Here is a 65,324-nt window from a genome sequence, read left to right as displayed (position 1 = left end):
CTTACTGCCTTAGTTTCTTTTGCAGTGTCGGATTCCAATGAAGTGTATGTTCCGCGATGGAACATACGCCGAGGAACAACCCTTCGTACCCCTGTGGAGTGCGTGGACTGGGCTCGCCACGCTGCTCCTCATGGTGCGTTGGGGGAAGCCATGGCTAGCTACCAGGAGGGTAGGCTAACCAATGAGCTTCGGGTTCTCCAAGCCCGGATGCAGCCGCGCATCGAGCTGCTTTGTCGTGAAAACGACAGGTTGAAAGCAGCTCGTGCCAAGGACGTATCTGAGGCGCGTGCTCTTCGGGAGGAGAACCAACAGCTGGCGGCAGCTGCCGCCGACAAGGAGAAGGCCTTCAAGGCCCTCGAGGTTGACGTTCAGGCGCGACTCGAGGCCCGCTCCAAGGCTGCCCAAGCTGTGAATGAACAGCTTCGGCTGGCCAGGGAGACTGCGCGAAACGCAACCGAGAGGGCTGCCAAGGCTGAAGCCGTTGCTGAGCCTTTGCGTGTGGAGAATGAGGAGCTCAAGGCCAAATTAGAGGCTCTCCAACGCGCTCATGATGCCTTGGCAATGGAAGATGCCAAGAAACTCCAGGAAATCCTGGACCAGAGGGGGGTGCTTGACCACACCGAGCGGAAACTTAAGGGCGTCGAAGAGGCTGCCGCAAAGGAAGTTTTACTTGCCAACCTTAACAAGAGCGAAGCCGAACGCGCCCATAACGAAGCTCAAGCTGCCCTCCAATGGCTTCTTCGAGAAGCGTTGCCTCAGGTATGTTTAGTTTTATCTTCACGCTTTTCTTTTGTAAGAAAAGGTTCTAATACTTGTGTTTTCTTTGTAGGTTGTGCGTCGGGTCTTTTCAGAGACCTCTTACGATGATGCTATGACCGCAGCCCTCAACGCTTCTCATGAGGATGGGGAAAAGGCCGGCTTCCTGCTTGGTCTAGGGTTTGTTGAGAAAGGCGTCCCGCCTTCCAACTTCCCTTTGTTCGATGTGGATACCGAAGCCATTTATGACCAAGCATTGAACCAATACGCCGCCTTCCCGCATCCAGTGGTGGAGAAGGTGGACGAAGTAGCTGCTGCTGATGATGGGTTAGCTGTCCTCAAAGCGTTCCTCGAACCACCCCGTTCTTCTGACGGAGCGGGTCCAAGTGGAAGCGGCCCTGAAGCTTGATCCTGAAGATCCCTTCCCATTGCTAAGATAGACTTGTATAGTTTTTTTTTTTTTTTTTCTTTTAGGCGGGTAGTTACCCAGCCATTCTTGTAATATATTCTTGAAATATTAATCTTTTTGCGTATAAGATTGTTATTTCCTTCTTTGGGTTCCTTGCTTTATAAACTTATGACTTGCATACTTAGTTTAAATTAGCAATTTTCCAAGTGTTTAGAATAAGAACCTTTGAACTTGGTTGATAATGGGTTAAAGTTTCGCTTCCTCCTTCGTGATTGTGCGGGTAGAACCGTCACTTGCACTTGGTAGGATGGCTAAACTTTAACCTTCATCTGACCTGCGTGTAGGTTTTCCTTTTCGAAATTTCTAAGGCATTAAGATAAGTTAAACCTTTGAACGTGGTTGATAATGGATTAAAGTTTTTGCTTCCTCTTTCGTGATTGTGCGGGTAAAACCGTCACTTGCACTTAGTGGGATGGCAAAACTTTACCCTTATCTGACCTGCGTGTAGGTTTTCCTCATCCTTTTGAGGATAAGTTAACCTTTGAACGTGGTTGATAATAGGTGTGAAGTTTTGCTTCCTCTTTCGTGATTGTGCGGGTAGAACCGTCACTTGCACTTAGTAGGATGGCAAAACTTTACCCTTATCTGACCTGCGTGTAGGTTTTCCTCATCCTTGAGGATAAGTTAACCTTTGAACGTGGTTGATAATAGGTGTGAAGTTTTGCTTCCTCTTTCGTGATTGTGCGGGTAGAACCGTCACTTGCACTTAGTAGGATGGCAAAACTTTACCCTTATCTGACCTGCGTGTAGGTTTTCCTTATCCTTTTTAAGAATTTTGTTTTGAACCGTTCGACGCGCGGTTGTCGATAGGTTAGTGTTCGGTTTCCTTTCATGATTCATGCGGATAGACTGGCACTTTCATTTAATAGGATGATTGAACTCTTCCCCTTCAACTGTCCTGCGTGAAGGTTTGTCAAGTTATTGGGTTCGTGCTGGTAGGACCGCCTTCCCACGCAACGGCTTCACGTAATGTGAACGCCGTCACCAGTGTTGCATAGTTTAACCGTTCAACGCGCGGTTGTTTGATAGGTTATTATTCAGTTTCCTTTAATGATTCATGCGGATAGACCGGCACTTTCATTTTTGGGTGCTGAACTTTTTCCCAAACTGACCTGCGTGAAGGTTTGTCACGTTATTGGGTTCGTGCGGGTAGGACCGCCTTCCCATGCAATGACTTCAGTTAATTATGCGGTGAAAACCGGCATATTAGTGTTCAGAAAAGTATAAATGTAAAATCATCAGCTTCGATGTTCTTAAAAGAGAATCATTTCCATTAGAAGTGGCTCTTGGCCTTTTCTTTACAAATTGGAATTGATTTACATGCAAACTGTGTAAATGAGCTCCCTTCCATGTTGGGATGGGAGTGCCATCGAGCCGATACGCACCTGGTTCGGGATCTCGTTCTTTACGCAGCATGTAGTCTCGATATTGAAGCTGGAATTGATTCGTGTTTTCCCCAGCTGGGGTTCTACACGCACCTGCCTGCTCAGCCTTTATTGCGCCACGAGGTGCGCGAGCGTCCCATCTCTGACAAATGCTTCGACCATGTCTTTCACGTCTGTGCATTCTTCAGTGTTGTGGCCCTTTGTCTTGTGAAAGTCACAGTATTTGCTCCGATCAGCATCGTGACGATGTCGGATTATCGGAGGTTTTGGCCACGGGAGCTCTTCAGTGGCGAATATCTCAGTGACGCTTTTGGTGAGTGGCGTCCATCTGGAGTTTCGGTGCGGCTGTACATTATCCCTTCCGCCCAACCGATGTTGCAAGCCGGATGAGGTGTCAAAGTTGGCCCTTGACTGCCAAATGCCTAGCTTTCGTTTTTTATTTAGTCGGGCTGTGAGGACGTTGTCCTTTCTCGTCCTCTGGGTGTAGAGGTTTGTGCTCTGTGGGAGATCTTTACCCAGTTGCTTCTCCGTTTCCGCATAGCGTTTTGCTGCTGTCATGATGCCATCCCATGTGGATGGCATGCCATCTTTACCCGTTAGGGTGCGGATGAGCTCTGGGTCATGTGCGCCCTGGATGAAGGCAGCGCGAACAAGATCTTCGCTGATATTGCCCAAACTTAGCTTCTTTGAGTTGAAGCGAGTGATGAAGTTTGGCAGAGATTCATCTTCCTCTCGTATGCATTTGAGGATTGTCCATTGCTCCTCGGTATACTTCCGTTGCTGGCTGAAGTGTTGGCTAAACTTCTGCTGGAAGTCTGCCCAGTCGTAGATGTGGTTGACCGGTAGGCGATCAAACCAAGCTCTAGCAGCCCCCACCAGCGTCATTTGGAACATGTAACACCACGTGGGTTCCGTCCAATTGCTGACGGTTGCCCCCGCTATGAACCTGTTCAAATGATCGTCTGGATCAGATATACCGTCATATGTGCCTATGTTGGGCATTTGTTTGGCACTCTTTGGGGCGATTGCTTCAGCAATGTCCCTTGCAAATTTGGACGTTCCTGCATTTGCAACGTTTGGTCTGAACGTTTTAGAGAAGTCTCGTGGACTTCCACCTGTGCTTTTTGGTTTGAAGGCTTGTCCAAAATGCCTTTTCGGTTGGGATTCCGTTTCCTTACGCTTCCCTTTTGCCCTATGGCGAGGGTTCGCGTCGGAGTCGGATTCCTCCGAGTCATCCTCCCAGTACTCGAATTCGTCGGCCTGTTGCACGGAACGCAAGCGTTCGTCCAACTCAGCCTGGAATTCCTTTTGTCGTGCCTCCGCCCATGCCTTAACTTCATCGAGAGTCTGGCGGGGGAGTCTTCGTTTCTCAAACTGGGTATCGGTGGATCCCAGTAGGCGGTCATTTACTGCACTTGCCCCAGCTTTGGTAAGTGGGGTAGTGTTCGTAAAATTTACTTCACTTGCCCCGGCTTCGGTAGCCGGGGTAGTGTTCGTAAAAACTGTGTTGCCGGTATTCCCCCTAGTAGCTGGGGTTGTGGTTACCGGAATTTCTCTAACCATCTTTGCAGAAGTTTGAAAAAACTGGAGAAAATTGTAGTTCTAGCTTTATGCACGGATGGCGCCAATGAAGAAACACTAACCGGACCCCGGGCAGATTACTGGTAACCTGGGGGTTGGATAGCTGTTTCCCACGAGGGGTTAGACCCTTGGAAGATGGTTCTTCTGATAACCTGCAAAACAGACACCGTGAGCTCGTCACTGAGAAGGGGGGGGGGGGTTCCTCCTTGTGACCACCCTCCGGCGTGAGAATCAGACTAGATTGCTCTTTAAATATAAAAATATATCAAGAGATTGCTAGAGCAGATATCAGGTATATTATGATGATAATGTAGTAAGGTATGATAAGATCAGATGGTCATACCATTTGTGGTATTTATAGCCGAAGGTAGGTTTCCAAAGAGGTATGGCCGGCTGCAACAGTGTTCCTGTTCCACCAACAGTAGCCTACGCACGTGCCCTGCTGGTAGTTGGTGGGTAGGTAGCGGCTGATAGCGACCAGGCCTGCTGTACACTATTCCTGTTCCACCAACTGACGGCTACGCACGTGGTATGGCAGTAGTTGGTGAGTAGGCAGCGGCTAATAGTGATACAGTACAGGAGCATGCTGCTCGCCATACTGTATCAGTGAGCTGTCGTATCTCTGATCAGATCTTTCGCCCATACCTCGTCAGGTACAGTGAAAGATCCTTCAGTATACGGACTGGCTTATTTGGGCGGGAGTATTCCCCCTCCCGCCTCTGTGCGGGATTGCTCCCGGCTTGGCTCATTCCTTCAGGTGACACTGAATGATCGAGAGCTAAGTGCCTTGTGCGTGTAGCCATGCTGCGCGGGTGGCCTTCCCTAATGGCTTGTATCCGAGGCTGCGGGGACAGGCGGAGTCCACCATTGGGAGGCATTTCCTGCGGGACCAGCTTGCATACTGCGCGTAAGGACGTCACGTCTCTGAGCATGGTTGGTCCTGCGGATCCAGTTGGTCTCTGCGCAGACGTCCCTGTTTAAGGTGAGTCTTGCGGGTCCAACTGGGCTCTGCTGGGACCTACCTCTTCACTTTGTGATCAATAAATACACACAAACGTAATCATATAACAATGTTTTGATTAACTCATACTAAGAATTCAAATGACAATCTATTTTTAATGATCCAAATACACACAATTGTAATCAAATAATTTGATTCAACTCATAGTAAGAGTGTCTATCGTAGCAGGCTCAGAAAACGCCATGAAAACGTTCCATCTCTCACATTACCCTTATTGGGTGTTTTTTCACAAGAACCGAGCGTCCATCGTTCTATTTCCTCCGCATCATCCCTTCTCTCCTAAAAAATGCCATGAACGTGTAAACCCGCCTGCTTTTTCTGGCATACCATGTCAATGTTCGAGAATATATTGTTTTGTTGTAATGTCATATACATAGATAATACATAAAAGAAATTAATATATCGGTATTATGTGACGCTCAGACGACAATAACGACAATAATTAGCATAAACCAAAATAAAAAATTTTGCAAATCTTATTCCTACAAAAAGGACGCTATTGTACAAGTTTTATAACATTTTATTTTTACATATTGTTAAAAGAATAAAAATATTAATGTTATATTTAAAAAATGTTGTGACAGGCAGTTTCCACACAATGTGAAAAGTGGAACCGCACCCTCTTTTGTGGCTCCGTGAAAGTGGTGTGAAAATGACGTAGCGTTACGTGACAGTTTCCATACCCCATGGTTTTAAAGAAGTTTAGGGAAGAAATTGAAAAAACTGATATGACGTTGATGTGAAGGAGAGAGAGTTAAACAAATGTTAGATACGGAAAGATGCAAACACATAATAATAATATATTTCAAATTAAAACTAGCAATATATATTACAACAAAGTACATCAAATCACACAACAATAATAACAAACTAACAATGCATGAGAAAACACCCAACAATCATATGATCAATAAAATGTATCCTATCGATCCGAATGTGGAAAGTAACACAAATGTAAAAATAGTATAATCAAAGGCCCTTCTAGCAGCTAGATCAACGAAAGCGACGAACTTTTCCTTTGATCTAGTCGCAAATGTCCATTGTCTACTGCTTGGACGGTGGTGGAGCGAAGAAAGGAATGTTGGGAAGAGATGTCGGAATGTTTGGAATACTAGGCATAGAAGGCAAAGGAGGCAAGGATACTTTGGGCAAATTAGGGATTGTGGGGATTGTTGGTATCGTCGGTATGGTTGGGATACTGGGAAACTGCGGTTTTGGGAGTGTGGGTAAGGTAGGTATTTGTGGTTGGATTGCGGGAATAGTTGGTATTTGTGGTTGTGGCCCTGTTGGTGTAGCTTGTAGTAAATTGCGCGAGGCGTAACACATCTCATTGGTTGTGATGGAGAATAACGCAAGGGCGAAAACGTAAATGTAGCATGTGGAAGCCATTGTAGCTAGGATGAGTGCAAAGGATATTGATTCTTGAAGTTTATCAAATTGTGAGTAAGAATGCAGAATGGAGTACATATATATATAGATTGGAATGCATGCACTTACTGATAAATCTCATAAATAAATAATATATAAAATAAGAATATAATAAAAGGTCAAATGTGTTGTTAAGACTTGCTTTTGAGTAGTTAAACAACCTCCAAACAACAATAACTTTTTATTGATATATTCTAATTTAGGTAAGCTATTTTGCACAAAGTTTTATCTAAAGGAAATTATGAAAAAAAAATAAAATTCATTTATGATACAAAAATATCAACGTTATTGCCTCTTAATCAAACTATATTAACATGTAGCTCTATATAAAAACTTTTATATGAAGCCCATTAATGTAGCTTCCCAAACACATTGAGGCTAAGGGTAATGGGGCTTGGTTGAGCCCCAAGTGAGCCAATCAAAACCCGACATGTAGGCGATGACATGGCACTGGATAAAGCCTCTCAACCAAGCCCCATAGGGTGTAGTGGGGCTTGATTGCCCACCCCCAATTTATTGACCGCGCCCCCTGTCCACCCTTGCTCAAAAGCTTGACCAAGCCCCGTGGTCCGGACCACGGGAGCCGTCCGCGCCCCTGTTCACTTGGGTGGTGTAGTGGTGTGCGCGAGCCACCTAGGCTGCCACATAGGACCGCGCCCCCTGTCCACCCCCCATTACCCATAGTCTGATATTGTTCATGCCTAGGGGTGTAAACGAGCCGAGCCACTTGCGAGCAGCTCGTAAGAAAGCTCAATTGAGCCGAGCTTAAACGAGCCCGAGCTCGAGCCTAAAAGTAAGCTCGTTTAATAAACGAGCCCAAACCCTAGGCCCTAGCTTCACTTATCAAGTTCGAGCTTAAACGAGCCGGCTTGTGAGCCTAAACGAGCTTGTCATATATTTAATAATTATTATTATAGTATAAATATTAATTAATATATATAATGTTACGAGAAAATAACTAAATAATATATATTATGTCATCTATAAAATTATAATTGAAAAAATATATATAAATAATTATAAATATATAAAAGTTAACTAATAAATAGTAAACGAGCCGAGCTCGGCTCGTTTAGTTACAAAGCCGAGTTCAAGCCTAGTCGAGCTTGGGCTCGGGTTCGGCTCGTTTGCACCACTATTTATGCCTGTTTGTAGTCATGGACGACATAAATTTTACCAGTGTCATCATATGTTCGTATTTGGAGGATTATTTACTGGGCAGGTCATGAAAACTAACCAAAGTTTCAATAAAAATGTATACGTTAGGTCAACATATACGCAACCGCAATCACATAAACAAGTTTCCGATTCAACTCATACTAAAAGTCTAAAAACTTGTAAATCCTCTACCTCTCTTTCTTTTAAGCTTACGGTGTCATTGTCGAAAAATCTACAGTTACACATGTCAGATACATATGTGACACATAAAAAACGTTATCGGTACCAAGCGACGCCTATCCTCACTCCTCATAGTCTACATCTTCCCGAGCGACAATAATTAACATAAACTTAGATTAATAATCTGCAATACTCTTAACCAAAACAAAAAGGATGTTATAGCATATACACGAGTAATCGACACTAATGTACCACTTTTGTAACATTTTATCATATCAACACAAAATACTAGTGGAAAACCAATATCTGTAACAATTTTAATAACAATGAACAGTTTTCATATACATTTATCATCATAGACTATAGTTTGTTGCTCCATATTTATAGCCTGAAAATGGTAAATATAAGGATTAAAAGAACACATGCGAGCCCAATCAGTTCACATGTAAAGTACTAAGTATTAAGTATGTTACTTACGTGAACAGTTGAGGTCGATTGCGTGAGAACTGAGGACGCTTCATTGGTGATAGTATCAGATTTCTCAAGGGTATAGATGGGTTGCTTGCTCCACCACCACCGCCGACACCAATGCCGCCAAACATGGGACGACCGACTGGTCTTCTGTTTTCAGCTGGAATCGTTGAATGCTTAACTGGTGGGCTAGCAGAGATGTCAAATGGTCCTGAGTTTGAACTGTTTTGTCTTGTTTGTGGCCATATGTCTTCCCGAGGTCCTGGAGTGTCGGGAGTGGAAACCGACGAATCTGCATAGTATAATTAACCAGCATTTCTTGGGCAATATTGACATCATATTCATAAGTAAATGAAATCTTAAATTCTTAACATATCTTAAAACCAGTAATTAGATAGTATAGGTGGCAATCATGATTCATTTCAACCCAAGCCCATTTAGGTGATAACCTGTTTTGACCTGAACCAAATTCATACTTAGGGGTGTAAACTAGCCGAGCAGAACCCAAGCTCGAGTTTGGCTCGTTTCAAGCTATATTTCTAAAGCTCGAACCCGGCTCGTTTAACATTTATTAATTAATTTATATGTATTTTTAACTTTTTTTTGTATATATATTAATTATAACTTTTATATATATTAATATATTATACAACATTATATATAATATTTAACTATTTTTACCACAAATTCATGTATATAATAGTAATAATGATATAACTAATAGGCTCGCGATCCAGCTCGAGCTCGATAAGTGAAGCTCGGGCTCGTTTATAAAACAAGGTTATTTTTAGGCTCGTACTCGTTTAAGGTCAGCTCGATTTGAGCTTTTAGTGAAGTGATCTGGAGTAGCTCATGAGCGGCTTGGCTCGTTTATGCCCAAATTGATACTTTTTTTTAATATGGGGCCGTTTTGACCCATTACACGCCCTGCCCGTTGTTCCAGGCTTATTATATATAATAATTTTTAATAAAACAAAATAAGATTACCTTTTCTCATGGGATCTCTGTCATTCATCATGTTAGCTGGACTATCAAACAGATCATGATCATTCCTTGAAAAGAAGTTGTTTGCAGGTTGAATGGCTGATCGTTTGACGGTATCAAGCTCGCTTCTCAACTGGTCATACATCTCATCGAGTTTTCTCTTTTGCCTACGGAACATAATGTAAGTATGCAACTTCAATTATTGCAGTTTCAAATTCAGGTGGAAATTACAAACTGCTGACCTGGATTTTTCAGAAAACTTTTCTTGAAGCTCCTGTTTATCTTTTAACAGATTCTCATTTTCTTGTTCCAAAATCTGACATCTTTTGGCCATTTGCTGATATGCTGCATGCACCTGTTCCATCTTTCCTGTAAATTTCTCTTGCATTGCTTCACATTTTTGCCTGCACTGTGCTACTATTCTGTTCATCTTGTATTGCATTTCAAGTTCTTTTTGACCAATGTAGAACATGATGCTTTTATGTGAACTCTTCATTACTAGATATGTGTCAAAGAAACAATATATGGAGCAAATACTGAAATACAAAATGTATTTAAGTTAATAGGATACAGATTTGTGGAGATATGCCAGCCATAGCCATCTGCATTGATGTTATAAATCTTTACAGTAAACTATTATAAATATTTACAGAAAAGTATTATAGACGCGTGTACTTACATTTACCCATTCATCGTTCGGGTTGAGATCCACAGGTTTCATGTGACTGAAAGCATATGCAAAAAATGATGTTAAATATAAGAAATAAATGACAAATCAACTCAGATAATAAAGCATGTGTAAAGATCTACTAATACCTTTTAGAGAGAACTTGATCACAAACAGGGCAAGCTTCATTGTTACTTATTATCTTTCTGGCATCTTCATGGCCTTTTAATGGCGTTAAAGAATACTAATTGTGCAAAATGACATTAACAATGATCTAAGAAAATAATAAACTTAGGATACACAAGAGATGGCCACATGAGGTTGTAATAGCTCGTCCTTCCAGCTCCTGCCAGCATGCGTTGCATCTCATTGCAGAGTTTGTGATGATTTCTAGATAATTTGAGACCACTTAAACTTGTCGTAAAACCTGTTCACAAAGATAATCATCTGAAGATGAGAAGTTTGCAAATCTGTTACGCACAATAGGAAAAAACAAATATTGCAACTATGAAGACTACTAATGAAACCCATTGATCATTAGCAGATAACTACTTAAAATCCATATACACACTAAGCATAATAGTTCAAACTTATTAGGACATGAGTGACAGTAAAATGAATACACCAGTACTATTAATCAACAGTGGCGAATGGTAACAAAAACTTAATTCGGAAACGGAAAGAAATGTAAAAAGATGATATCATGATCTTGCAGTAATTAAAAACGCTAACTGTTCCTTTTAAACAAAAAAATAAAAAATAAATAAAAAACACGGTCAAGAGTCCAAACGTGTGAACATCAAGTTTTATACACACATAAACTTAAACAATGAAAAATAGGGTATATACTGAAGCAATAACGCATTATTGATTTAGCAATGCTAGAACCCTAAGCTGCACGTGATATGATTACTTATTACAGACGAACAAAATCTAATAACTAAGATGGAATAGGAAAAGGAGAAAGAAACGAAGATTCACCAAAAGATGAGACTCAACTCAGATGCACCTATTGATTTCAGTGTAGTCCTGAACCGAAGACGAGATTCAACTCAGATTAATTAGTATAGTATTCAATGCATGTCCGATCGTATTATTGCTTAAAAGCCATATGCACACTAAGCATAGAAGTTCAAACTTATTAGAACATAAGTGACAAAAAAGGACTACACTGGTAGCATCATTCAACAATGGCTGAAGCTAGAATATGAAAATAACCTCCTACTCTTGGTGAATGAGCATAAATGATCAACAGTTATTCAAATCGTCATATAAACCAACAGTTCCAGAAATAGCAGCAGATGTACAAGGTTTATACAAATATAAACCTGAACAATCAATAAATACCGTATATGCGGAAGTAATGACACATAATTGATTCAGCTATGCTAAAACCCTAAGCTTAAGCTACACGTGATAATCATTACAGAATAACAAAACCTAATTTCCCTACATTCTGTTATGGAAATACCTAACGATTTCAATGTACTCCTGAATGGAAGATGAAACTCAACTCAGATTGATTAGTAAATCATCCGATCATCATATAAACCATCAGTTTCAAAATTAGCAACAGATATACAAGTTTTATACACACCTAAGCTAAATAATAGAAAAATACCGTACATGCCGAAGCAATAACACATAACTGATTAAACTATAAGCTAAATAACAATATCTAATAACCTATTTTCATTAGCTTCAGTTTCGAAAATACCTACCGATTTCAATTTACTCCTGAATCGAAGATGAAACTCAACTCGGATTGATTAGTAAAACATCTAATCATCACACAAACCATCAGTTTCATAAATAGAAACAGACAGATGCACAAGTTTTATACACACATAAACCTAAACAATCAAACAATGCCATACATACCGAGGCATAACTGATTCAGTTTCGAAAAATACCTAATGATTTCAATTAATCCTGAATCGAAGATAAAATTCAACTCTGATTGATTAGTTAAACTGTCAAAAGCTGATGGCAGCTTCATAAACCTAAACTATCAATAAATACCATACATACCGAACTCGCAACAACCATAATAGGTTCACCTATGCTAAAACCCTAACCTATTGCCTAAATTGACCTAATTAACACATAACTGATTCAGTTTCGAATATACCTAACAATCGAAGACGAAATTGAACTCGAAACGATTAGTAATACGCTGATCGCAGCTTCGTAAACCTGCAAAACAATCAGATTATTGCGTAAACTGATCTAATTAACACGATAATCGAGAAGCTAGGGTTTAAAGTTTATTTAAACAACGTGATGTTGATCTGGAAACGGATTTTGGATCCGATTAAACTGTTCGGTAATTGAATTAAACGTAACAGTTAACGAATGAGGTTTAATTAGTTACCTACAAGATGAAGATTTGAAGCGTTTGCTCGTTCTCTGCGTATGTTGTGTTTACAAAATGAAGAAATGGCGGTGAAAGGTGTTTTTATAACGGTCGTGGGTTTTTATATTATTTGAATAAATCGTGTCAGTTTGGTGAAGACTTACACGAGTATACGGCTTGTATAGGCGGCAAAAAAAACTGTTTTGTGTCCTTTAGTACACCTGTCAATTATTCGTGGCATATATGACTTGTATAGTCTTATACGAGCTGTATAGGACCATGAGGGTGATGTATAATCAAATCTCATTTGTATTTATTATTAACAATTAACAAAATGAAAATATAAAAACATGTTTAATAATAAAAACACAATGTAAGGAATGCATGTATCAATTAAAATGTACAATTTCAGGTAGTTTTGTAAGGTCGTTCGTTGTTGGGGGAGGAAGATCGACGATGTTATGAGGACGTGGCTGCTTGACGTGGCATCACTTTTGCAGTTATTTGACGTTAAACACCACGTCGGATGAGCGTTATATGGGGTTATGGGCACAGGCGCTATGGAGATGAAGGATGAAGGGGAAATCGGGGGGGGGGGGGGGGGGGCTATAGTGAGGTGGCCGACTTCTGACATGGAGTATAACGTCGGTCGTGCTATATCCGCAACGAACATACTAAAGGCATTTTGAGAAATTCTATGAATATAGTATAATGATAGAATAAAAATTTATAATTTACCTTAAAGAAGTAGTATTGTTTTAGAATGATAACTTACACAGTGTCTAAATCTTATTTTAAATCATGGAGCTCGAACTCTTACCCATTAAAACTCAAAAAACTTATCTAACTCATTTACCTCTAAGCCAAGAGGCAAACAATCTGAAGTTACAAAATCATAAACTCAGTCTATCTCTAAAGTTACAAAACCATACATAGCGGAAGGAAATATCTAGACATGCTGACCTGTTGTAAATTGCCATAAGCAGCTTGTTTTAACCGTCAGGCTAAGATTTCATCATCTCAAGCCCTAATTTTGGTACTGTTGGCTTTCTACAATTTTAACAAGTTTAATTAATAATCTATTATTTATTTAAATACTTTAACTATAATTTAATCAACTTCAATAGTCAATTTAGATCACTCTATATGTAGTATTCTAAGCATTAAATGTTATATTCAATTTTCATCTAAAGCATTCATTTTATTATAATTTCAGATCATTAGAAGAAAATATTTCAGATTTTCAGGCTTCTCTTAAACGTTATTTATCATTTTCTAAATTCAAATCCTTTATTTATAATGTCACATACTCACATGCATGTTAAATTAAAAAGTTAGCTTTTATTCAATTATGAACACGACTACAAGTCTACAAATAATACTAGGTCTTCCTAGACATTACATAAGTATTAAGTAGGTTATTTTATATTTTAATAGTACTAGAATTATTTGTTTGTTATACACTTGATATAAAAAAATATTTTTCTAGTTCTACATGGAAGTGAAGTGAATTGTTAGTGGGGGACAATATATCGGCATGGTCAATGGTGATAGAGTACACCCAAAGTTTGTTGCACTTCAAAAAAAAAAGAACTGATGTATTAAGAGATGAGTACTATTTACATGTAAGTTTAAACTTTCTTTTCTTAACAATATGTATTTATTTATAAGGTTGCGGATATACAAACACTACCGATACATTATTTAGATATTTTTGACGTGTCATACAACCAATATGAAGTAATGTCGTAGGGCGATAAATGGTTTAACGGATTGTTTTGAGAGACACGGGTCATATTATAACTTATAAGGCTAAAATGGCCATAAGAGCCTTATGAATGCCAAATCACACGTCTCATACGATGTGTTTGACTGCAAATAAATGACTAATGTGTTGCCTATGACACATTATTTTCAAAACTAGTTTTATGTTAAGAACTACGAGAGCCGCATAAAACACTTGTATGTTATGCATCGATAAGTACGTGAGGTACTAAGCTGAGTGGTTATGTAACCTCCATCTGTGTCACACTTAAAGCAAGTTATACAAATGTATTATGCAGCTCTCGCGATTCTCAACGTATTTTTTTGTTCTAATTTGAGCACCACTCTAGTTGGTTATTACCATCTTATTACTCATAAAATTTAAAAATACATTTCACATTTTAAACATTGACAAGCTTCCAATCTTTCATTAATGTTTCATTAAACATAATACTTTTTATTAACGTGTTTTTTTGCTTAGTGGTAGCATGGTTATTTTCTTGAAAGAGGCCTTTGGTTCTGGTCTTGACATTTGCGTCCAGAGGAGTTACCCGGTTATTGGAATTTCGCTTACGTGTGATTTTTGAGTCGGTTCTAAAGTGTCAAATAACTGGGGACAGTTGAAATCCCGTCATAAATTGACTAGAATCGGATAAAACATTGTTAAACATATAATACTTGTCATCATTTTCGATATTCTTTTTAACCTTTATGGGTGCCCAATAGGGGTGTGCAAAAAGCCGAAAAAACCGAACCGAAACAAAAACCGACGGTTTGGTTTTATGTTTTTGTAAAAACCGCACTAACGGTTTAGTTTTGGTTATGTATGTAAAAAAACCGAGAAAACCTAACCGAACCGAATTCCTAAATATTTTGTTTTTTTTTATATTTTATATTAAGTAATGCATAATAATTTAATAAATATGTAACTCCAATATTTTTTTTATCAAATTATGATAGTCTATTATTTTACAATTAACAAAATTGTTTATAACCTAATTAATTATTTATTGCCAACTTTCTTTTCGGCTTAAAATTTTCAAGCTCGGGGCAAAAATAGAAATCAAAACGAAAACCGAAATCGAACGATTTCAAAAACTCCAAAAACTAAAGTTTTAGTTTTAGCCAAAAAAACACACCGAACCACACCACGCATACCCCTGATGCCCAATTCAGATAAAAGTTAGGACATAACAAATTGCATGATATAATAGCCCTGCTTGCGGTGCGCACATATGATGCATATATGTGTGAACCCTCGGGTGGGCAAAAGTGAAATTGCACTAATTTTGACGTTATTTTACTAATCTCGTGAAAATAACGTTAAAAGTGACGGACGGTTAATCAGGCATCATGTAGTGGCGTTGATAGCTGAAAGATAAGGGTACATGCACCGATCAGCCGGTGTCCCGATGATTGAGTGCTATGTGCCTTATGTCTAAGGCTTGATGCAAAACTACTATCAAGCCGGGGGTCTCACCGGAAGCAGCCTCTCTATCCCTATGGGGTAGAGGTAAGGCTGCCTACATCTTACCCTCCTCAGACCCTACCATAGCTTTGCTATTGGTGGGATATACTGAGTACGATGATGATGAAATTGCATGATATAAAATATTAAAATTAAAAATTAAAATAATAATATTATACAAGTCTACATGATCACGCACGACTCACGTGCCAGTATATACTCCTGTAGTGATATACTATATATATATATATATAAAACCCAAAATAACACCACTAGCATCAATTTCAGTGATCAAACAGTATTAACAAACAAACAACAAACCAACTGTTGTGTGTAAGTGTTCATCAATTAATCAATCAATGAGAGAAGAAGGTATCAGTTCATCTGGTGACCCGTTACTTTTCCCCAATTCACCACCTCCAACTGCTGCTGCAAGGTTAACCCTAACCCTAATTTCAATTTTTAATTTCACCCCTAATTGATACAATTCAACACATTCACGCCTCAATTTCGAAATTAATGTGCACGTTTTGTTACTTATAGTGTGCAATTGAGTTATTATGGTGTTTAATTTAGGATTTGTTTGAATTAGGTATGTAGGTTAATTTAATTTCACCCCCAATTGATTCAATTGCATACATTCACAGCTCAATTTCGTTACCTACAATGCGTAACTAAGTTATTGTGGTGTTTAATATTGGATTTGTTTGAATTAGGTATGTAGGCTGATTTAATTTTACCCCCCCCCCCCCCCCCCCCCAATTGTTCCAATTCAACACATTCACAGCTTAATTTCGAAATTAATGTATATGGTTTACCAATTAGAATGTACAATTGAGTTATGGTGGTGTTTAATTTAGGATTTGTTTGAATTAGGTATTTAGGTTAATTTAATTTTACCCCCAATTGTTTCATTTGCATATATTCGTAGCTTAATATTGAAATTAATGTACAAGTTTCGTTGCATTCAGTGTGGAATTGAGTTATTGTGGTGTTTAATTTAGGATCCGGGTGAGTGTGTTTGAATTAGGTATGTAGGTTAATTTAGTTTTACCCCCAATTGATCCAATTGTATAAATACACAGCTCAATTTCGAAATTAATGTACACGTTTCGTTACATACAGTGTGTAATTGAGTTATTGTGGTGGTTGATTTAGGATTTGGGTAAATTAGGTACGTAGGTTAATTAGGGAAATTGTTGATTACGGTTTATGGATCTGGAGGTGTTTAATTGATGTTGTGATTACATTTATACCTTATTTAACGGTTGAAGTAGATTTTGTTTTGGTTTTATTAAACCTTTGTATGACATGAAGTCGAATTAACGGTTTTTGGAGTAACTGACATGTTTGTTGTTTGAATTTGAGTATCTGGCGCATAATTTAGAATCTAGCTCGTGTTTTTCAGCCTATGAACAACATTGAGAATGGGCATGTGTTATAAATAATTTAGGGGTGTAAGCAAGCCAATTGAGTTGTTTTGACATACAAGAGCTCAAGCTTGGCTCGTGAATCGTTTTTTAAGCCTGGGGTTTGCTTGTTTATCATTTCTCAATTAACTCTTATACGTATTTAGTTATTATATATATTTTGAGAAAAACCTTATACGTGTCTAAACACGGCTCGAGCTCATTTAGTACTTTAAACGAGCCAAAACTCGGCTCGAGCTCGGTTGTGTAGTTTAAAATTAATACATAAAAAGTACAAAAGTGGTAAAACTTACAAATATACAGAAGGCTTCTTAAGGCTCGATGAGCCTAAACTAGCTTACCATACAGCTCGAGGCCCGATAACCAAGGAGTTTTATTTGAGGCTCGGGCTCGAAAAACTTGGCTTGTTTCGAGTTTTTTATCGATCAGATCTCAGTTAGCTTGTGAGAGGCTCCGCTGTTTGCACAATTGATCCCCTAGTTATAGTTAACTTGTTAACCTAGCTACAATATTTTCAGCTCTGCTGGAGCATCATCACCAGCTGTAGCCACCAATGCTGGCAGTGCAGATTGGTTGGGCCACGGTCAGGGGTCCAAAGCTGGTTCACTGTCCCGAATCAGTTCACAGCCCATGTGGATCTCACTGAGTACAAGTGCTGGTGGTTCAGCTCTCGGTTCATCCAAACCTTCATGTAGACCATGGGAAAGGGGTGATCTTCTAAGACGGTTATCCACTTTCAGCCCTGCAAACTGGTTTGGAAAACCAAAGGTCTGGAAATCATTTTGTTTAATGTATAAATTACTATGTTATGTTAATTTTCTTTATAACCGCTGTTCATGCAGGCTGCTAGTTCACTTTCCTGTGCTAGAAGAGGTTGGGTCAATGTAGATGTTGATAAGATTCAATGCGAGTCGTGTGGGGAGAATCTGAAATATAATGGACAAGATTCATGGGCTCGTACAGAAGGTGAATATTGATATAACTACTTATAGTCAACTACATTTTTCAGGCTGGCATATATTTAGGCTTTTGTACTCTGTTTAAACAGGTGAAAATGATGAAGAGTTTGCTAACTTGCTGGATGAAGGACATAATGCCACGTGTCCTTGGAGAGGAAACAGCTGCGCTGAAAGTCTGGTTCAGTTCCCTCCGACCCCACCATCTGCTCTGATTGGCGGTTACAAGGACCGTTGTGATGGGCTAATTCAGTTTCCTTATTTACCCGTTGTGGCTAACTCGGCTATTGATCAGATGAAGCTTTCTAGAAGTTTAGAAATTGACCGGTTTTTAGTCCAGTCAACTGTTTATCCAGGAGATGTTATGTCTGATTCAGAAATAAGTATATATCTACGTGTAAGATAGTTTTGTATCTCTAATTTGTTCTTTATTCTTTTCGTTTGGTGGATCTTTTCTATATTAAATTTGTTATATTTTTTCTATCTTTAGGCCCAGAAGTTGATAAGCTTATGTGGATGGGAGCCTAGGTGGCTTCCAAATGTTCAAGATTGTGAAGAGCATTCGGCTCAATCAGCTAGAAACGGTGGTTCATTCAGTCCTATTAAAGATCAAGAACCATTTCAAGGACCAAACAAGAAACGTGTCACCAACTCAACCAAAAAAGGTTCTCGGGTCAAGTCAAAGTTTGACTCCGGATCGCTTCTCTTGGATTGCAGCTTATGTGGCGCAACAGTGAGAATCTTGGACTTTGTTCGGGTCAACCTTCCTGCTCGTCTTGCTCCTAACAACATCGATGTTCCTGAAACGAGTAAAAAAATGGCGGTTACTCGTGGAGCAAGTGCCGCTAGTGCCATTAGCGGCTGGGTGGCAGATGACGGGGCAGAAGACGAGCAGACCGAAGATATTGGCGAGGCGGCGGTTTCAGACGTTCGGATGGATTTAAATCTCACCATGGGAAGCGGTCTCTCTACAGGACACGGGACAAAACGACCAATATCTGAGTTATATCAAGATGGGAATTTAGGTCGGGATCTAGTCATTGGGCAACCAGCTGGCAGTGAGGTCGGTGACCGTGCAGCATCGTATGAATCCCGCGGGCCCACTTTTAAACGGAACGTTGACGAAGGTGGGTCCACTGTTGACAGACCACACGAGCTCATTCGCCAGGCGGACAGTGTCGAGGGCGTTGTCATTGACCGTGACGGTGATGAAATCAATGACAGTAAAAAGTCCACGGGCCCATCCAAACGGGCCTGCGAGTCATCATCTGGTGCAGGCCCGAGTCAGACTTTGTATTTTGACATTGGTCAACCGGGCCCTTCAAGTCAAGGTTACGAACACGCAGCACGCGCGTCTTCGGTCATCGCAATGGATACGATTTGCCATAGTGAAGATAATGATTCGATGGAGAGTGTGGAAAACCATCCGGGTTTTAACGATGAGGTCAACTACCCGTCCACGTCAGCAGTCAACCCTGACCCGAATGAAACTTCCGACATGAACCATAGCACCCAGGGTCAACAAAGCACGTGCCCACCTGCGGTTTGGGTCAACAGTGAAATAGGTGTAAGCAGCACTAACTATGAAGAAGTTGTGAATACCGAAGCCGCCAGGCGGGACGGACCGAGCCTGGCGATTAGTGGCGGGAGTGTTGGAATGGCTGCGAGTCATGAAGCTGAGATTCATGGTTTGATTCATAGAACTGAAAGTGTTGTTGGTGACATGGAACCGGTTACTGGTGTGACTGAGAATCAGGGTCAAACGGGTGAGTTTGTTCCGGAAGAAATGCAACAAGAATATTCTGGAAGGGGAGATAGTGGGTCAAAGGTTGTTGGGTCGGTTAAAGGTGAATCGATTGAAAGTGGTGAGAAGACTAGTGATTTGAACCTTTTGCCTAGTGAGCAAAACTCACACCCGTCTCTTTCGTGCAATGCGGTTGTGTATTCGGGCCTTGAAGTGTCGAAAGATGAAGTTATGCAGGCACGTAAGTCGTCTCCTAATGAAGAATGTGGGTACCCGAGTTACCCACCTGTAACCGAATTAGGTATGCAAAAAATGTCCTAATTATCAAAAAATTAGTTAACATAAAAAAACCGAAATTTATTTGGGTCAATTTGGGTCGTTTATGGGCTCAAAGTGAACAAAAAACTGAAAATTCGGTTTTTGGGTTTTTGAAAACCGTTCGGTTTCGCTTTAGTTTTGTCTTTTTTTTGGTTTTGGCATTTGGGCTTGGAAATTTTGGAGCGAAAAGTTGGCCCAAAATAATGAAGTTGGGCTTGAATCTATGGGCCTAAAATTTTGTTTTGTTTAATATTACACATTTGGGCTTAAATTTTTTGAGCTAAACCCATCCAACAAACAATATATAATTGATTAACATTAAAGGAAAACAAGTACATTCGAACAAACATGAATTCTAATGTTAGCTATGGGTTTGGTTCAGTTTTACGGGTTCAGGTTGGTTTTTTACGGGACATGCAAAACCGAAAATTGAACCGGAAATTCTTTTTTTGAGAACATAAAATACAAACGGAAGGTTTTGTGTTGGGTTCGGTTTCATGAATGCCCCCATGAGTATGCATCTTGTTTCATTTATACAAATTCCAAAAACCGAATGACGTTAATGCCCTTAGGTTTTTTAAAAGACAAGAATTTCCACCTATAAGTCTATAACATGTTGAAACGTCATCAAATGGGCATTTTTGTCATTCACATATATTTTAGCCGGATCCTGTCATGACCCTTCCTGCTAAAATTATGCCTGATTTTTCAAAATTTTATTTAGGGCTGCCAAATGGAGAAAGCAAATATGAAGAACCTGTTGAGTTTGATCCAATCAAGCATCATAACTTCTTCTGCCCTTGGGTTAATGGTAACGTTGCTGCAGCTGGGGTTACTGATCATAATAATGGTGCTGGTTCAAGTTCCAGTTCTAGTGCATTAGCCCTTTGTGGCTGGCAGTTAACTTTAGATGCTTTAGACGGCTTTCAAGGCGCTGAACAAAATCAAACCGTTGAATCCGAGTCAGCTGCATCTCTCTACAAGGTAATCTCAACCCTTCATTTCTCAAAAGTTACATTTTCATGAAGTTTTATGCATGTAAATTGATTGATAACACGTTTGCAGGATGAGCATAAAGCCTCTGGTAAAAAACTTATGGCACGCCATTCGTTTAACCGAAGCCGTGGCCAAAATTGAAATTAGTTATCCAGTGGTAAATTTTCATTAACTCTCTTTACAATTTTGTGCAAGGTAATTTATAGTACGGGTCAAAACAGGTTGAGTTGACCTTTAATATTTTTTTGCCAAGTTTCTTACTTTCTTTATAATGACACGTTATTGTGTCAAATATGATTATATAATTATATTTTTACACAACCTGATTTTAAAAAAATAAATAAAAATATTGTTTGCAGTCTTGTGCAGAGGTAGCTGTAAGGAGAACTTAACAACTCTTTTCAAGGCGCGTTTGACAGTGTTAACCATTTTAGTTCTAGTATTTACCAGAACACTCAGAATTATGAACGAACGTATGTTTAATTGTCTAATATTGCTATTTGAAAATTTCATCTTTGTTTCTTCTTTTTTTTTGATGATTTGTTTGAATCTATGTTAAAGAGATTTTTGTGATTTATAGAAATATAAAGTGGACTTGATTTCTGGGTGATGAATATTCGGCTTGTTAAGTGTATTTTGAGGTGTCTTTGATCTAAACTGCATACCTTAAGATACGACATTAGCGATTGGTAACTTGGTGTACACGTTTTGTTTGGGCGTTCAAAGTGTAGTTTAGAGTATGTGTAGAAACCAGTTATTCGGCTTCTAACAAATTTGATGGTCTTTTGTAACTTCCTTTGATAACTTTTCAGCTTTTAACAATGTTAATAGTAAATGTGTGAATGGTTGGTTAACTGATCTGAGCCTAAAATTTCGGCCATACCGATAACCTCAATTTGATATTGCATCAAACTTATCCGACCGAATAAATGTGCCAGATCAAACCGGTCTAGCCAAGCAAAACCGGTTTGGTTTGGCGATGGATTTGATATTTAAGTCTAGGGAATGAAAAATTGAAAACATCAAAGCTAATATGATACATAAAACATTTGGTGGCAACAAGCTATTTTTGTTAAAAACATATTATAAACAAGCGTTGGATAAAATGTGTTTGAAGAAGTAACACACGAAATGAGAGTTTTCCGGACCGGCCTGGAGCTTCAGATCATGCGGAACCTTGATTGATGTAGAGCGTTGGTTCGATACATAGCTTCGGTCCAATGGATCAACAGTAACTAAACATTATGGCAACCACCGTCTATAGTGGGACGCACTGTAATAACCTATGACCAGAACCACACGTCATCCTCTATACACTTATGCCAAGGACGTCGCCAGTGCTATGGGCGGGTTGTCCCTCGCTGCTGCGTTCTAATCCTCCCCTATAATCATGAGAAAAGAAAGCTTTTGAAACGTCTTTGCTTGAGTAGCTAACTCTGGGTTCGAGTGGCAAGTTCACCCCTAACCACAACTCAATTGCGGCAAGTTATAAGATAAGATACAATGTACTACTTGACTGGTCAGGAAGAGCTTCCATAAATATAACTATGCATAGATCACCTCTATTTATGTGGTCCGTTCTTATTAGTACACGCATCTTTCCAACAATAATTATGATATTTAACGTAATTAAACAACCGTTCATCTCACTCTCTTTCTAACACTTACTATATCTACCAACAATTAAAATGCCACTAAATTATGTAGTTCTAACATCTTATACTTAAAATTTGCTTTCTATTAAACGCGTTTAAGTCCCTTGCACCAGATGCTGCTACGCTTCTGAAAAAAGTTCAACGGGTCGTTCACAGTAACATATCGACGCCAAAGAACTGTAACTTTGTTTTCAGTAGTATTAGGTTTGCCATTCAAAAAAGGGTTGCGGCGCAGCTTGTTGCCCGCTTACCTGTCTCTCTATTGTAATTGGATCATTTGTGAAATTATATATTAAACGCGTTGAAAACAATTTAAACCATAAATCCACACATCATTAAATCAATCCATAAATCATACATAAATAGAATATAATTTAACCGGCCGGCCAATTTTTAAAAGACAAACCGGCCAAGCCGGTTCTTCCCTAAATAAAAGTTATTTTCTAAGTTTAATAATATGTTACAAACATTTAACAAAGCATACAACACATTCATAAACATACATTACCTATCTTCACACTAGCCTTATTCTTGTTCTTCATGGGACCAAACAAACACACAAGTTTTCGCGAGTCAACTCTCTTAACTCCTGAAGTCAATGATCTCGATTCCCTTGTTAAGGTACCCGACGGGTGCGTCATACTTGCTAAAGAGCCTATATGCTGAGATTAACGATAGTAAAACGTAGCAAATCACGACTAAAAAAGTGATGGTGATTGACGCCGTTGCTTGTTTACAAAAGTGGCCGTAAGACTCACACGCCTCACTCCATGGTACTGCCACGTCACCTTTGTATGTCAGAAACACAACCTCTGTCGCCACCGCACCCGCAGCCAATATCAAGTATGTTGAAACCTACATAGCAAATGTACTATAAGCCGAACATGATCCATATAGCCTAAATCTTTATTTATTTTTTCACATATTATTTGTACTTTAGGATTACAAATTAATAACAAAAAAATAAAAATAAAAATACAAATTTGTACAAAATAATTACAGACAAACTATAAAATAAAACTGGTCAACCTGTGAACCATCATATGACAAGTCAATGCAAACACGACCCATTTAGCTAAATGTGTTCGCGGGTTTGACCCAAAATCGACTCAAACCTGTTTCAACCAAATTCAAAACCATGAATTTCATTCTAGGTTCAATTTGCGATTTCGTACTACGTCAAATGTTCATACCTATAGATATATACATACATCATCTATTGTAGAGTGTTCACTTATCTTAACTATCTTGAAGTAAATATGTTTAATGTACAATAAAATATGGTTGTTAATAATTATTAAAAAAACATAGAAAGCTCAACTTTTTAGGAGCATAAACCAAATTTTAAAATTGGTGTATTTTTTATATCTTAGGTCCTAACACGTGAAAATACAGTGATACATAATTTCTAAAAGTCACAAAATCACGAAATTTTAAAATAAAACTCGAGAGATGAAAACCTGGTCAAGGAGAAAGAAGGTCCAGGCTCGAGGCATGGTCATCGGACGAGGTACTGCCGTGAAAGCAGCGGTCAATAGCGAATAACCGGCCAATATGCCATTGGCATGCACCAAGAACCTACATGATAGAAAATTTATTAAGTTACATTTATAAAATTTAACATTATTTTAAACGAAAAAGACATTACCAAAAAAATAACATCAAATTTTTACTAACACTAGGTTGATACCAAAAGGACTGAATAATTATCTAAACTATATAACTTTAGTTAATCATGTTTGGTCAGAAATAAAATTCAAAATCTAATTAAAAAATTGTGAAGATTAATAGCTCAAAGTATGCATAGTTGTTTTTCTTTTTCTTTTTCTTTTTGTTATTTATAGTTTTACTTTTCAATTATCATCTTTAAAAAGTAAGCATTTGGCTGAAACTAAACATGACTGAAATTTATTCGTATCAAATACACCAAATTTAACATGGATACTAATAAAATCATGTAACATTTATCTGATTTATTTGAACAAGTCAAATGAGTTGACGAGTAGTAATCAAATTACAATCACGTTAAACAAGTTTGTGAATTGTAAAAAATATGTTTAAGAGGTCAGAACATAACCCGTTTCCAAAACATGCTATAAATTAAAACCAAAAACGTATTTACTTTCATATCATTTCAGAAATTTAAATCTCTAGAGGTCATGAAAGAAAAATTTTAAATCAACTATCGAGTACCTGAAAGCAGTGATGTTAGAGTATGACAAAGAGCCATAATCATTAGTCTCGGAATCCTTAATCATAACGACTAACGCCGCCACACACAACCCCACCGGAAACAGCCTAAGCAGCATCTCCGCCATGCGGATTCCCGAGCCTCCATCTTCATCATGACATGGTCTAGTTCCACTAACCAAATCAATAGTCTTTTGATTCTTGTTGGCCATATTGTTAATTAACCACAAAGAATAATATTGTATAGCTTATATTTTGTATGCAATATTTTGTGTAGGAGACAAAGAGAGATTATTGTGATAGTGATATTATGTGATATGTGGCTTGGATTTGGACCATTTTATACGTAATAAAATTGTGGGAGTAAATAGTATTAGTAAAGGTAGGTGATGTTACATTAAATGTTGTTCATTAAAATGACATGTAGACCATATTATATGATGATGATATCAATCATATATATCAATATATGGTCGTGTGGATGACACTCGAAGTCTCTTATCCTCCATTTGTTTGAGTAGAGGTAGAAAAAACAAGTGTATGTTGATGATATATATACATATATTCAGTTAATAACTGAAGTTGCATGATATGAAAGTAGTAAGAAAAAAAAGATGGTGGTGTTATTGTAGAGTATGAACAAACACAATTAGCTAAACAGGTTAAATGGGTCATGCTCAGGTTGATGTCTTGGTACACACACCAAAAAAAAAAGATTAGTATTTGGATTAAATGTTAAACAATTCAACCCGCCAACCCGTTTGATATATAAATGGCTTAAACAAGTCAAGTTCGGGTTAATGTTATTAACACAAGAACAAACGGGCTTGTTCGGGTTGAATAATTCAACCCGCGAACCCATCATGATTGAGTCATAAGCAGTTAATGCGGAAAAATATCGGATATCGGTCAAGGACCGACATATAAGATATCGGTTATCGCACTGTGAGATATCGGTAATTTTAATATCATGTAAAATTCATATATATAGCAATTTAACACTAATAATTCAGTATAGTCTCCTACCATTAACATTTTAACCTTTTACAAATTGCAAAACACTAACAATCGTAGCAAGTAAGAATTGATTAAGACTTAAAACACTAACATTGAACACTAAAAGCTGATAATTAAGACTTAAAACACTGATATCGGGAATATCGGTCAAATATCAGTTCTATATCGGTCAATATCGCTGATATTATCGGTATCGATATTCTGACCGATATTTCGCCAAAGGAGCGATAACTATATTGCTGATATATCGGCGATATTGACTGCATAGCGATTGACAACCCTGCGTCTTACTTTTATTCGATAACACTAGTTAGTAGTTATCAGTTATTTAAAAGCTTTATAGTAAAAGATTATACGACTACTTTAAAATGAATGCCACCCTAGGTTTAAAGATGATATCAAGAACTATTATTTCTATCTTAAGAATGGTAATTAGACCACCTTAATTATCTCTTCTTTATCAAGAACTTTAACCCTTGACGGAACAACAGACTCTGTGATCCCGGTTCCAAGTCCTAACTGCCCACGCTTCGATTTCCCCCAGATCCATAACGACCCGTCAACTCCAATAGCACCAGACACAATTAGCTAAACAGGTTGTGTTTAGAGTGGCTCGATCGTTGGATTCACATTCACTACTAGACCCGTTTAATCTGTTTACTTTTGTAAATTTTTCAAGTAAAATGTGGTTTTGTCTAAATCTGCGGTTTTAGTCTAATAGTTTTAAATTTACGATTTTCGTCCCTGTGGTTTCATTTCACTTGCAATTAAACCCAAATTCATTAATCCCGTTAGGTATGTTCGCTAAACCTATTAGCGTGCCCCTCACTTGAGGGACATTTTTGTCCATTTTCTCCGCAAATAAACCTCAATCATAATTCACAAGCCCCTTCACATGAAGGGCTGTGGTGTATTTGGGGAAAAAATGACAAAAATAACCCTCACGTGAATGGTACGTTGATGGGATTATCGACCATACTTAACATGTTAATGAATTCGGGTTTAATTGCAGGTGAAATGAAACCACATGAACGAAAATCGCAAATTTGAAACTATTGGATTAAAACTGTAGATTTAGACAAAACGCTATGAACGAAAACCGCAATTTGCTCATTCATAAAAGTAAAGTTACTATGCATAATATTATACAAAATAAAATTTCTGATTAAAAGGGCATGTTCGTGTAAAACCGTGAAAACAAAAGTCGTGATTAGGTTACATGTCTAACACGATTTTCTAGTTCATGTCACATTTTCTATGGTTTTAACCCATCAAGTAGTGAGTGCGACACGTACATTTAATAAGTGGTCATGTATTGATAAGTTTACGACTTTACGTGAATTGAGATAAAATAATGTCACAATAAAAACAGAGTCAGGTAAAAGTGTAAAACCAATTCTTAATTATTTATCAATATTATAAAACTTTTCATATTTAGTTACTTAATGAAAAGTTGCATTAGATATACTGCAACCTTTTCATTATATAGTGTAACTATTCTCTCAAATGCAAGACCCGAAGATCATAAGGTGTGTAAATTTGATGGATTTTGATATGTTGTTTTTCGTTTGGTTTTCTAATAATTTTATAAAGTTTTTAATTAAATGTTAGAGTGGAATTCTAAATTTTTAGTTAAATATCATAGGAAACTTCTAAATGGCAAATGCATTTAACTAGTTTTGCTTAAAAATTAAAACAAATAAGTATTATATAAATATTTATATATATTACAAGCATATTAATTTAAGAATAATAAGTTGTTTATTAATAAACCTTTTTTATTAAGAAAATAAAAGAAGGGATAAAATTAGATGAAAGATGTGAGTTGTGATATTGTGTTGAGACTTGAGATGACACCTATTGATAAAAAATGAATGCACGAAATAAGGTAAGCATCCAATGGTCTACATCCGTAGTATTGCTATTTATTAAAGTTGAAGGACAAGTTGTATAAAAGGACTATTAACACTTCATGTAAATGCATGATGAAATTATATATATATATATATATATATATATATATATATATATATATATATATTTCATGTCGACTCTCGCACTCTTTAACTCAAATTACACATTTTTTATCAACCACTGAATTCTCATCACATGAAAAAAAGAAATAATCTTATGTTATCTTACTCAACTAATAAATAAAAATAATGATAATGATGTGTCATAGCCACATTAAATCCTAATTTTTAATCTCTATTCTCTTTAATCCACGCTATCAATGGGTCATGGGTTGAAATTATTTTGGCAATTGGGTTATAAAATAGTCAATTTTTTATTCCACTATTCTAATATTTCATCTCATTCATAATAACCAAAACCATTATGGCAATCGGGCAATAGAATAGTAACGAAATTAAAAATAAAATATTGATTGAGGATCAAGCAAGTAAAAATTTGAAAAACAAGTTGAAAAAATTAAAGAACAATCATTTTTTAAGACTGTTTTGTTTCTTCGATGTCCAGTTTTTTCTCATGAACAGTATATGTTGCATTATTTAGGGTAACCAGCAGACATTGTTTGAATTTGTTTATATTGGATTACGATTTGAATAGTTGTGATTAAATAAAAAATGTTGTATACAAAGTGATTTTATCAAATTTATAAATTTGAGATTCCAAACATCTTAATGTTTATACGCTGCATTTCATTTTCTTTTTACCTTAAATTTTGTTCATTTATTTCAAATAATAAAACTTATTTTTTTATCAGTTAACAAATTACATGTAATACACAGGTTCAAAAGCTGGTAATAAAATAAATAAAAACCCTTATCTAACACCTTAGTATCACTTGCCAAAAAGCTTTTGGTCATTAATAGTTGTTTCATGAGTAATTGATATTTGTAAATTACTATATACATATATTAAATGAGCATCACTAGTGGTGCATAAATCGGGTATTTTTAGGGACGGAAGCCAGGTATGAAAAGATCGGGTACAATCAAAACCGGATATTTTCAGGAACCAGGTATACTCAGTAGGAACCGAACCGGGTTCCAGGAGCCACCGGCCACGAATAGTGATGGGCTATTTTCATTTCACTTCCATTGATGGGCTTGAAAGTTCATGGACTAGAGGTATTCAGTGATCTTATCAAGATCCTGTGGGCCCTTCTAGATCTGTATAGTTCACATCCTGCTCCATTTCGTTGGGCCCATATATCTTAAATAATATTTACTATTTAATTGCGATTTTAATATATACATTTGTAAATTTGTGTTTGAAAATAAAATTTCTAGAAATCTCGAGTAATTCTTTTTCTAAGGTTTTAATTTCACTACTCAACACAATAATACTATACATGTTCTAATTCATTTAACTTTCTGTCAATTTGATTTATTATTTCTGATAACTTCAATATACAATTGGATAGACATGTTTTTTTCTTCTTGATATTCTGGTACAAATTTTGTTATAATAAAATTGTATGTAATTTTTATTTATTTATTTTTTGCATTGTAAGCTATACGAGTGTTGGTAGAGTGATGAGCCGAGTTGAGTCCCATTGAACAACATCGATATTGAGTACTGAGTATTGACTACTACATACCACACACCACCACGACACATACCAATGGATTGAAACCCTAACCAACCAATTTGCATCCACAATATCTAGTCCAAGTATCGAGTTCTTTTTCTAAACCTTGATCTTGACGTGTGAGTCATTTTTCAAGCTCGAGTTCTACGCTTTTATTATTTACTCTATAATTTATATACATTTTAAAAAAGTAGCCTTAAGGAGTCTAAACTAAGCTCTAGCTCAAGTTTGGCATTATAGTGTGAAATTAATACATAATAGTTCAAAATTAAATAGAGTAAACTTAAAAATATACTAGGCCTGTTAAGGCCCAATAATTAAACGAACTTTATTTAAGGTTCGGCTTCAGCTCAGGCTTCACAACACACAACACCGACCTGTTTTGAGTTTTTTTTATCGATGATCTCAAATAGCTCGTGATTCCTTTGGTTCTTTTGCACCCCTAGTGACCATTAGAGGTGCACAAATTGGGTTTATTCTAATACCCAGTTCCGGGTATGACAGTGTATTGAAAAATTGGTTATTGGTCATACCGAGTCGGGTTCAGATATGAGTATTGTCTCTTAAAACTATATCCTATGCACCATGTTCGGCCCAGGTATTTGAATAACTTATTTCTGAGTATTGAAAAACACATATTTTCAGGTTTAGATTGGGTTTTTTAAGGGCCACATTAGGGTATAGATAAGGTATTTGAAAAACCCGGTTTTCGGGTATAGAACATGTTCCAGTTTTCAGGTATATATTACCGGGCACAAATCACGTCCGGTTCCGGGTATGGGGTTTGATAATTCGAAATGCATACATTATCCATACCCTACGCGTAGGGTCGGGTACGAATATAAGTTTTGGTACTGAAATACATACATTATCCATACCTCATGGATAGGCTCAAGCTCGGATTCGTGTATTAAAAACCCGATTCCAAGCTGAAAGTTGTTTTTTTAAAACAAAACTCAATCCGGATAAACCTGGCCCACATTACTATAAACAAGTGGACCAAAACAAACACACAAACTACAACACCATTACATCACTATTCCGGCCGAGGATAATAATATTCAAATGGCTACAAACCTTGTACACGCTGTCAACCACCACCACCACCACCAGGTGCCACGTCAGCATTGTAGCACTTCCCGCCATAAACCAACCTCCATGCAGCATGTCAACAACAACATGGTAGCAATAACTTCTTGTAGAAAACATTCAATTACTCCGCTGCTGTCCAAGCGAATTTGGGTTCCGAAAACACGAGTTATTAATAAGTTTAATATTAATAAAATTTCGGCATCGTTGGATTTAACTGAAGACAATGTGAAGCTGGTTTTGAATGATGCAAGATCAAAGGCAAGTTTGTGTGTGATTCAAATATTAATAATTTTGTATCGGTTTAGCTTCGAATATCGTTTAAGTTTGGTTTTGTTTTATGCAGTTTTCGCACATATTTGATACGGAAGTTGGAATGACAGGTATAACCTACCGAAACCCGAATAAACTGAACCAAAATAAACAAATGCAATGGCGATTTGGTTCGGTTTTGAGCTAAAGTCGAACCAATAACTGAAAATGTCGGTTTTTGAGTTTTTAAAAATGTTTGGTTTGGTTTCGGTTTTACCATTTGGGCCGAATAAAAAGTGGGGTTGGTAAAAAGTAATGAATTTGGACCTAAATTTTTTGGTGGCTAATAATTAATTGATTATTAATTTATTGTACATTTGAGCTAAAATAACCGGGTTAAACTATATAGTAAAATTAAACTGTTAAAAATATTTAAAATAAAAAAATAAAAATCTATATGTGCCGTTCGGTTCAGTTTTTTCGATTTTAGTTACACGCAAAGCCGAAAATGAACATAAAGTTTGGGTTTTACGAAAACATAAAACCAAACCGTCGGTTTTTGTTTCTGTTTGGTTTTTTTTGGTTTCCGGTCGGGTTTTTTAATTTAATACACACCCCTAACAAACACTGAGGGTTTGATTTTATGTTTAAAAACCGAACTTTCAAGTCACTTCGGTTCCATTTTTGCGTGTAAATAAACCCAACCAAACTTATAGATTTTTATTTAAATTTTAAGTGATTTATAATTGTTTGATATGTATAGTGTGACCGAAATACTTTAGCCCAAATGTATAATAATCGGTTAAATACTAACTAACAAAAATATTTAGGCCCATATTCATTATGTTTGGCCAACTTTTTTTCGGCCCAATATTTTCAAGCACTAATGGCAAAACCAAACCCAAACCAAAAACCAAGAAAACCGAAACCGAAAGGCTTTCAAAAACTCCAAAACCGAAATTTCAGTTTTAGCCAAAATCCGAACCGACCCATGCACACCCCTGTATGAACCTACGGATTATGAAACAGGAGTTGCAGAATTAGCAGAAGTTGATGGACCGTTCGTGAAGATTAGACTCAAAGGCCGATTCTGGCACGAACGATCACTGGTATTAGCTAGGCTCGGGAACTATTTAAAGGAAAGGATTCCTGTAAGTGCATTCGACTGCGAACTTGTTATCTAATGCTAATAACTGTTAGAAACCTTGTCACCTTGATCATCAATGATTGTTTTACAGGAGATATTAGAGGTGGATATTGAAGATGAGAAGCAACTGGATGACAGTCCTGAAAACTTTTTATGTTTCAGAATCAAGATTCATTGTAAGCATTCATATAACACATATGGCATATGCCAAATTCAGTATTGTGTTTAAACAATAAGTAGTGGGCACGAGGCCGCTCATGAGCTACTCAATATACGCTCGTTAAAAGCTCGAATCAAGCTGAACTCAAATGAGCTCGAGCTCAGATTAATACTCATTAAATAAACGGGCTTGAGCCCGAGCTTCACACATTAAGCTCGAGCCGACTCGCGAATCTAATCGAGCTTTTTATTTATATTGTTTCTATTTTAATATATTTATATAATTACTAGTTATATATATTATGTTATATATAAAATTTAAAATTTTAAAAATACATGTAAATATGTATAAAATATATAAATATTATTATTAAATAGTTAATTAATACTAAACGAGCCAAACTCAAGCTTTTGAATACAACCTTAAACGAGCCGAGCTTGAGCCTGAGCCCTCTAAAATTAAAACGAGCCTTGGTTTGGCTGGGCTCGTTTAAACCCCGTCGTTTGCTTCATAATGGGATAATGGATTCATGTCAAGTTTAAAATAACAATGAAATCTAAAAAAAAGTTCAAAAAATGGTTCATAACAATGCTTTTGGGATTACAAATTTACAAGGTTTGACCTCAAAGTCAAACTGTACCTCTTTTCCAACACTTTTACTTTTGAGGTCAAATGGGTTCACTTTCAACTATGGCATTTACATGAATTCAATCCAGACATCCAGTTCTACAATGAGTATTACATATACAATAATCATACAACTGAAACATTTGTTATGTACTCCATAGAATATAAAAGATCAATAGGTTTGACTTCCAAAGTCAAACCGCAGAAGTAGCATCATTTCTATAATTGTATCTAATTAAATCACTAACTTTTAGCATTTGTTCTTCATGTTCTCGTGATAGATGGTGCTTCTTGTCCTGCCACAACAACTATATGTGTTCTCAAATCCGATTAATGGTCACCGAGTGACTCAACAAAATCCACAGGTTTTGGTCAGATCTGCTGCAACTCTTGAAGCAGTAATAAATGACACTTTGTGGGGTTGCATTGTTCTTCATTTTAATCACAACCAAAATATAATCATTATATAATTATTACAAATTTTAATATTATAAAACAATTTGTTTGAATACAATTTTTTTTTATTATTTAATGTCACTTTGTCATTCCAAAGATAGCAAGCATAAGGCAAAAGTAAACAAAACAAATTCACTAAATATAATCAAGTTTCATAATGGTTGCATTTAAATAGTTAGAATGATATCCATTAACTTATGAATTAATATAATATATAATATATAATATATAAAAACTGTTTAGTTGCTGGTTAGAACCAGAGTATGATCAAACCCTGCAACCGCTTGCAAAACATTAACCCCTTCTGTAAACATGTACTAACATCACACAATGAGTGACAAAATTATTCTTCATCAAAACCCATTCCAAAACACCAAGAACTTAGGTTCTAATGGCGTTTCAGTTCTGGACAGAAGTTTGGTCGCCAAAGATTGGGCCATAACTTAGTCATAAAGAACTGGAATGGTGCAAGGCCAAAGCCTATGATGAACTTCATTGAGTTGTGGTTTCAATGGTTATTTTCATCTGTATGACTTCGTAATCATTGTTTTAGTTTTAGTACGCAGATCTGTACCAATTAAGAAAACCGTCCGTTTCAGCCTATCTCGAGTCATAATTTGGGGAAAGTTGCTAAATGAAAGATGTTTATAACACTCTAATTCAGTAGACTGAAGATTTTATATTTTTTTAGAGATTTATTTATATTCTTAAGTATTATTTAAATCAATGACAGATTCTGTCCAAAACTAATTGAAATCCTTTTGGTTGTTTTTACACCTTAGAAGTTATATATGTTTTTCTTAATCATTCTTGGCTAATGTTTTGTAGTTATTTCTTATTTTAAAGGGATATTGGTACTGGGCTTGGTCTCAAACCAAGCCCCGGATTATATTAACCAAGCAACCCGCCTTAAAATGAATCACTCACTTAAAAACAAAGTTGTGTTTCAAGCGACCGATTCTTGTATTTTCTTTCAAGTTTCTGTTTTATTTTAGTTTGTTGTTAGTTCTCATGTTTCAGATATGTGGCAACCAACCTCGGTCTCATATCGAGCCATAGACCGAACCAAAACCAAACTTTCGCATAAACTTAAGATTTTACAAATGAACCCCAATTTGAATTCAAGTTTAATTTATTTTACTTTTACTTAATATTTACTTCTTGACACATCCCCAATACTAAGCTCATTTTATTTCTCGGACTTGCTAATCAAAAATCGAACGTTCCGGTTCGCCCGCTTAAGGACCGGCTCGTCTATTTCATCACTCGCTTAATTTCCTAATGAGTAATCACACTCCCCCCTTTTTACGTTTTTATACTTTTGGGGTGACATGCGTACCATATTCAAACTTACATGTTTTTAAGACCTCAATACTAAATCCACAATTCGACATTATGTGTTGATACGAATATTTGCTCGATCTTTTGTTTTTGCCTCAAGTTAATTATGTGCACGAGTGTTTATTTTAATGTTGTTGTTGAGCCTCAATAAGTATGATCATACGCACCCTAACTACTTTAGTCTTGTGCTAGTAGAATAGCGTCTCATTATCCGAGTATTTTGGCTGTTACCAAATAGAAAAGATCCTCAGTTATTTACATTTACAATGGTTGTTGCTATATTCTATTTACACATATGAATTGTGATTTTGCCTCATTATATTATATATACTCAAAACTATATATTACTCATCAACATTCGTGTTGATCAAATATATTTTTATGCATGCTAAAAGTTTAATTTTAGGATGCTTATGAAGATTAAAGACTCGTCACTTAGATTATACGTTTAGGGTACTTTAATGAATTAGATATTATTGTAATTGTTTGTATTTAATCTTTGAACAAGTTTTATTCGAGTTATTTAATGAAATAAATAAGTTGAGTAAATATTGTCACTTTAATAGTGTCATTGTGTTCTTGAGCAAGCCGTTGTACCCCGGCATGTTCCGCCGCCTTGAGTAAATATTGTCACTTTAATAGTGTCATTGTGCTATTGCTCATAACCGAGCTTCATATTCTTGCTCTAACCGAGCCTCCTATTCTTGCTCATAATCGAGCCGTCTATTCTTTCTCATAGCAGAGAAATCTTTTCCTTGCTCATAACCGGGCCAATTAAAGTTAGAGGAATTTGCCATCCTAACTTATTGTGCATGCACGAGGCCCGAAGGCTCTACACATGATTGCGTACCCATTCTTCTATACATAACGTTCATACACATTCACATTCATATAAACATTCTACACAAGTATTAGTGGGCTTGCTCCCTATCTCTTTATGTTCTATCAACTAACATTCAAGTATATATGTATATTAGTAAATATTCTTACAAGATATACAAAATTAATTAAAATTACGTATATCACTTCTTTCACATACAAGTATGCATACAACCCAAAAATGTTTAAAGGAAAAAGGAGGCTAGAACTCACCTGGGTCCTTTTGCATTATGAAATTATAGTAATTCCTTTAACTTAGCCCGACTGATTGTTTAACATATGCACGCGTTAATTAATCATTTAAGCGACTGATGGAAATAACTAATTCCATTCTAGGTTAACAAGTTATCGAGGTTAACTAAGCTTACATAATAAACTAGACTCTTAGTTAACGAATATTGTTAAATTAATGTAACCGAACTAACGGGGTTAGCTAAGTTAAATTAGAAAACTAACCTTGTTATTCATCACCCGAACCGAACTCTGGAATTCGATTATCGTAATATGGATTGGGTCTAAACACATTCTTTAAACAGTTCAGGCCCACTCTGGCCCAAATTGAACCATTTCCATTGCTGATCTGATTTACTTCTCAGGCCCAAGCCCAATTAACTGTCCAGGTTCGTGTTTCGTGGTTTGGTGTTCGGGTTCGGGTTTCGCTAGGTCTGCATGTTCACTGTTCCGTATATTAAATATAAGACCGAATTGCGAGCGGGAATCGCCCCCAACCTCCCATTTGCTTCCCTCGTGACTCAACCAGCTGCGTTACAAGAAGCTTATGTTTGGATTTGGTTTCCTTTATATTTATATTCTTCCAGCCACACTTTTTTTCTCTTTTCCTTCTCTTCTTTCTTTTGATTATCGTTGTTGTTGTTGTTGTTGTTATTATTATTATTATTTTTTCTTTTGATCATCATCATCATCAAAGATTTAGCTAGCTCGTCTGGGATAAAGTTCGAACCTATATCAATTTGCACAACTCGACTTAGCTAGATCTTAAAATTCTTAACGAACTGAACATAACGAATCAAGCTTTTATGCATAAAACATACCTTTTTGAGCTTGGTTCACAACTTGGATCTTGTATATTACCAAGTCTAGACACCCCCCCCCCCCCCGGTTACTCAACGGTTGGATATTGTTCTGGAACTTGTATGGATATTATGAAGAAGTGTGTGTTTTGAGGTGTATGTAAAATGGAAATGGGGGCTAGGGTTTAAGGATATGGTTTACGGGTTTATATACCCTTAAGCCCATAGACGCTAAGCCCATGTCCATTCTTTAAGCCCATTAATTTCAAGTCCAAACCCATTAACATTATTTGTTATTTAATAACCTTCCTTAAACATAATAATAATCTCCAAAATTATATTTTTAAGAAATCAGGACGTTACAGTGCTACTGCTAATTAAAAAAATACGGGAGAAAAAACATAAAGGTCAATGAGAAATTTGACTTTGTGTGTTGCTGCGCGGAGTCTCCGGGAACTCACCATCCTTGCCATCATCTTCTCTTCATCAATTTCCTTTAATACAAAAACGAATCCAGATGACGTTGTTTATATACTGACGTTGTCCGTGTGTAAATAGAAATTGTAGCAATTAACTCTTACATTAGTGGCACCTTCGGTCCTTTACTGTTATGCTGATTCAAATGACTCGTTAATGACGCAAAAAATAATGTGACATTAAATTTAGATAATCTTAATAAATAATTTATAAAAAAACATTACATATATTGCTTCCACGGTCTAATTCAGTCATTGACAAGAAACCTTTGACTTCATAAGTCTCGTTTGGCTTAAACATAAGTTGCCACGGAAAAAAACCACGAATCTTCACAACCTAGATTACAAAATGGACCAAGCGAAAACAATCTACATCTGCCAAAGAAAAGTGAATATGTTGTTGAGGAAATTAGACTAAAATCTTCTAAAGTTGTAAATGACGAATCTACACCAAGGAGGTTCCAACCCCTGGCGCAACGCCCTGGTGGGGGATAGGGTTTTCTCTGTGGGGTCTAAGGGGAAATGCGTTCTGGTGGGGTCTTATGGATTACAAATTCTTGTCTGAAACTGTGAAACACGTTTAAAGTGACTGAACAAATAATAACTATGGAATACTAGCAATTAGTCCAAAAGTGGTAAAATGACATTCAGTGGTACATTGTCATCCATGGTAACTTACCATTATTATGGTAACTCCATTGATGGAGTTGTTTAACTGAAGTTCCCATTCATGGTTCTCACAAACAAATACTTTTTTTTTCCAGTTATAAATTATAACAATTTAGTAGTTATACGCTTTCTTGAAGAGTTGTAGCTAGCGGTTCATCGTGCCTGTTCTCCAATTATACATAGGAATCGATGTTTCATTTTTATTTCTTATATTGTAGTCGTGTATGTTATCTTTCTTTTAAGATTATGATGGGTTTTAATAGGTTAGGTGTTCGTTAGTAACATGTCTATTGACCTAATTTTATATTTAGATCATTTGCATAATATGGAGAATATATAGATTCCTTGTTTGTTTTGTCACAAAATCCGTCGACAAATTTCTATCTCAAAATTCGTCACAAATATTCCGTCACGAAATCTATTCGTAAGTTTCGATTGTAATTAAGTTCGTACTAAAAATGGACACAAATTAATTTTCGCAAAAAAAAAATTGTCGCGCGGCATATTAATGCCAAAAGTGTTTACCACCGAAACCAACGATTGCGAACGACCTATAACGACACGGCAATGTATGAGGGGATTTTATTTTGTAGTTTTACATACTAGAATTTATAATCTGTATTCTGTAATCTATAGACTCTAATTAAACGACTTTGTTCAATAGAATTTGCGATGAATTTGAATTGACTTAGTTTCACTGCATTTTCAACGACTCTGTTCAATAGAATTTGCGATGAATTTGAATTCGAATTCGAATTGAAAGTGGAAGTAATTTAAAGAAAGTGATGAAATTAGGGCATACATGTCCAAAGGAAGAAACGGAAGTTAGTTGTAAGTTTTTTTTTATTTAAGTATTTTGTTTTTATTATAGTTGGTTTATTTTATTAACCTAGTGTTGAAAATAACTAAAAACTGAAATATATAAAAACACTGGTTAGTAAGATTAAAGACTTGGCTAAGCAACCCACATCTATGACACTTGTTTTTTGGGTTGGTTAATTAGTGCATTCACATCCAATTCCCTATATATATGTGAGTGAGTTATACATGTTATAGGGTGTGGTTGTGAGTAGCTGTGATTAAAGAAGACATAAAATTTCCTGTTTATCTGTATATTTAAGAGACACTGTTCACCCCATTAACCTTTTAATATTTCTTGAAAACGGGTGTGAGTGAACAAAAGAGAAAATGCAATGATAAAGCTATAAAAATATTATTTAATTAAGAAAAAAAAAGAAAAGATGTTGTGATGGGGTGTTTGTGTGAGCTTTTAAAACTTGCTTATTTCATATTTGTTTGTTAAATAGCAAAAGATGTTTGGTACCAGTCCCCCCCCCCCCCAAACTTTAAATTGGAGCTTTTTAAAAGTTGTTTTTGCTTTTTAAGAAGCAAATAAGCAATTTTAAGATCTCACCCAAACAATAATTATAAAAATAAGGATAAGGGAAAGAATGTGAATGCTTTTAATATTTCGTTGCCTACGTGACATCACTTTTTATTAAATAACCATTAAGCAAAACACATAATATTGTTATTAAAAAAATGTCATTAGTTATTCACCAAACTAATTAAATGCTCCACCACGCAATAATAATATAAAAACAACCCAACTCAACAACCCAAGACATCAATACAAATCACCTCGATAATCTCTTGTAAAAATTTTCTATTGTCCTTTCAGCCATGTTTACCTTCTCTAACAGGCTGAGTCATAAAAAGGCTATGATTAGCACTAAAAATGCTACACATAGTTCTTTAAGCGCATCGACAGATGAACGATCTATCTCTTCAGATATCTTTGTCCCCCAAATGCCCGAATTTGTTACGTCGAACTTTTTGATTGGGCCAAATACCTTGACCACAGCAGCCCTAGAGGTCAACCTGGAACTTCAACTAGGTCAACCTTGTACTAGTGTCAATGAGGTACGAGGAAGGACTGAAACCCCGCAGGTACCTGTTGATCTAACACCGGTTTTGGGTTACATGACTTTGGGGCGTGACTCAAAAAGGACTAGGGGACTTCCTTTGACCGAAGGGCCACCAACTCCAGCCCGAGTACAACCAAATCAAACCCAAGGTTTTGCTGGCCCTAGTAGAGCAGAGCCTAAAAAACGTAAGTATGGACCCTGCGATAGATGTGGAAAGGTATTTGAAAAGTCTCAAAGTTATGCTGGTCACATGAGGGCCCACTATATGAAAGACGAGAGTAGGGAGAGGGCGGATAAAATAATTAAGGAAGGCCAAGGTGTAATCCCCCGGAACCCGCTTACCATCCAATCACCACCCTACAATTCTTCAGCAGTATCTGAACCCGCCGCTTGCTTCAAACGACACCGCAATACCCCTGAACCTACCCCACTCTCTCTCCTCTCCACAGACAAACATAACTCTTCATCTCCTCTCCTTTCTTTAGTGACCACATACCGCACCCCCTATCCGATGTCTATACCTGTGTTACGTGCAATGATGTATCCGCACGGTGACTCTAGTTCGGGCTGGTACCTAGAGGTCCCCCGACCTCCCGAATAGACTTAATAATAATTAGTACAACGTCTCAAGTTTGTGTAACTAGAAATGTTCGTCGTACTCTTGTCACATCTCTTTTACTGTTTATAAGTTTCTTTTTCCCTTTTTCTTGTTTAAAGGTTATGCATCTTAGTTTGGCCCTCATGTAATATTTCTTTTTAAACTGATCTGTTTCTTGATTTCATTTTGTGTTCTTACCAGATGTTTTAAAGCCATGAATCGCCACCATTTGAGTTTAATTAATTATACCGTTTCAAAAAATTATATTTTGTTGTTAAATAAAACCAACTTTTAGTTATTATTGCTAGATATTACAAAACAAATATATTAATCCATAAAAGAGCTTTAATTAAAGTTTATTAACCGCTTAAGGATCGATTTCATCGCATGTAATAGATATACTATTTATAACAAGTACATAGCCACCATGTTGACCATGATGCATTGTGTAATTATTACAAGTTTACATCAAATTAATACTTTGTTTGGTAACTCGTATATTTATTTTTTTTAGTGGCAAACTAGTATACTTAAATAAATACTTTTATAGATTATTTGTTGTAGCGCGTAGGATTTGAACCCTTTCCGATAGAGGAGGGTGACCACACCATGCCCCGGTAGATGGTAAACCGCATATTCAACTTAAACGGCATAGGCCTTCAATTCAATTCAATGAAATTTATGAAATTCCTCTCAATCAAGTAGTGAGTTCAAGCTCCATTGTAGGTTTTAAAATGGATTTTGGTTGTGTAGAATTAGATACGGTATGTGTTGTCACTAGAAAAAAATATAAGATCATATTCACCGTAGAAAAAAAATATAAGATCATGTTATTTTATTTTTCTTAAAATAACAAAAATATAAGAAATGAATTAAGAATGCTTTTAGGCCTATTATTATTTTAAGTATTTAATTAGTTTACTTTTGTATATATAGTTATTTAATAAACATTTAGCTTTAATTTTATGTATATCAAAATATATATTATTTGATTATTTTGTTTTAATTTTGGAGCATTGGGTGGAGGATTTGGGAGTTATATTCGTTCGGTTTATGTTTTCCGACGTTTTTTTATTCATCTACGAAACTTGTTCACATGGTGTTTGGTATTATTATTATTATTATTATTATTATTATTATTATTATTACTACTTTTCTTTCTCTCTATTATTATTATTATTATAATTATTATTATCATCATCATCTAAGATCTAGCTAGCTCTTTAGGATAAAGCTCGAACCTATATCAATTTGCACAACTCGACTTAGCTAGATCTTAAAATTCTTAACGAACCGAGCATAACGAATCAAGCTTTTATGCATAAAATATACATTTTTGAGCTTGGTTCACAACTTGGATCTTGTATACTACTAAGTCTAGATCCCCCTCGTTACTTTGATTCAAACGAATATTCAACGGTAGGATATGGTTCTTGAATTTGTATTGGATATTATGAAGTGTATGTTTTAGGTGTAGGTGAAATGGAAATGGGGGCTAGGCTCGTTACTTTGATTCAAACGAATATTCAACGGTAGGATATTGTTCTTGAACTTGTATATGATATTATGAAGAAGTGTATATTTTAAGCGTTTATATACCCTTAAGCCCATGGACTCTAAGCTCATGTTCATTCTTCAAGCTCATTAATTTCAAGTCCATACCCATTAACATTATTTGTTATTTCTAAAATAAATAATAGCCTTCTTTAAACATAATAATAATTTCCCAAATTATATTTTTAAGAAAATCAGGATGTTACAGTGCTACTGCTAATTAAAAACATATGGGACTAAAAATGTAAAGCTAATGAGAAATTTGACTTTGTGCGTTTCCGCGGGGAGTCGACGGAAACTCACCCCCTTGCCATCATCTTCTCGTCGTCTACTACCTTGAATACAAAAACGAATCCATATGACGTAATTATATACTGACGTTGTTCATGTATAAATAGAAATTGTAGCAATTAAGTCTTACATTAGTGGCACCTTCGGTCCTTTAGATGACGTAATTATATACCGACGTTGTTCGTGCATAAATAGAAATTGTAGAAATTAAGTCTTACATTAGTGGCACCTTCGGTCCTTTACTTTTACGACGATTCAAATGACTCGTTAATGACGCAAAAAATGATGTGACATTAAATTTAGAAAATCTTAATGAAATAATTAAGAAAAACATTACACACATTGCTTCCACGGTCTAATTCGGTCATTGACAAGAAACCTTTGACTTCATAAGTTTCGTTTGGCTTAAACATAAGTTGCCACAGAAAAAAAGCCATGATTCATCACAACCTAGATTACAAACTGGACCAAGCGAAAACGGTCTACATCTGCGAAAAAAAAGCCGAATATGTTGTTGAGGAAATTAGACTAATAAACCTCTAAAGTTGTAATCGACGAAGCTATACCAAGGAGGTTCCAACCCCTATTAACAAGGTCTGGCGCAACGCCCTGGTGGGGGATAGGGTTGTCTCTGTGGGGTCTAAGGGGAAATGCGTTCTGGTGGGGTCTTATGGATGACAAAAATTTTGTCTGAAACTGTGAAACACGTTTAAGGTGACTGAACAAATGATAACTATGAAATACTAGCAATTAGTTCAAAAGTGGTAAAATGACATTCAGTGGTACACTAGCATCCATGGCAACTAGACAATGGTAAATTATTATGGTAACTCCATTGATGGAGTTGTTTATTGAAGTTCTCTTTCATGGTTCTCACAAACAAATACTTATTTTTTTTCAAGTTATAAATTATAACAATTTAGTAGTTATACGCTTTCTTGAACAGTTGTAGCTAGCGGTTCATCGTGCCTGTTCTCCAATTATACATAGGAATCGATGTTTCATTTTTATTTCTTATATTGTAGTCGTGTATGTTATCTTTCTTTTAAGATTATGATGGGTTTTAATAGGTTAGGTGTTCATTAGTAACATGTCTATTGACCTAATTTTATATTTAGATCATTTGCATAATATGGAGAATATATAGATCCCTTGTTTGTTTTGTCACAAAATCCGTCGACAAATTTCTATCTCAAAATTCGTCACAAATATTCCGTCACGAAATCTATTCGTAAGTTTCGATTGTAATTAAGTTCGTACTAAAAATGGACACAAATTAATTTTCGCAAAAAAAAAATTGTCGCGCGGCATATTAATGCCAAAAGTGTTTACGACCGAAACCAACGATTGCGAACGACCTATAACGACACTGCAATGTATGAGGGGATTTTATTTTGTAGTTTTACATACTAGAATTTATAATCTATATTCTGTAATCTATAGACTCTAGTTAAACGACTTTGTTCAATAGAATTTGCGATGAATTTGAATTGACTTAGTTTCACTGCATTTTCAACGACTCTGTTCAATAGAATTTGCGATGAATTTGAATTGAAATTGGAAGTAATTTAAAGAAAGTGATAAAATTAGGGCATACGTGTCTAAAGGAAGAAACTGAAGTTAGTTGTAAGTTTTTTTTTATTTAAGTATTTTGTTTTTATTATAGTTGGTTTATTTTATTAACCTAGTGTTGAAAATAAATAAACACTGAAATATATAAAAACACCGGTTAGTAAGATTAAAGACTTGGCTAAGCAACCCACATCTATGACACTTGTTTTTTGGTTGGTTAATTAGTGCATTCACATCCAGTTCCCTATATATATGTAGAGGTGCACAAATCGGTTTTTTTAAAAAAACCGGTTCGGTTATTAACCGGACCGGTTTTTTTGGCCCGGAAAAAAACCGGTTCGGTTAATAACCGGTTTTTGTATGTCAAAACCCTAACCGGTCTAACCGGTTAGGACCGGTTTAGAAACCGGTTAATAAACCGGTTTTTTTATTAACCGGTTTTTAGGTTAACCGGTTTTTTTTTTTTTTTAAATAACCATTATTTTTTCACAGTATAAACAAACCGGTAACTACAAGGCAAACCGGTAACTAAAAGGCAAAACGGACTGACCGAAGCCATTCTTTGCTTTCGTTGTTAGGGTTCTTTGCTTGGAAGATTAAAAACACATAACTTTCATTTATAGTTTTTACATTAAAAATACAAACATTAAATCGTTATCGTATATTCGTAACTCAAAAATACAAACATTAAAGAATGCTTAGACACGATTACATGAACAACTTGCTGTTTCTTACTCATTATTTGCCTCCATGTTTGCTGTTTCTTTAACTAATTTTCTTCGCTACCCGATCCCGAGCTATTCCTTAGGTAATCGTCGTACGCGGCTTCTTCATCGGTCATTGGTTGAGTGTGTCCTTGATTGACCTCGTCTTCATACAAGCCCGCCTCATACTCCATTTCCCCCTCGAGTGAGCGTTGATGTTGTGCCCTATCTAAAGAGTCCAAGTAATCCTTGTAGCAAATCGACATCTCTATAGCTGGTGGAGTGAGTCGAGTCCTCCTAATCGATATAACCCTGCCAGAAACAGAAAAAGCAGACTCCGAAGCTACCGTGGAAGCTTGGACCGTTAGTAAATCTTTGGCCATGGCGGCGAGGATCGGAAACTCATCCTCCTTACCTCTCCACCAAGCCAGCAAATCAAGACTTCTAAATTCATCCGGAGTCATGTGTTTCACAAAGTTGGTACCACCATACCTTCCAAGTTCACTGCTTGGGGTGTTTACCTTTTGACGTTTACCGGCGTCTTCCCAAATCATGTAGTACATCCCCATTTCAAGGTCGGTTTGGGATTGGGATTGGGCAACAGCTCTTAACGAGTCATGAATTTGGGAAGACGACCCGTATTTTGTAAGGTAAACATCATACATGTTTGACAAGGTGGTGTTGAAAGCATTCTTTAAAGTTTGGCTATAATAGGGGTTTTGATCGTCGTTTAACTCTAGCTCATCACAAATTTTTTCTATTAAAGCTTCAACACCACCAACATTGATGCAAGGGTTTAACGCAGCAGCACATGTCAAAACAGCGGGTAGTTCTTGAAAATATTTTCTAAATTTTTCTTTCATTTTTACACCCATATCAAAATAAGGTGCACCCCTACAATGAAGTTCACTCAACTTTGTGCACATGACAGCAATTTTTGGTAAAGCAATGGGGCTTGTTGGATAGTAAACCCCGGATTAACTAGTTGTGCAAGATTTAAAAATTTGAAGGACCTCCGTAACGATATCAATCAATAACCAGTTTCTAGGATCGTACGGTGCACATTTACCCCTACTTGACAAAATTTGATGAAACGCAATTAATGATTCTTTTTGTTCGATGGCTTTCTCAAACATATCACAAGTCGAGTTCCATCTTGTTGGACAATCCCAATTTGGCCCCAACCATTGACAATTAGCTTCTACACAAAATTTTTTGTATCTTGAAAATGTTTTATTGTTGCTAAAAACATCTCGTAACATTCTTTTAAAATTGTTTCTTTGCGTTTCGATCACGTTTAACCCATCTTGCACGGCCAAGTTGATAATATGTGCAATGCATCGGCTATGAAAAAACGCTCCATCACAAATAGGTTTATACTTTAATTTTAAATGGCCAACCGCGGCCGTATTGTTGGACGCGTTATCAAACGAAATTGAAAAGATTTTATGTTCAATCTTGTATTGTCGAATGACTTTATCCAAGAGTTTAAAAATATTTCTACCCGTGTGCGGGTAATCAAACAATTGAAACGCAACGGTTCGTTTCATCATTTGCCACGACTCGGGGTCAACCCAATGAGCCGTCACACAAATGTATGAGTCGGGCGAACCATGAGGTACCGACCACACATCCGTTGTTAAGTTTACACCAGTTTGTAAGTTTGAAAAGTATGAAATTAGTTCGGATTTAGCGTTTTTCCATGCTTTAAGACAATCTCTTCTAAGGGTCGAACGACTTACGTGTTGGTAGCGTGGTTGAACATACTTTTGCATCATCTCCGTGAATTGAGGGTTGTCGAAGTGGTTGAAAGGAAGTGTTTGTTGAATCACAAAGTTTGAAAACTTTTGACGTACCGCTTCAAGGTCGTACGTAAACACCGTTCCTTGATTCGTCATCTCCGGCTGCGAACTACTTCCCGATTCGTCCTTCAAGGCCTTGCAAAAGGGCCTTTGTACATGCGCTTTTAAAGTGGAGTTTGCATCTTTGCCATAAAACTTCAAACAATGTTTGCATCGAGCTTTTTGGCTACCGTTAGACATTTCGCATAGGTCGAAATGTTGCCAAACATCTTGGTTTCGTTTCGTAGGGATGACCCGAACGACCGTTTCTCCCGTGTTCGAGGTACCCATGTTGACGGATGAAGCAGCACTTTGGGAGGCCATGATAATCGACTACGAAATAAGAGCGTATGGAGTGGTAATGTGGTATAATTGAGCGTGAGATAACAAAATAATCGCGTATGAAATAAACGTTTAGAGCGTTTGGAGTTGTATAATCGAGTGTGATCTAACCAATACCCAACCTAAACTATATATAGATGTTTGTGGGGGTAAAATGGTAAAAAAAAAAAAACGGTCAAAAAAAAAAACGGCCATATAGCCGTTACAACGTTCAAAAACCGGTTTTTTAACCGGTTAACCGGTTATGGAGAAACCGGTTAACCGGTTTTTCCACAACGGTCAAAAACCGGTTTATAAAAAAACCGGTTAACCGGTTTCTCCATAACCGGTTATTAAAAAAAACCGGTTTTTTTAATAACCGGTTCGTTAACCGGTTTTGGCTCTAAAACATGTAACCGAAATACGAACCGGGCGGTTTGTAAACCGGTCAAACCGGTTTTTAAAAAACCGGTTTTCGTAAAAACCGGTTTCCGGTTTAAACCGGCAAACCGGTTCCCGGACCGGTTTTTTTGACCATCTCTATATATATGTGAGTGAGTTATACATGTTATAGGGTGTGGTTGTGAATAGTTGTGACTAAAAGATATACAAAATTTTACTGTTTATATGTATATTTAAGAGACACTATTCACCCCCATTAAATTTTTAATATTTCTTGAAAACGGTTGTGAGTGAACAAAAGAGAAATGCAAAGATAAAGCTGCAAAAATATTATTTAATTAAGAAAAAAAAAGAAAAGATGTTGTGATGGGGTGTTTGTGTGAGCTTCTAAAACTTACTTATTTCATATTTTTTTGTTAAAAAGCAAAAGATGTTTCGTACAACTCCCCCAAAAGCTTTGAATTGGAGCTTTTTAAAAGTTGCTTTAGCTTTTTAAGAAGCAAATAAGCAATTTTAAAATCTCACCCAAACAATAATTATAACAATAAGGATAAGAGAAATAATGTGAATGCTTTTAATATTTCATTGCCTATGTGACATCACTTTTTATTGACTAACCATTAAACACAACACATAATATTGTTATTAAAAAATTTCATTAATTATTCACCAAACTAATTAAATGATCCACCACGCAATAGTAGTATAAAAACAACCCAACTCAACAACCCAATACATCAATACAAATCACCCTGATAATCTCTTGTAAAAATTTTCTATTGTCCTTTCAGCCATGTTTACCTTCTTCAACAGGCTGAGTCATAACAAGGCTATGATTAGCACTAAAAGTGCTACACATAGTTCTTTAAGCGCATCGACAGATGAACGATCTATCTCTTCAGATATCTTTGTCCCCCAAATGCCCGAATTTGTTACGTCGAACTTTTTGATTGGGCCAAATACCTTGACCACAGCGGCCCTAGAGGTCAACCTGGAACTTCAACTAGGTCAACCTTGTACTAGTGTCAATGAGGTACGAGGAAGGACTGAAACCCCTCAGATACCTATTGATCTAACACCGGTTTAGGTTACATGACATTGGGGCGTGACTCAAAAAGGATAAGGGGAGTTCCTTTGACCGAAGGGCCACCAACTCCAGCCCGAGTACAACCAAATCAAACCCAAGGTTTTGCTGGCCCTAGTAGAGCAGAGCCTAAAAAACGTAAGTATGGACCCTGCGATAGATGTGGAAAGGTACCCGCACGGTGACTCTAGTTCGGGCTGGTGCCCAGAGGTCCCCCGACCTCCCTAATAGACATAATATTAATAAGTACAACGTCTCAAGTTTGTGTAACTTGGAAATGTTAATTATACAACTTTTGAGTTTAATTAATTATACCGTTTCAAAAAATTATAATTTGATGTTAAATAAAACCAACTTTTAGTTATTATTGCTAGATATTACGAAATAAATATATTACCATAAAAGAGCTTTAATTAAAGTTTGTTGACCGCTTAAGGATCGATGTCATCGCATGTAATAAATATACTATTTATAACAAGTACATATCCACCATGTTGACCATGATGCATTGTGTAATTATTAGAAGTTTACATCAAATTAATATTTTGTTTGGTAATCTGTATCATATAATCATTTATCTATAAATTATAATATATATAACAAAATCTTTAAAAGCTTTTTGGTTGCTTTATGCATTCTCTCAAGTCACCAGATTGCATTATTTATAAATAGAGGATTCTCATGCATTTGACGCGAATTTACGGGTATGGTCTCACCAAAACCTGATTGCCCTTTAACGGGTTATAACATATCATTAAATTAAAAATTAATCTTAACCAATATTTGATATGAAAATTCTATAAAATAGAGATATATTAAAAATTAATATTAGATTTGTTTTAAAAAAAATATATTATTTATAATTGAGAAACAATTTTATAGTAAAATAATTAACCGGGTCATATAGATTTTAAATCGGGTTATATCATCTTATTTATTTATGAAACCCTTTCATTATCAAATCCTAAATATATTATTAACTTCTTTATAATAAATAAATTTACAATCCAAAAATTATATATAAATATTACAAACGAATAATATAAAACAACCCCGTAATACGGGGATAAAATCTAGTAATATATATAAACGAAACCTCCATACATTCTCTCAAGACACAAGATTGCTTTATTTATAAATGATGGCTTTAATGCATTTAACCTGAATTCACGGGTATGGGTCTCACCAAACCTAGATAACACTTAAATGGGTTATAACATATCATTAAATTAAAAATTAATCTCACCAATATTTGATATGAAAATCCTATAAAATAGGGATATACTAAATTTAATATTTGATTTTTAAAAATGATATTATTTATAATTAAAAAAAAAATTTACAGTAAAATGATCATTATGGTGGATATATGGATTCTTTTCTTGTTTTGTCACAAAATATGTCGACAAAGTTCTATCTCAAAGTTCGTCACAAGTATTCTGTCACGAAATGTATTTGTACTTTTCGATTGTAAAGTTCGTACTAAAAATGGACACAAATTAATTTTCGCGAAAAAAATTGTCGCAAAGCATATTAATACTAAAAGTATTTACAACCGAAAGCACCATTTGCGAACAACCTTTAACGACTCTACAACATATATGGGGATTTTATTTTGTAGTTTTACATACTAGAATTTAAAATCTACAATCTATAACTTCTAATTAAAAACATACATGTTTGCCACCTCTCACTCTCACATTAATGCTTACAAGTTTTTAAAAATTTATAGTAACTCTTACATCAATCTATTTTTAATTTCTTTAATCTATTAGAGGTTATATTTTAGAGGTTTAGATCATTTGCATAATATGGTGAATATATAGATTCTTTGTTTGTTTTGTCACAAAATTCGTCGATAAAGTTCTCTCTCAAAATTCATCACACATCCGCCATGAAATTTATTTGTACTTTTCGTTTGTAAAGTTCGTACCAAAAATAGACACAAATAATTTTTCACGAAAAAAATTGTCGCAAAGCATATTAATGGCAAAAGTATTTACAACCGAAACACACCGATTGCGAAATACCTTTAACGACACTACAACATATGACGGGATTTTATTTTGAAGTTTTACTTACTAGAATTTATAATCTATATTTTGTAATCTATAGACTGTTAAATTATGGTTACTATTCTATAAAATTGCCCTAAAAAATATACATGTTTTGCCACTTCTCGTTCTTACATTAATACTAACAAGTTTTTAAAAATTAATTATTATTCATTTATTACATGTATATAAATTTAGTAATTGTTATTTTCATCTATTTTGTAATTTCTTTTTCGCCAAATTCCAAATTTAGTAAACTAACACCTGTAGTTTAACGATGTGCCACCGGGGAAATTTCATAGAAGAGTAACCAAAATTTAAAATCTTTTGGTGATGGACGGTAGTGGTGGTAGACGATGATGAACAATGGTAATGGTGGTAATGATGTGCCACCGTTGAAGGTTTGTCTTGACAACCAACATGTATTTATACCTTTCGTTTTGACCATATGAAGCTACTTATCCTATAGGTGAGTTAGGGAGTATGAAGCGAGGTCTAGTAAATCTAAGTGTTTACATAATCGAATTTAATCTTTAGATCTAGTGCCATTTGGTTAGTCAATTTCGTTAGTGGTTGAGTTAGCAATCAAATTTCTTACCTAGGTAGTTATTTTCTCATATTAAGTATCTCTCGTGTCAATTCGTTTGTCTTAGTTCTTATTTTGAGTTTCTTAATTCTTTCGGTTATTCTTTTAGTTTTAGAATTAAAAATCGTTTTTTCTAAATAGGTTAGGAGTCGATAAAGGTTTGGTACTAAGAGTTGCATTAGTGGCCAAGGATTAGATATCCGGTCTTACCTATATTGAATTATCGTTGAGTGCGATTTAGTTGGTGATTACCCTTTCAAAATCGAATTTGTAAACTGATTTTTTTAATTAGTTTATATATAACTTTTCGCACATCATTGGTTGGTTCATAAACATTGTTTATTAGTCATTCTGGAATGTAATTCCATGAAGAGTGACCGGACATGAGTGTATACCGTACCATGACAACAATTCATAGTGTACTATAGTATGTTTACCATCTAATTTTTTATCTTTTAATAATTGATTGTTAGATTGTGATGTATTACACAAAAGATGTTTACATACTTTGCTCCATTATGCTAACTGCATGTTAGTTAATTCATCTAATGTATACATATAACAAAACCATTGAAGAAAGTGACTATTCAATAGACATTTGTGGTAAATAAACACTTGTTTGTGGTTAAGAGAAGTACTTACTACATTGAATGATAGTTAATTGAGGTGTCCTTATACGTAGTCACTACGCGTATTCTAGTATATTAGTAGCCTGCTTTGGTAATTTAGTTGGTAGCTCGTTTTCTTAATTCATCGAGATCAGTCACTATACCTCGATGAAGATCGCAAAGAGTAAAACTCAAGAAATGCTGCCAATACCCTACTAAGAAAGTAAAAGACTACGGGAATTGGCCATATAGCTTAAAACATAAACAAAGATGAAAGTAATAGTGTTTAGTGGAGGTTACTAGTTACTACTAATGATGATCTCACGAAATAAAAGATCTATTATTATTATTATTATTATTATTATTATTATTATTTTCCAGCGAGGTCAGTGGCGAAGTTTGGACTAAGACAGGGGGGTTTCAAAATGTATAAAAAATTTCACAAACGAAGGTGGCGGGCTCAAATTTTCGGCCAAAAAGGGCTAAGTTTACATTACGTATAAAAAAATTCGGCCGAAAACGGCTGAATTTTACATTACGTATAAACCATTTCGGCTGAAAACGTCTAAATTTTACACTACGTATAAGAAATTTCGGGCAAAAACGGCTAAATTTTACACTACGTTAAGAAATATTGGTCGAAAACGGCTAAATTTTACACTACGTATAAAAAAATTTGGGTCGAAAAAGGCTAAATTTACACTACGTATAAGAAATTCCGGGCGAAAACGGGGGGGGGGGGGGGGGGGGGGGTGGGGAGGGCTAAGCAATCTTCGCCACTGCGAGGTTGTATTATCAAATTGTTCCATTACCACTACCACCATGTATAACTTATTCTACAGTTATTTATTTGTCAGTAGTTGTGCATTCTTGGAACTGTGTGTTTATATTGGATGATGATATAGAGTTAGAAACCGATTATTTTAGTTTCATGTTGCATCATGTTTGGTTCGGCTGTCTACATCTTACCCTCCTCAGACCCTACCATAGCTTGGCTATTGGTGGGATATACTGAGTACGATGATGATGATGATGATGATGATGATGTTGCATCATGTTTGGTTCGGTTATGTAATTTATTTTGGTTAGAAGAATGCTATGTCAGTTTCATTTGCTCAATATCTAATACTTTATACTAGACTCAAGTTCTGGATCGATAATCAAACACGATATAAACAAATAACTCTTGTTTATTAATCAGAAAATCTAACTCTAAAAACTGATTACAACTCTATCAAACCTTAACTCGGTTACACCAACTTCACCCCACTAATGTCTAACCGTAACTCGGTTTATATAGACTAACCCTAACTTGTTAGCCAAAACATTACCGGATATAATAAAACCTAATTATTGGGTTGGGCCTTACACTCGGGCCAAACAACAGTTGACCCAACATAGACTGATCTGAAATCAATAACCCCATTTTTAACAGATTCATAAATATACCCCCGTACTCATCTGCAAGACACGGGTAACAACAATGAACAATCATATTTTGAGAAGAAACAACAAGGCTGTCTTATATAATGATCATATTTTATTGGCATGAACAAAGCAAGTGATTGATGGGTTGAACCGAGCTGTGATGACAATGAAGGAAGGTGAAGTAGCTCGTGTGACAATTGCACCTGAATACACCTTCGGTTCTACCAATTATGAGCTATCGTTACATATGAAGGTGACATTTTTATTTGTTAAGGTATGTCAATGGTGTTTACTGTAAACAAGCCGAACGGTTGGGATTGGGATCGGTTGGTTTATTTTATCGAGCTGAATTGTTAAACTCAAGCTTGGTTTGTAAAAAGCTCGAGCATGTGGCTTGTCGAGCCAACTCGTTTATTTTAAAAAAATATTTTTTTAATTTTTTACACATTGATATGCATAAAAAGAAAATGTGTTATTTTTAACATTCATATAATGCATAATTAGTAAACTACAAAATTTATAATTTATTTTAAATTGGGTTATAAGTTAATAAAATTTGGGCTTTCATTTAAGCGAGCCGACTAGCAAGTGGACCAGCGAGCCAACAAGCCGAGCAATTGCAACTCCTGCAAATTGGTTAGTTTGTTGATCAATTTTTAATGCGTAATTTTGATCCAAGGGTTTTCAAGTCTGGGTAATTGGTTTTTTACTATCAAAATCTTACTTGAGGGTTTTAAGCATGCTCAATGAAAAACTTCTATTGGTTTAAAACTTTAAATATTAATAGTTTGTTTGATAGAATACTTGGCCAAGTTAATATTGCATCCTCATTCGACATCTACCATGCCTAATGACTCATCTATTTAGTGTTGAATTAATTTGGTAAATTTGTCATATTGAATTAAACCTGATTACAAGAATGTGAAAGCATGTGTGTATTTTAAATGCTTATAATAAAAACCCGACCCACCCAATAACCCATCCCGTTTGCCAGCTCATAGCTTTGTTCTTGAGTTTTTTAACCAAGGAAAGAAAAGAAAATGAGAGGGAAGTATAAGAAAGGGAAGGGAAATGAATGAATTTTTTTTTTAATTAGATGTGTTCTTGAGTTGGAGGAAATTAGAGGAAATGAAAGGATAACTATGTTAAAAATAGTTATCCTTAGTAATCATCCCATTTTTGGGAGGATAACTTATTGAGAAAATACGACTTAATTATTTGTGCGTTGGTTTATCACATTGTAGCGATGTTTATGACTTTTATATTTTCTTGTTCATGTTTATGAATTTTTACTTAATAGAGTTTCGTAACGCTTATCACATTGAATCGAAGAAGGATGAGTTACTTTTGTGGCTATCTTTATTTTCCGGTGATATTTTGTATCGATATTAATGAAATATCGTTAACTTTGTAATGATTATTAGTATTTTATGAAATTTTGTATGAAATGGACAGGCTTGCTATATATGTATTTTGTTTTGTATTATGAGACATTAATGGTCATTTAATGTGAAAATTAGTAATTCTACGAAAGAAATATTTTTGTTTTCAAACACCTTAAACCATGATCATTGTCACATTCATTTATGACAAGGTTTATTTGATGCTCATTGCTATCACATTACTTCAAATAACGAAATTTAATGAAACTAGACGAAACTAACGTGCCTAACTTAATAATCATCGTTGATTTGATTAAGATATGATTGTTCTAACTTTGAATTGGAAGAAAAAACATGAATCAAACTACTCTCATCCTAAATAATAGAGGAAATATGACCCACGAGCAAAAACATTAGATTTGTAAACAGATTTTTTAGATTAGTCTATATATAACTTTTCGCACATCATCAGTTGGTTCATAAACATTGTTTATTAGTCATTCTGGAATGTAATTCCATCATCAGTTGGTTCATAAACATTGTTTATTAGTCATTCTGGAATGTAATTCCATGAAGAGTGACCGGACGTGAGTGTATACCGTACATGACAACAATTCATAGTGTACTACAATATGTTTACCATCTAATGTTTTATCTTTTGATAATTGATTGTTAGCTATTGTGATGTATTACACAAAAGATGTTTACATACTTTGCTCCATTACGCTAACTGCGTGCTAGTTAATTTATCTAATGTATACATATAATAAAACCATTGAAGGAAGTGACTATTCAATAGACATTTGTGGTAAATAGACACTTGTTTGTGGTTAACTAAATATCCGAATTGAATTTCGGAATTGAGGGCTCTCTCGAGGTTAAGAGAAGTACTTACTACATTGAATGATAGTTAAAAATTTGGGTTATAAGTTAATAAAATTTGGGCTTTCATTTAAGCGAGCCGACTAGCAAGTGGACCAGCGAGCCAACAAGCCGAGCAATTACAACTCTTGCAAATTGATTAGTTTGTTGATCAATTTTTAATGCATAATTTTGATCCACGGGTTTTCAGGTCTGGGTAATTGGGTTTTTACTATCAAAATCTTACTTGAGGGTTTTAAATTTCAATCATGCTCAATGAAAAACTTCTATTTGTTTAAAATTTTAAATATTAATAGTTTGCTTGATAGAATACTTGACCAAGTTCAGTTTTCACAATTTGAGCTCAATTTTGCAATTTTATATAAAACATATTATTTATAAAGTGTTGGTTCACGTCATTAAAACATATCACTATGATATATAACTATAGTAATTACAATTGCAACATGGAAGATATAAGGAAAGGGTATAGTGGGAATTACAAAAAGAATAATATAAGGGTTTTTTTTTCTGCATAAGTGAATGATATCCCTTATGAAAGTCTTCAGTAAGCGTGTGTGTTTGAAGTAAGTTCCATATTGCATTATGTTGAATTGAATCATGTATGTTATTGTGTTTTTGATCAAGTTGATGTGTGATACTGAATGATATGCCACAATTTCATATTAAAAAAAAAAATAAAGTGTATTATTTTCATGTTAATAATTCTGGCTGTCAATAACATGTATATAAAATTTCAATTATTTGTTGTAGATGAATTTACAAGAACCACAATACATAGCAAGTGGTAGTGATGACAATGGTTGCGAGAATGATAAAAACCCGTAAAGAAGCGTAGAGAAGGAAGCTGCGCCTACCGGAAGAGTGAGTTGTGCAAGTTAATATTGCATCCTCATTCTACATTTACCATGCCTAATGACTCATCTAATTAGTGTTGAATAAATTAGTGTTGAATAAGAATGTGAAAGCATGTGTGTATTTTAAATGCTTATTTTCGTGACTTAATTATTTGTGTGTTTGTTTATTACATTATAACGATGTTTATGATTTTTATATTTTCTTATTCATGTTTATGAATTGAGTTTCGTAATGCTTATCACATGGAATTTAAGGAAAAATAATTTACTTTTGTGGCTACCTTTATTTTCTGGTGATATTTTGTAATGACATTATTGAAATATTGTTAACTTTGTAATGATTATTAGTATTTTATGAAATTTTGTATGAAATGGACAGGCTTGCTATATATGTATTTTGTTTTGTATTATGAGACATTAATGGTCATTTAATGTGAAAATTAGTAATTCTTTTCTAAGAAGAATTTTTTTTGTTTTCAAACACCTTAAACCATGATCAGTGTCACATTCATTTATGACATGGTTTATTTGATGCTCATTGCTATCACATTACTTCAAATAATGAAATTTAATGAAACTAGACGAAACTAACGTGCCTAACTTAATAATCATCGTTGATTTGATTAAGATATGATTGTTCTAACTTTGAATTGGAAGAAAAAACATGAATCAAACTACTCTCATCCTAAATAATAGAGGAAATATGACCCACGAGCAAAAACATTAGATTTGCGAAGATACATATGATGACGACGACGATGACGGTGGTGGTGGCACAACTATGGACCTTTAATGACGTGGAATGCGTTTCATAAAAAGTTATAGGATGTGAGGTTAGTTAACCACCAGTTAAGTGAACATTTATTGATTACGATTGTTTATCAAACTCATTTCATGTCCTCGCTTAAAAACACATTGATCCAGCTTTTGGAACTAAAAATTTGAGAGAAGTTGTTCGCAATAAATGGTAAATTAGCAAACGATTTCTCATTTATAAGAAATGAAACTTCTTGAAACTGTAGAAGTTTCACATTTTTATTTTATATAACAACGTGGAGAATATTTTGAAAGTTCATAACATCAAATAAACTCCCGTCAATCGGACTATTTTTTTAATTGAAAATCCAACAAAAAGGCGATTTTGGTTCTCTTGTTTTTTCCCTAATAATTATCCAATAAAGGAAGCATTCTAATATCTTCGATTATCTTTAAAGCAGAATTGCCTTTGTTATTAAAAATTTTGTAGTTTCGGGCTTTCTAAACATACCAACAAAATATACAGAAATTTGTATTTATATTTTGTTGGTAAGTTTAGAAAGCCCGAAATTTACAACAAAATTTTTAATGACAAAGGCAAATATGCTTCAAAGATTGTCGAAGATATTAAAATGCTTAATTTATTGGATGATTATTAGGGGATGGTTCAGACAAGAAATGATATTACTACGAGAAATGAATATGAACCACTAGTCATATTTTAGGTTTTAAATGATTAAAGATAAATGAAGAAAATATAAATACATTCTCTCTTTTCAATTAATATAACTAATTAAACATAATAGTTATCTATTCAATTAATATAACTAATCAAATTATTATAATTGTAAAATATGAAGAATTCATTTATTTTTATAACTTATTTTTTGTTTCTTGAATTTTTATCCTATACAGGTATAATTTATTCATACATTAAAATTTCTTTCTACCCAAAACCATTTTTTTTCAAACTCAATATATTAATATCCATTATCACGTAGTTACATTGTGATGAATAGTACAAAAAACTATTTTACACGTTTTTGCATTAAATATCAACAAAAAAAAGAAACAATCTACACAAAAACATATAACCTACACTTGTTCTAAGAATAAGAAAACATACAACCTACACGCGAAAAACATATAACCTACACACAAAATTCATCATCAATAAAATGCACTTGCACACGAAAACATGTAACATACGCCCGAAAAACATATAACCTACACATGAAAATTTCATCCTACGCAAATACAATATTTTATTCGTACATTAAAATTTCTTTCTATTCAAAACCAATTTCTTCCAACTCAGCATATCAATATACATCAACACGTAGTTACATTGTGATGAATAATACAAAAAACTATCTTACACAAGTTGGCATTAAATGTCAATAAAAAATATACAACATACACAAAAATATATAACATACACTTGTTCTAAGAATAAGAAAATATATAACATACACACGTTTAGGATATGTTTATCTTTTAGTAGTTTATATAACAATAGATTTCAAATTATATATGTAAGTTGTATGCTTTTTTGTATGTTGTACGTTTTTATTGCTCAAAATAAGTGTAGGTTATATAATTTTGTGTAGGTTGTATATTTATTTAACATATTTGTATGATATCTTTTTATTATTATTTATGACAATAATTTTTCTAGGCATATATCAATTGAAAAAACATATATATTATGCTTTGATATCTATTATAAATAATTAAGTATTAATATATGCTAATAAATTAAGTGGAAAGAAATTGTTTTATTAATATAAAGAATTACTATTATATAAATAAATTATATTATTTTGGATAACAGGGTGTAAATATATTATAAAACTAAATTAGTGCTTTTATCTTTTTAATTATTATAGTTAAATTAGTTAGATATATTAATTAAATAAATATTTATTATGGTTATATTAGTTGTATTAATTGAAGAGAGAGTGCACTATTAACGCATTACATCTTCTTTCATTTATTTTTAAGTATTTAAAACCTAAAATTATATATATAGTTAAAACTAGTGGCTCATATATATATATATATATATATATATATAGGATTGATTTCTTTTGAGAACCACTTTGAGTTTTAAGAACTCGAAAGAACTCAACGTAACAATTTTCTTTTTTCGAATTTTTTTACACATGTGTAATACATAAGTGTAAGTGATGTACAAAAAATTACGGTATTTTTTTACACACCGAATCGACTTTTTACACATGTGTAACTAACGTTTAAACTTGTGTAATTATTAAAAATACTTATTCTCTCTCGTGCTTCATTTTTTAATTGAATTTAATCTCAGCCACATATTTCATATCATTTAATAAAATTTATGGTTCAAAATTGAGTTCTTAGAGTTATTAAAACTCACCATGGTTCTCAAAATAACTCTCCCTATATATATATATATATAGGTTTAAGTTCAAGAAAGAAGTCAAATTATTGCAAGAAATGAGAGAAATAAATATGAGCCACTAGTTTTATTTTAGGTTTTAAATATTTAAAAATAAATAAAAAAGATGTAAATGCAACAATAAATTCACTCTCTCTTTCCAATTAATACAACTAATATAACCATAATAAATATCTTTCTAATTAATATATCTAACTAATTTAACTATAATAATTAAAAAGATAAAAACTCTACTTTAGTTTTATTTTTATATACACATTCTTAATTTTATTCAACATAAATACAATTTATTCATATAATACTATTCTTTATATTAAAAAAATAATTTCCACTCAATTTATTAGCATGTTTTTTAACACTAAATACCAAAACATAATATATATATTTTTTTCAATTGGTATGCCTATAAAAATTATTGTCATAAATAATAATAAAAAAATATCATACAAATGTGTCCATTAAATGTATACAATAAATATACAACCTACACAAAGTTATATACCCTACACTTGTTTTGATCGATGAAAAAGTACAACATACAAAAAGCATACAACTTACATATGTAATTCAACATCAAAAATTATATAAACTACACAAAGATACACATATCCTACACATGCGTAGGTTATATGTTTTTCGTATGTAGGTTATATGTTTTTTTATTCTTAGAACAAGTGTAAGTTATAGGTTTTTGTGTAGGTTGTATATTTTTTATTGACATTTAATGCAAAACATGTGTAAGATAGTTTTTTTTTTGTAATATTCATCACAATGTAACTACGTGTTGATGGATATTGATATGTTGAGTTTAAATAAATTGGTTTTGAATAAAAAGAAATTAATGTATGAATATATTGTATTTGTGTAAGATAAAATTTCATGTGTAGGTTATATGTTTTTCGTGTGTAGGTTATATGTTTTCGTGTGTGTAAGGCCCCGTTACCGGTAACCCTACTTTAGTGTTGGATTTACTCATAAACGCAGTTCTAAATATCAGAGTTAATTAAAACTTTACGCGGAATATAAAACTTCAACCATAATATCTTACATAACCTTCAAATCTTGTCTTATAAAACATTCATAGTCATTTAAAACGAAACATAGTCTTTTAAATCATCACAACATTTCTTCGAGATGCCAGTATCTTCGATTCCACGCCATGTGTCTTCAATCACGCGAGCTGCCTCAACCTATTTGCCTGCGTGCATACTAAAAGTCAGCTATGCTGAGTGAGTTCTAGTTAATCACATAACTTACTTTACATACACATATACGTGCCCGAAGGTACGCATTTCATACTTACCCTGTCCATCAGTCCTTCATATACATTCATAACTAACCTTACATTATAAAGAGCATTCGCCCTACATACCTCGGATATTATTAGGGTCCGGTACCCTCCATCCTCGGATATTATTAGGGTCCGGTCACCCTTCATCCTCGGATATTATTAGGGTCCGGTCACCCTCCATCCTCGGATATTATTAGGGTCCGGTCACCCTCCATCCTCGGATATTATTAGGGTCCGGTCACCCTCCATCCTCGGATATTATTAGGGTCCGGTGCCCTTTCTTCCATACCCCCATAGCAATAATTTCTATATACATAATCGTATGTTTCGCACGTACATACATCATTCATTCCTCATCTTATAACATACATATAACATCAAACCATTACCGGGCAGTACATGCAATATCCGAATATCGTTCATGTACCTACAAGAAATCATTCATACATATCACATAATACATATATGGCATACACTTATCACTTAGGATAAGTGTATTAACTAATCACATCGAGTATGCACACAGCCCCGAAAACATAACAAGGAATGGGGCTAGAAACTCACATGAAATGGTTACGTTCACTGTTAATAGTTATTCCTTTCTTCAGTTGGGCACGGCTAACTGTATAATAATTACATGCATCAATTAATTATCACTACTAATAATGTGTTTCTAGGTTGATTATTGCCCTCAACGAATGGGGGTCTGGGGGCAGCGCCCCTGGCAGCGAGGTTCTAGGGGCGGCAGCCCCTAGCGGGGTCCAAGGGGCAGAGCCCCTGGCCGGGGTTAAGTTATTTTCATTAACTGTCTTAAGACATTATCCGTCAACATTTTAAGTTATTTTCTAAGTTGGGCTTGCGTAGTTATTTTCCAAACTGTACATTAAAGCACTTAGGCCCACTAGGATCAGGCCCAAACAGAAACTGGGTCAGCTGAGAACTCTAAGCAGAGAACCACTGTTGACCGAGAACCATAAGGTTTGACCGAAATCCATATTTGACCGAAATCTATGTTTGACCGAAAACATGAGCTGACCGAAAACATGAGCTGACCGAGAACCCTGTCACCGAGAACCCTTACCGAGAACTCTTGGTGTCTGCCTGTTGACCGAGAACCATAAGGTTTGACCCAGGGTTCCCAAATTTAGCCGAAAACCCCCAGCTCAGCTCAGTTTTCTTTCTTATGTTTCCACCTTGCCCAGTTAACTTGTCCAATGATTCAAATCATGAACTTTTAGCCCTTTTTCATCATTAGTCTTAATCGTTTACATCCGATATCACTCCCTCATCGGGGTTTAGCCTATTTCCTAGCATAAAGCTCGGACCTTTAGCCATAAACGTTCTTTTACTAGATCTAGGGTTCATCTATGAGCCGAATACTATCGTAAGACCATTAGGTTCATTTTAATCTCCAAGTTTGCATTTTTATAAGGCATCTAGATCCAATCTACTCTAGGGTCAAGTTTCATGGCAAATCGTCCATAAAAATGTAACATTTGATCATAGAGAACATACCTTTTGACGTTTCTAGGTTATGGCTAGCTTTAGTTATGAACCTTGACCTTGTATTTAGCTTGTATCCCAAAGATCTATCAATAAAGGTTTGATTTTTGATCTCGGTTTCTTGATCTTGCTTTCAGCCGTAAATGGAAAGGTTGTGTGTGTGTTTTTGAGTGTGTAGGGAATATTATGGATAAGATGGATGGAAATGGCAAGATTTAGGGTTTAAGGGGTATTTGTACTCTCTTAAGCCCATGGACCTAAGACCCATCTTTCCTTTTTGGTCCATGATTAGTTCCATTTAATTAGCCTACTTATCTTTCCCTTTTACCCTCTTACTATTTATTTATTAACTCAAGTAAACTTTTCCGTCATAACAAGTCAATATTCATTATTATTATTCGAAATTTTGGGATGTTACAGTGTGCGTGTGTATTTCATTGATGATAAATTTTGTGTGTAGGTTATATGTTTTTCGTGTGTAGGATATTTGTTGTCTTACTCTTAGAACAAGTGTTGATTATACGTTTCTGTGTAGGTTGTATGTTTTTTGTTGATTTTTAATGCTATGTTTTTATTAATATATTCAATTGGAAGAAATTAGTTTTGGATAAAAAGAAATTTTAATGTATGAATAAATTATACTTGTGTAGGATAAAAATTCAAGACACAAAAAATAAGTTATAAAAATAAATGAGTTCTTAATATTTTTCAATTATAATAATTTAATTAGTTATATTAATTAAGTAGATAAATATTATGGTTTATTAGTTATATTAATTGAAGAAAGACAATGATTAATACTTCCTTTATTTAGCTTTAAACATTTAAAATTTAAAACAAAACTAGCTGCCCATATTCATTTCTCGCATTTCGTGCAGTAATATCATTTCTCTCTTGAACCATCCCCTATATATATATATATATGGAAATGATCAAGAGAGAATTGATTGTTTGCGAGAGAACTAGAGAACTCATAAATAGAGGGTTGCTTTTGTAAAAATGCTTTCCAAATAATATCAATAACCCACAACTTCACCCAATTACCTTCTTCACCATCCGTCTTCACAAATTGATGATCCAGGTCTGTTATTTGTTTGAATTGATGAGAGTTTGATGATATAGTAATTATTTCGAGATGTTATGGAACAAATTTAATGCTCAATTTCCGGTTTAGTCTGTAAATTATTAGATTTAAGAGTTTGACTTCGTCATTGGTCAAAATTGGATAGAAAACGTCAAAATTAGAGTTATATTGATGAAATTGCTGGTTGATTGAGAGTCGATTATTGATTCTGAGTATGTTTATATTAGTTTCTTTAATCAGTGTGTAGTTTTGATGAGGTAATTTTGAGGATTATGAACCAATTGCGTTTTGTTTATTGGGTTCCTGCAATACTAATATTATGTATATCACATAAGTGCATATATGTAATACCACCGGTCCATGATGCATTTAGTTGTAGATAAATGCACATAGGTAACAACAAAACCCTGAAACATTCCATATGCTTCTTAGCAAACACACCTCAATCCAATCAATTATAAGTGTTGCATATATGCAATACAAGAGACTGTAGATGTATGTAATAGATAACTAGTACTGCATATATGTAATACAACAGATTGCATATATACGTAACAGACAAGTGTTGAATATATGTAATACAATAGACCCTCATATGCATGTAATATATAAGTGTTGTATATACGTAATACAACATACTATATATGTAGGTAATATATTATTGTTGCATATATGTAATAGATAACTGCTGCATATATGTAATACAACATACTATATATTAGAACTAGATCGGGTGAAAGATACAGGGAATGATGGAGTGAGAGAAGAGATAATGACATGTTTATAATTAGGTCAATTCCAGTTTTACCCCTCGTTAAAAACCCAACTTTTTTTTCTATTTCCCCTTCCCTTATTTTCAGCCATTGATCATGTAAAATCAGTGGTTTTAATTGAGTTCTCTAGTTCTCTCTTTAAGATGAGTTCTCTCTTGATCTCACCATATATATATATATATATATATATATATATACTGTTAGGAGAATCTCATAATTTGAATAATTGTCATATGAAGAACAAAGTTTTAATACCTTTCACCTCTAGATTGAAACTCGAATTTAAGCTAATTTTGTAGCTTTTCTTAACAATAAAAATAAATAAATATGAAAAGTATACAAATTATTATTTATAAATTTGTCAAACATACATAAAATGTTCACAAGTAATAAATAACGAATATATTGAATCTTATTTTGTGGATTTTGTATATTGTTGAAAACCATGCCATCTACAAAAATTTCGTTATTACAATTAATTGCATTCACCAAATAGTCTTTAGCGGTGATATTAAAGTGTGTATAGAAATGTAAATGATGTCCTCATGGGTTTGAGTCTTCTAATGAATAAATGTGTAACATTATAAGTATATTAGACCATGTGTTCTGCTAATAGGTCTCTTGAGGAGCGCCACCCATCGGTTATGCATGCAGCATTGGCGCCAACCATTGTTACAGCCCTAAAATCGAAGGGGCGTTACTAGTCTTTTCTTGCCAAAGCATTGGTGTTGAAGAATATGAAATTGTACAGTTGGATGTGCAATCCAAATTATCAACTAATCTGACAAATTGATCGAATTCCGCATGTTTGATGCTTTGTTTTCATCAATTTGTCAATGAATTTGGATTGGAATAGAGGAGAGAAAATGTAATGATAAAACTATAAAAATATTATTTAATTGAGAAAAAAGAGAAAAGATGTATTGATATTTAGTATAATTATAAAAAATGAGGATATGGAAGGGAATGTGAATGCTTTTAATGATTCATGGCCTACGTGACATCACTTTTGATTAATTAACCATCAACTAAACACATAGTCTAAGATTGATATTAAAAAAATGTCATTAATTATTCACCAAACTTATTAAATGCTTTGCCACGCAATAGTAGTATAAAAGCAACCCACGAAATCAATACAAATCACCCCGATAGTCTCTTGTAAAAATTTTCTATTGTCCTTTCAGCCATGTTTGCCTTCTCCAACAGGCAGAGTCATAACAAGGCTATGATTAGCACAAAAAATGCTACACATAATTCTTTTATCCCATCGACAAATGAACGATCTATCTCTTCAGAAATCTTTGTCCCCCAAATTCCTGAATTTGTAACGTCGAACTTCTGGATTGGGCCAAATACCTTGACCACAACGGCCCCAGAGGTCAACCTAGAACTTCAACTAGGTCAACCTTGTACTAGTGCAAATGAGGTAGGAGGAAGGAATGAAACCCCTCAAGTACCTATTAATCTAACACCGCCTTTGGGTTACAAGACTTTGGGGCATGACTCAAATATGATAGGGGGACTTCCTTTGACTGAAGGGCCACCAACTCCAGCCCTAGTCCAACCAATTCAAACACAAGGTTTTGCTGGCCCGAGTAGAGCAAAGCCTAAAAAACGTGAGTATTACGGACCTTGTGTTAGATGTGGAGCAGTGTTTGAAACGTCACAACGTTACGCTAGTCATATGAGGTGCCACTATATGCAGGAC

At 35.0% G+C, this 65,324-nt stretch overlaps 4 protein-coding genes across 6 annotated transcripts; 2 read left to right on the top strand and 2 right to left on the bottom strand.

Annotated features, from left to right (window-relative positions):
• Positions 1-8,239: 8,239 nt before the first annotated feature.
• On the bottom strand, positions 8,240-10,858 carry LOC143577877 (E3 ubiquitin-protein ligase CCNB1IP1 homolog). 3 transcript variants are annotated; one of them, XM_077061602.1, is made up of 8 exons: positions 10,401-10,858; positions 10,250-10,322; positions 10,113-10,158; positions 10,005-10,035; positions 9,676-9,931; positions 9,437-9,600; positions 8,456-8,711; positions 8,240-8,366 (listed from the first exon to the last, which is right to left on the bottom strand). In XM_077061602.1, the coding sequence occupies exons 1-8, from the start codon at positions 10,468-10,470 to the stop codon at positions 8,360-8,362; spliced, it is 903 nt and encodes a 300-aa protein (XP_076917717.1). In that variant the 5' UTR covers positions 10,471-10,858; the 3' UTR covers positions 8,240-8,359. The 3 variants fall into 3 exon arrangements, with proteins under 3 accessions (XP_076917717.1, XP_076917716.1, XP_076917718.1); XM_077061601.1 differs by having other exon boundaries at positions 8,265-8,741; XM_077061603.1 differs by having other exon boundaries at positions 8,265-8,711.
• A 5,108-nt stretch (positions 10,859-15,966) lies between these two features.
• Positions 15,967-21,975, top strand: LOC143577866 (uncharacterized). Its single transcript, XM_077061591.1, has 8 exons — positions 15,967-16,124; positions 17,637-17,886; positions 17,961-18,084; positions 18,167-18,471; positions 18,565-20,119; positions 20,861-21,120; positions 21,202-21,289; positions 21,492-21,975. The coding sequence occupies exons 1-7, from the start codon at positions 16,048-16,050 to the stop codon at positions 21,271-21,273; spliced, it is 2,643 nt and encodes an 880-aa protein (XP_076917706.1). The 5' UTR covers positions 15,967-16,047; the 3' UTR covers positions 21,274-21,289; positions 21,492-21,975.
• A 1,240-nt stretch (positions 21,976-23,215) lies between these two features.
• Positions 23,216-25,301, bottom strand: LOC143577876 (CASP-like protein 2A1). The gene is made up of 3 exons (XM_077061600.1): positions 24,981-25,301; positions 24,248-24,365; positions 23,216-23,642 (listed from the first exon to the last, which is right to left on the bottom strand). The coding sequence occupies exons 1-3, from the start codon at positions 25,187-25,189 to the stop codon at positions 23,370-23,372; spliced, it is 600 nt and encodes a 199-aa protein (XP_076917715.1). The 5' UTR covers positions 25,190-25,301; the 3' UTR covers positions 23,216-23,369.
• A 5,319-nt stretch (positions 25,302-30,620) lies between these two features.
• LOC143577875 (uncharacterized) lies at positions 30,621-33,294 on the top strand. The gene is made up of 4 exons (XM_077061599.1): positions 30,621-31,022; positions 31,921-32,042; positions 32,130-32,214; positions 33,107-33,294. Exons 1-4 carry the CDS (start codon positions 30,980-30,982, stop codon positions 33,157-33,159), a joined length of 303 nt encoding a protein of 100 aa, XP_076917714.1. The 5' UTR covers positions 30,621-30,979; the 3' UTR covers positions 33,160-33,294.
• Positions 33,295-65,324: the final 32,030 nt, after the last annotated feature.

The sequence above is a fragment of the Bidens hawaiensis genome, unplaced genomic scaffold (assembly GCF_021521415.1).
Source record: "Bidens hawaiensis isolate Kalapana, Puna unplaced genomic scaffold, B.hawaiensis_p1.1 tig00028865_1, whole genome shotgun sequence".
NCBI classification, from domain to species: domain Eukaryota; kingdom Viridiplantae; phylum Streptophyta; class Magnoliopsida; order Asterales; family Asteraceae; genus Bidens; species Bidens hawaiensis.
Note: the sequence above shows the minus strand (reverse complement) of the source record. Positions and strands in the feature narration are given on the sequence as shown.

Excerpts from the sequence above, each read along its gene's own strand:
- LOC143577876 (XM_077061600.1), bottom strand. The coding sequence starts at position 25,189 with ATGGCCAACAAGAATCAAAAGACTATTGATTTGGTTAGTGGAACTAGA. Across the intron at positions 24,366-24,980 it reads TCTAACATCACTGCTTTCAG|GTTCTTGGTGCATGCCAATG; the intron begins GTACTCGATAGT and ends TCTATCATGTAG. Across the intron at positions 23,643-24,247 it reads CCTTCTTTCTCCTTGACCAG|GTTTCAACATACTTGATATT; the intron begins GTTTTCATCTCT and ends TTTGCTATGTAG.
- LOC143577877 (XM_077061601.1), bottom strand. The coding sequence starts at position 10,470 with ATGAGATGCAACGCATGCTGGCAGGAGCTGGAAGGACGAGCTATTACA. Across the intron at positions 10,159-10,249 it reads GATCAAGTTCTCTCTAAAAG|TCACATGAAACCTGTGGATC; the intron begins GTATTAGTAGAT and ends ATATGCTTTCAG. Across the intron at positions 8,742-9,436 it reads CAGAGATCCCATGAGAAAAG|ATTCGTCGGTTTCCACTCCC; the intron begins GTAATCTTATTT and ends TATACTATGCAG.
- LOC143577866 (XM_077061591.1), top strand. The coding sequence starts at position 16,048 with ATGAGAGAAGAAGGTATCAGTTCATCTGGTGACCCGTTACTTTTCCCC. Across the intron at positions 17,887-17,960 it reads ACTGGTTTGGAAAACCAAAG|GCTGCTAGTTCACTTTCCTG; the intron begins GTCTGGAAATCA and ends CTGTTCATGCAG. Across the intron at positions 20,120-20,860 it reads CCCACCTGTAACCGAATTAG|GGCTGCCAAATGGAGAAAGC; the intron begins GTATGCAAAAAA and ends AATTTTATTTAG.
- LOC143577875 (XM_077061599.1), top strand. The coding sequence starts at position 30,980 with ATGCAGTTTTCGCACATATTTGATACGGAAGTTGGAATGACAG. Across the intron at positions 31,023-31,920 it reads TACGGAAGTTGGAATGACAG|GAGTTGCAGAATTAGCAGAA; the intron begins GTATAACCTACC and ends ATTATGAAACAG. Across the intron at positions 32,043-32,129 it reads ATTTAAAGGAAAGGATTCCT|GAGATATTAGAGGTGGATAT; the intron begins GTAAGTGCATTC and ends ATTGTTTTACAG.